This window comes from Emys orbicularis, chromosome 17 (assembly GCF_028017835.1).
Source record: "Emys orbicularis isolate rEmyOrb1 chromosome 17, rEmyOrb1.hap1, whole genome shotgun sequence".
Lineage (NCBI taxonomy): Eukaryota > Metazoa > Chordata > Testudines > Emydidae > Emys > Emys orbicularis.
The window spans coordinates 1968386-2037575 of record NC_088699.1 but is presented as its reverse complement, the minus strand read 5'-3'; the positions used below and the strand labels follow the sequence as shown (position 1 = coordinate 2037575).

Below are 69190 nucleotides of genomic sequence, written 5' to 3'. Positions count from 1 at the left end.
GGAAGGAGGCTGGGGGGGCGCTGGTTGTTTGGGGGGGCCGGTGGGGGGAAGGATGCTAGGGAGGCCGGTGGGGGGTTGCCGTGCGGGGAAGGAGGCTGGGGGGCTGGTTGTTTGGGGAAGGATGCTGGGGGGCTGGTGGCTTGGGGAGGCCGGTGGGGGGTTTGCTGGGGGGGCAGTGCGGGGAAGGAGGCTGGGGGGGCCGGTGGCTCTCAGGGCCAGGGGGTTGCTGGGGGCCTTTGCTCAGAGGCCACCTACTGACACCAGCTGAGTGCACCCAGATGCCCAGAAGGTACCAGGGTCCGTGGTGACTCCCAAGCGGCCGAGTTCCATGCTTGGCAAACCCTGGTGCCAGGCTCAGCGGACAGGCTGGGGACTCTGGCTCATGCCGCTCTCTGGAGGGTCCATCCGGCTCCGGGAGCAGGGGGCTTGGCCCCAGCTGGCTGCAGAGTGACCCCCAGCAGCAGCTTAGCCGCAGAGCCCAGCTGACTAGCCTGCCTGGGCGCTGGGAGGGAGCAGACTGGCTCGTGGCATTAACCTGCCTTAGCTGGCTTATGTGGTGCATTGCAGGCTTGTGCTGACCAGCCAGTCCCCACTTGCAGGGTTCCTATGGGTCGCACATGGGCTTCATGGGCGCCAGCGAAGGGCTGCTCTCTGCTGGAGCAGCATTTCTGGGGGTTGCATGGGAAGGCGGCTGCATGCCCTGGGGGCCCCTGTAACCCCGTGACTGGGCCTCCATGAGGGTTACAGGGAGCTTGAACTGGACTCATGCTGTTATGCTCCCTTCTCCCCGGGGTTTGAGCTCGGGGCTCCTGCTTCTGGCTCTGCCTCAGTCTCGCTTTGTGTGTGAGCGAATGGCTGTCCCCGGCCGGCTGATACGCTGCCCCTGGCCTGGAGCACAAGAGCTGGTGCGAGGGCTGGGCTGGGGCTTTCCCGCACCTGCTCTGATTGTGGCGACCCAGGGCTGCGACTAGAGACTGCCCAATGCTCCGTGCAGGGGAGGGGGTAGCCCATCTCCCCTGCTTGTCGTGCCAGGAGCACCGTGGACCAGTCTCTAGTGCTGGCTCTAGGCGTGCGCAGCAGAGCCCTGAGATGGCTGCGGGGAGGGGGAGGAGCAGGCTGGTGCTACACGAGGCTGGGCCCGTGCCCGTGGTGGTAGCACTGCACGTTGGGGCCTGCGTGCCTGCCTGTTATGTAACGGGCCCCATGCGGGTTAGGACAATCGGTGGATGGGTTCGGCCTTTTGTCTGGGGGACAATTCAGAGAGAAGCCTCTGGCCAGACGGCTGCTGACGGAGGCAGGGTGGCAAGCGGCTGCTTCCCCGTGCTTGGTGTGCTGACCCAGCTGTACCACAGCCGCGGCGGGAGAGGATGGGACTGGCCTTCCCCCCGCCCTCCCCTGCTCCCAAGGATGCCAGGCTGGGGGTCTCGGCTGGTTTTGGGAGCCCGGATGGGCTCAATTCCCCGATCGGTGGGGGGAGAGGGTAGCCGAGGGGTCACTCCAGACTTGGTGCCCCTGCATTGGGGGGGCACTGGGTTTAGCAAATGACCTTGGAGTTTTGGAAGCAGCAACACTGCAGTGTTTGGGCTGCAGCCTTCTGCGGTGGTTTGAGATGGGGTGGGCAGGTGCTCCCAGCCAGCTCTCTGTCCACGCTGCTCCCTACACAGCGCCTCTGGGGGAAGGCTGGGACTGGCACAAACATACACCACCCCCCCACCACCCCCACCACTCCTGCATGGAGAGCCGGGCCTGGAGTAGGTGAGCTGCCGCAGTGCCTCCTGGTGGGCAAGTGGGTGTATTACAGCAGGGAAGCTACTGAAGGGGGTCATGGCACATACTGACCAGTGGGGAAGGCAGTTGAGTGCTCTCAGTCCTGGGTGGGGAAACCAGGACTCTGCCTTAGTGGCAGAGGTGAAGACTTCCATCTGTCCCTGCTCCCTAGAGCAGGGGGAGGGCTAACTCCTTCCTCCCCCTGGTTCAGGAGACTATCCGTAACGATGACGCACCAGTATCCCGCGCTCTCGGCTGAGCAGAAGAAGGAGCTGTCTGACATCGCGCTGCGAATCGTGACCCCGGGCAAGGGGATCCTGGCAGCGGATGAGTCCGTAGGTTGGTCTGAATAAGTCATTGTTGGGGAGAATGACCCCGTTGGGCTCCTGCAATCCCCAGGGCTGGTCTCGGGTCCAGCTGGGAGTTTGGCCTCGCACATCAGTGACGGGTGGCGCCGAGGTTCTAGAAATGGCACTGAGCTGGCAGCTCCACCGCTGACATCCCAGGCTCGAGCACAGCTGGCTCAGGAAGAAAACCGTGTGTGTTGTGCTGCGCTGTCTTGAGAGGCTCCCTCTGTGCAGCTCCTGCTGCAATCTCTGGCCCCAACGACGTTCGTGATCCCAGAGTCCAAGGGTCACGCCGAGGGGTCCTGGATTGGGGTGGCCCAGGGATCACTGGGGGGTTGTTTATCTCCCCTCCCCAAATGGTGATGTTCCCTTCAGAACTACGACAGCCTTTGCGCCTGCTGCTCCTTCCTGGCTGTTTGCAGAGCGACAGCCTGAAAGTTGTTCCCTGCTCTGGTGTCCCAGGCAGCTGCTGCCCCCACGTGCCACTTGCTCCCCTGGCATCAGGTGTGGGTGGTGGCTGGCACTCGGTGGCTCAACGGCAAATCCTGTGTTCCTCCGGGCTCCCCTTTCCCCCAGGGAAACACATCCCATGTGTCATCCATGCTCCCCTCTGTCCCTGCAGGAAGCATGGCCAAGCGCCTGAACCAGATTGGGGTGGAGAACACGGAGGAGAACCGCCGGCTCTACCGCCAGATCTTGTTCAGTGCCGACAACCGGGTGAAGAAGTGCATCGGAGGTGTCATCTTCTTCCACGAGACCATGTACCAGCAGGGGGACGACGGCACCCCCTTCGTCAGGATGATCAAAGACAAGGGCATCGTGGTGGGCATCAAGGTGAGTGGCTGGGGGCTGCCGGGTGGGTGGTGCAGGGGCGCCTGTGCCCCCCGATAGCCGATGCCGTGGTGCGGCAGGCCCTGTGTGCCGGGACGTTGCTGCCCTCGGGGTGTCTGGACTCAGCAGGGAGGTGCACTAGCTGCTCACCCTGACAGCTCAGAGACTCTGCTCCCGTTGTCATGGCTTCCTGCTGGTTGCCATGGCTTCACTCAGCTCAGGCAGGGGCTGCTTTCCCAGACACTGAGGCTCCTGTCCTGTTCCCGGGCATGTGTCTGGGTTTCCAGCCAGTCCCAGGGCTCTGCGGTCTCGCCTCACCCGTGCCCTGCCGTTCCCTTTGCAGGTGGACAAGGGCGTTGTGCCTCTGGCTGGGACTGATGGAGAAACCACGACTCAAGGTATGCGACGGCTGCTCCGTGAGTGGGCTGGGGGAGCTGAGCTCTGTAATGCTGAACAAACCCTCAGACCTGTCTGAAAACGGTGGCGATTCCCCGCCTTGGTGGGTGGAGCTGGGGCAGCTGCCACGTGTCCTCAGCACGGGGATTCCCACCTGCCCGGGGAATGGCTGGCACCAGAGGGCGGGTGGGGTCCGGAGGCCGCAGCTGAGCTTGGCTGAGGGTAGCTGTGTGTTGGGGCAGGTCTGGACGGGCTGTCCGAGCGCTGTGCCCAGTACAAGAAGGACGGCGCGGACTTTGCCAAGTGGCGCTGCGTGCTGAAGATCAGTGAGAACACCCCCTCGGCCCTCGCCATCATGGAGAACGCCAATGTCCTGGCGCGCTACGCCAGCATCTGCCAGCAGGTGAGGGCAGCGCGGTGGGGCACCGGCCTGAGGCTCTGTGCGGTGGAGCCGAGCGTCGCACTGACTGTGCCGACAGTGCGCGCTGTGCGGTGCAGGGCCGTGCCCCAGGTAGCTTCCACTCGGGTCACACGCGGACCCCATCCCCCCTGCGGGGTCTTCTCCCCCCACGTTCAGCACTGAGCAGCCCCTGTGGCGCAGGGGCTCGCCCGGGGGAGCCAGGAGGCCTCTCTGACCAGGGAACGTGTGCGCTGGTGCCAGGGGGTGAAACCTTGGCGAGGCCGTTGTCCTGCTCTCCCCATCGTCCCCTGCAGAGCACCCTTGGGTGGGGAGGCCTGTCTGGCACGTTCCTTCCCGCTCTGCCACGCAGGGTGCTACCCGTAACACCTTCCCATTGCAGAACGGCATCGTGCCCATTGTGGAACCAGAGATCCTGCCCGATGGAGACCATGACCTGAAGCGCTGCCAGTATGTGACCGAGAAGGTGAGCCCTGCCCCAGCAGTGCCAGGGGCGTTGGGGGGCATGGCACACAGCGAGACCAGGGGAAGTGTACCCATCCCAGCCGCTGTTCTGCATGCCCCGTTATCCCCCACGCAGACCGCCCGGCACTCAGAGGGCTCTGCAGTCTTATCTGCCGCCCTGATGGGCAGAAGGCGCCATGCTGGGATGTCACCACAGCACTCCAGGCCCTGCCCTGCACCTGGGGCACGTGGGACGTCCCCAGCAGCTTCTTGGGCTCCGGGCAGGGCTGGGGGGAGACCTGGGGGCTGGGCTGGGCTCCCCGGGGTGCAGAGCAGATGTGGGAGCTCAGCGCTTGCTGCCTTGCTTTCAGGTGCTGGCGGCCGTGTACAAGGCCCTGAGCGACCATCACATCTACCTGGAGGGCACGCTACTGAAACCCAACATGGTCACCCCGGGGCACGCCTGCCCAACCAAGTACAGCGCCGAGGAGATCGCCATGGCCACGGTGACAGCGCTGCGCCGCACCGTGCCTCCCGCCGTCCCAGGTAGCCAGGGCACAGAGCAGCAGCCTTTGAGCTCCCCACCCCCAGGTGCTGGAGTCTAGCTGGGCTGACGTGTGTCGCTTGGTCCCGGGGTGTCCCTGCCTGGGCAGGGAGCTCTCTGCATCCCGGCCACTGCTGGGACAGCCGCGCTCAAGCTGTAGCACCCTCGTCCGCTGGCAGAGCAGGGTGTGTGAGGCTGTCTACACTGCAGCGGCACAGCTGCACCCATGGAGCACTGTGTGGACAGAAGCAGTGTCTGTTGCTGTGGTAAATGGCCCCCTTGTGGCGGTCGCTCGAGCGAGGAATCCTTGGTGCCCTGGGCGTGACACTGGCGGTGCCCTGGGCGACGGAGCTAGGTCGATTTGATTTGTAAGCGTAGGCCAGGCCCGGCTTTCTCAGCTTGTGGGTGCTGCACAATCTGCTCTGCAGTGGAGGTTCGGGCTGTGCAGGAGGTGGGTGTGGGGGGCTCTAGGTGTCCACGCGTCTGGGTTTGAGCCCAGGATGGGTGCTGAACCCCTCCCTCAATGTCCTGGCCTTGTTTTTAGGTGTCACCTTCCTTTCTGGGGGGCAGAGTGAGGAGGAAGCTTCCATTAACCTGAACGCCATCAACAACTGTCCCCTGGCCCGGCCCTGGGCTCTGACCTTCTCCTACGGACGTGCCCTGCAGGCCTCAGCGCTCAACGCCTGGCGCGGACAGAGGGAGAATGAGAGCTCTGCCACCGATGCGTTTATGAAGCGTGCCGAGGTACTGAGCTGGAGGTCGGGGTGTGCCGCGAAGGGTCCTTTCCCCGGTTCCCTGCCCTGGAAACTCCTGGGCAGCAAGGACCAGGAGGTGCCCTGCCCCAAGCCTGAGGGCGTCGCGGTGAAAGATCTGCTTGGCCACTTTCAATCTAAAGCTTCCTGAAATTGTCCATTCGAGCCCCTGTGTCCAGGAAAGTGTTGGGATGAGCCCAGTGCGTCCTGGCAGGGCTGGCCAGAGCCAGCCCTGGCTGCCGGGAGATACCAGCAGGGAGTACGTGTGTATTGCGTGCCTGGAATCTCCAGTTGTCACTGAATGGGGGGAGACCAGGCCCTGCACCCCCGGCTTCCTGCGATTCGCTGTGACTCTCAGCCAGCCAGTAAAACAGAAGGCTTATTTAGATGTCAGGGACACAGTCCAAGACAGGTCTTGCAGGTACAGACAACAGGACCCCTCAGTCAGGTCCATCTTGGGGGGGGGGCAGGGAGGCCAGAGCCCTGTCTGGGCTCCCCTCCATTTTCCCAGCCAGCTCCAAACTCTCCAGCCCCTCCTCTGGCCTTTGTCTCTTTCCCGGGCCAGGAGGTCACCTGATCTCTTTGTTCCCCAGCACCTTCAGTTGGCACCTTTGCAGAGGAAGGGCCCAGGCCATCAGTTGCCAGGAGACAGGGTGTTGGCAATTCTCTGTGCAGACAGCATCACACTGGCCCCCTAGGGCTCTGCAACAATCACACACCCCTAGACACTGGAGAAATGCATAGGGGAAACTGAGGCACCCACACAGCACTCACAGAAAACATTAAGAACATTCCCACTTCGTCACACCACGTCTAGGCTAAAATGGCGTCTGGCGCACGTGGTGAAGAGAGCAGTGACCACGGGAATGGTGGGGTGGGTGGGGGAGTAACTGTGGCACTTGGTATGATTCCTAGCCAGTCTCCTGTCGTGCTGGGGGGTGGAGGGTGCCAGGGCCATGGCTGGGGGCACAGCCAGTGACGAGGATGCTAACTGGTCTCTCTGTGTCTTAGGTGAACAGTCTGGCTGCTCTTGGCAAGTACGAGGGCAGCGGAGACGACTCTGATGCTGCTGGGCAGTCCCTCTACGTGGCTAACCATGCCTACTGAGCCCTGGCTCGGAGCCCCCGGGCGGGCTTTCCAGCCCCACTGACCAACCAGTCTCCCACTCTGCCACGTTCCATATCAGCCACAAGTCACCCCCAGCTTTCTACTGTAGCCGCCGACAGGAGCCAAGTAGTTGCCTCTGGTGCAGGGGAGAGGAAGGGAGGAACGAGCCCCACCTGGATGTACTGCCCCAGTCTCGTGTTTTCTTTCAATTGCTGCTGACTTTGTGCCTGTGAAAGAGGAGGGAGAGGTGCCCTGACAGAGGCTCCCGGGAGGGACTGGCCAGACAGTGCAGGCTGCAGACCCCATCCCTTCCCCTTTAATTCTCCAGTTCTCCTTAAAGGGTATTGTTTAGAGGTGGGAGAGGAGCTAGGCTGGCAGGAGGTGGGGAGGGGCGATGTCCCCTGGGCCCATGCCTGGCTCTGGGGCAGGAGGCCCCTGTTCCCAAGGGGTTTTTGTGTGCAGGAAGCGTTCTGTTTTGTTGGTGCCCCAGTGCCTGTTCTCCGCCTGCCCTGTGTGGTCTCAAGGCCCTGGCCGTGTGGGACCCCAAGCTGCATTAGACTGCACTGTGGTGTGAAGCTGTAGCTTTGCAGTTCTGATTGTGTGCTCCCCGCCCCGTAGTGCCGCGCCTCTGCTGCCACCGCTCTGTGTCTGCTGAGTCGGGTGTGAGCAGCCGATGGTAGGGGAGCCAGTTCCTGCCGTGTGTTGTGTTCCCCATATGCACCTGATGTACCAAATACTCTAACAAATAAATCATAGAGAAAGTGACAAGTGACTGCTACTTCCATATGGGGGTAGGGATGGGGATTAGCTGCTTTCTCTCCCGGGGGGTGGCGGTCTATTTAACATGGGTATTCTGAGTTGGGGTGAAGAAGACAAAGTAGCTGCTTCCAGCCACGCACTCTGGAGCGACAAACTCACATGGAGACTTCTTCCAAATCCGGCCCTTCCCTTCCCAAAGCTCCTCAGGTCCAGGTCTCTGCTGTCCATTACAAACTTCCTCTCCACATCCCCCTACTGCTTCAGCTGGACACTGGTGCTTTCCTCCCTTCCTCTGCTGAACTGTCTTGTGCTGCTAAACAGCTCCCACGTTCCACCCCAGAGGTGGCTGTGCTTCAGTAGTGGGTGAAGTTCCTCCATCAATTGCCCATGGCTAGCGATACCGATCTCTCGCTGTGTGCTCAGTTCAGTAGAACTTGTCCAGCCCTGTGCAAGGAAGGCAGCTGCTGCCCTCCCGTAGGGGTGGAGTGTGGCCTACTGCAGAACTGTAGTAAAACAAGACTGGGGGTTCAGCTAAGATTCCTCTGGAGCTGTTTTGGTAGCACGTGAGCCATCCCCATTCCTACTGCAAGGCCTGCCCGTTGCATGGACTACAGGCGCGCTCCTCCATGGTAGAGCTATAATGTGGTCCTGTTCGGTTGGTGTTTTCCTTAGCCAACCACCCCCGTCTCTTGACCTGGCTGAAGATGACTCACTGCTACTTAAGGGGCTGAATCTTCCTGATTTCTGTCATGGGTAAAGTGCCATTTCCACTAAGGGAATTAGTGTTAACTCTCCGGTGTCACAGGGCTCTTGCCAATTTCACCTGCCTGCAGGAATGGTAGCTGTGTTGTACAGGTGGGGAAACGGAGGCAGAAAGGTCAAATGCCTCCTTCCTACAAGGTCTGAGTGGCAGTTAGGGAGAGAAGTGGGGCCAGCCCTTGGCTGGGCCTGGGTCCCTCTCCTGTGCTCTGCTCAGGTTTCCTGGACCGAGAATCCCCTTGCAGGAAAGCAGTCACTGAGGCATTGGTACTGAATTAGGAGTTAATTAGGAGGGTTGGGGGGAGGTGTGCAGTGCCTGATGCTGGGGGGGAGGGGGGAACACTAGCAAGGGGAGGGAGAGTTGCAGTGACTGGGGACAGGGTGTGTGTGCAGTGCCCAGGGGAGAGGTGCAGTGCCCAGGGCTTGGGAGGGGGTTCAGTGCTTGGTGTGGGGGAGGGCAGTGTGTGTGTGCAGTGCCTGGGGCTGGGGTGCAGTGAAGTGACTATGGTGGGGGAGGGGCACAGTATCCAATGCCAGGGAGTGTGGGGTGTGGGTGCAGTGCTGGGGCGCAGTGCCCGGGGAGGGTGGGATGTGGTACAGTGCCCAGGTTCAGTGCCCAAGGAGGGTGCAGTGATGGGGCACAGTGCCAGGGAAGGTGGGGTGTGGGTGCAGTGACTGGGGCTGAGAAGGGTGCGATGTGTATGCAGGGACTGGGGTGGGGCTGTGTGGGTGCAGTACCGGGGGAGGGATGCAGTGACGGGGAGGGCAGGGTGTGGTGCTGGGGGAGGGGCACAGTGCCTGGTGCTGGGGAGGGCGGGGTGGGGGCGCAGTGACCGGGCGCAATGCCCATGGAGGACAGGGTGTGGGTGCAGTGCTGGGGGAGGGGCACAGTGCCAGGGTGTGGGTGCAGTGCCCAGGGAGGATGGGGTGGGGGTGCAGTGCCCGGGCACAGTGCCCAGGGAGGGCGGGGTGGGGGTGCAGTGCCCGGGCACAGTGCCCAGGGAGGGCGGGGTGGGGGTGCAGTGTCCAGGGCGGGGGAGGGTGGGGTGGGGGTGCAGTCCCCAATGCTGGGGAAGGTGGGGTGTGGGTGCAGTGCCCAGGGAGGGCAGGGTGTGGGTGCAGTGCTGGGGGAGGGGCACAGTGCCCAGGGAGGGCGGGGTGTGGGTGCAGTGACTGGGGCTGAGAAGGGTGCAGTGTGTATGCAGGGCCTGGGGTGGGGGTGTGTGGGTGCAGTACTGGGGGAGGGGTGCTGGAGGAGGGGCGCAGTGACCGGTGCTGGGGAGGGCGGGGTGTGGGTGAAGTGACCGGGGGCAATGCCCAGGGATGGCGGGGTGTGGGTGCAGTGACTGGGGCTGGGAAGGGCAGGGTGTGTGTGCAGGGCCTGGGGTGGGGGTGCAGTGGCGGGGGAGGGGCGTAGTGCCCGGGGAGGGCGGGGTGCCCAGGGTCGGGGGCCCCGCTGGCCGGGCGGAGGTGCTCTGTGTGCAGCCTGGACCCGCCCACACCTCTCTCTCTCACGGGCCCCTGTGCCGGACGGCCCCCTTCCCCCGCCGTGTCCCTCTGAGGGACCCGTACCGTACCGCACAGGCATCTTCGCGACCCGCCCCCGGTGCTCTTAGTCAGCGTTGATTGGTCAGTGCTGCTGTCGGTCTGCGCCAATTGGCTGCCGGCTGGTTTCCCCGGCTGCGGGCAGGCCCCGCCCCTGGAGGTCCGGGAAGAGCAATCGGACGAGAGGATGGCGGCTGACGAGGCAGGTGCGGAGCCGGTGGCGGGAGGTGATGGGGCCCCATGACAGCGGGGAGTGGAACCCAGGCGTCCTGGGAGCGGGGGGGGGCCGGAGGGCTGGGGTAGCCGGGGGACTGGAGCCGGGAGAGGAGCGAGGTGGAGGGGGACGGGGTATGCGGGGGGCTGGTTGAGGGGAGCTGGGGGGGGAGCTGAGCCGGGCCGGGGGGGGGAGCCGAGCCGGGGGGGGGGGAGCCGGGGGTCTCTGCCCCCGCCATTGCCCGTGTCTCTGCCCGCAGAGAAGGCGCGGGGGAAGCGCGCTGCTCTCTCCTTCGCCGCCGTCGCCCTGGTGCTGGGGCTGCCGCTCTGGTGGAAGACGACGGAGACGTACCGGGCCTCGCTGCCCTACGCGGGAATCAGCGCGCTGGGCTCGCTCCGGGTAGGGCGCCGGGCCCCGCGGGGGGGGAGGAGCGGGGCGCCGGGCCCCGGGGGGCGGGGGGGGGGGGTGCAGCCGCCCTCGCTCCCAGCCGGGGGGGAAGAGAGAGACCAGGACCGGCCTCGCTCTGCGCCCCCCCCCTCGGCGCCCGGTGCGAAGGCCAGCCGTGTGTTCTCCCCAGAGGCGTAGCGAGCGCCCTCCGACCGGAGGGGGCCCCGCAAGGAAGGGGGCCCCTAAAAGTGGCAAAATAAATACCGCATTCCAGTGTCTGCATTGTAAGGGGCCCCGCCCGGACATATGTTCGGAGGGGGGCACGTTCTTTGTTGCTACGGCCCTGGTTCTCCCTCCTGGCCGGCCTGTGACCGCTGCAGCCCGGGGGGAGCGGATGCTGCCTGGCTGGGCCCGGCCCGTGGCACGGCACAGCACTGCCCTTAGGCCTCCGTGCTGGGTGGTAGTTCTGGGACCAGGAGCCAGGTAGTACGGGGAGAGCTCAGGCACTGGGGTGCTTTGCTAGCCCTGTGCCTGGGGCTGGCCCACCCCAGCCGGCGTTTGCTGCCCCTACGGCCGTTCCCCCTTGGGAAGGGCTGAATGTCCTACGTCTGTCAGCGCTTTCTGGCACAGACTCTTGATGCAGACACAGGAGTTTCCAGTTGGTGGCAGCAGCAATTCATGGGTCTCCCTTCACAGGGTTCGGCTACTGTTGAGCCCCAGGGCTCTGGGTGGTGCTGGGGCTCCCAGAAGGGCTGTGAGGAGGTGCGGGGGGTTGACGGAGGCTGGGACGGTGGTAGGGGCCGTGGCTTATGCTGCTGTTTGCTCAGTTCCAGCTGACTGTGCCCGTCTCAGTGGTCTTTGCCAAGGGGGCTCTGCCAGGAGCTCAGTGGAGGAGACTCCCTTTCGCAGACACACAGGAGGAGGAGAGCCTGTTAAACTGTAAGAACCTCTGACTGCTGCGGGGCTTGTGCTTTTGCTGTAACCCCTTTGTTCGCTTTAATCTCTCACACGACTCTCCCCACTGTCCCTGTCTCTCCCCTTGGCTGGTGCTGAGCTCACAGCCTCCTACAGATGGCTTTGAGCTAGTGCGATGGAGGCCAGCAGCCCCGTCCACCATGGCTCTGCAGGGACTATCTCAACTAGGCAAGTGGTGTCCCCATTTCTCCCCTCCGGCTGCAGGAGCTAGGCCCACTCTGGGGCTGGGACTGTCCCCCACAGATTAGTCATGGTGGCGACTAATGACACGGGAAGTTTCTTACCTTGTTGCAAGCCGTGAAAGGCTGGAGCTGCTCTCCTCCAAGCAGGAGCCTCTTGTGACCCCAGTGCAATTAGGCAGTGGGCTAGAGAGGGGCTGGCTGGTGAGATACAGGCGTGGAGGGTGAAGAGCAGGGGGCACTGACTGCTCCCCGCCTGCAGCGTTGGAGCGAGGCTGGAGGGAGCCACTGAGGAGGGACAGTTCCGAGAGCTGAGTGTAGCTGGAGCACAATGTTCCCGAGTGTCTGGGGGGACACACCATGAGGTGGGAGGGGCACGTGGGTGGGTAACGAGAATCGGAGTAAAACGAAGGGAAGGAAGCTCCCTGCCCGTGAGGTAGGTCATACTGAAGTTATCTTCCCAGGGAGGGGAGCCCCATCCCTTGTGACACGTCAGACTGGGCAAACCCTAGGGACCCGTCCTGCCTGTGGGGATGGACCAGCCGGGCTGGAAGGCCTTGCTCAGCTCTGGGAGCTGGGGCCCGGCACTGGCCTAAGGGGAGGCTTAGGGCATGCGCACAGCTTGGAGAAGGTGCTGTGTCCCTTTCGGCCCTGGTTCCTTATCGGGGTTACCAGAGCAGGGCCCTGGTGCTGGAGAGCACAGCACATAGGGCCAGCTGGCCTCACCTGCTCTCTCTCCCTTCCCCGCAGCAAAAACAAGCGTTACGGCCCGCTATGAGACGACTTATCGGAGTGCGACCGCCACGGAGCGGGCAGCCTTGGCCATGGCCACCGTGCAAGGTACAGGGTTGCACCGGTTCGGTAGGACACGCTAGGCTGCTGCCCTGGGGTAGAGCTGGCAAAGAGCAGGGAGTCCTGGCTCTCCTGGGGTGGCCGTGCAGCTGGCCATGCCCTGCGGCTGCTGCTCTGCGGTCTCTAGGCCCAACTAGGATGCAGGTGGTGGGGTGCCAGTTTGTTGCTGTACCTACCAGAAACACCCCGGTTGTGGGGACCAACGGGCCGGCATTCCCAGAGTGCACGTCACCCGGGTTGCTGCTTGGGATTGCTGCTGCTAACTACCATGTGCAGCTCTTGGGGCATAGGGATGGGCTGCTCCAGGGCAGGGGGGAGTTCCAGGAGCCTGGGGGGTGGGGCAGGGACCTAGGGGTGACTGTGGACACAGACTTGTGTTGTAGTGGGGGCTGCGAGGGAGCCAGGAGTCCCGGCTGGAGATGGGCTAGGAGAGAGAGGAGGGATTCCCCTCTCTGGAATACTTCCTTTGGGCAACTGGTAATGCCTGCTCCATCCCCCCATGGGATGCCGCCTGGCACGTGCGGTGTGGGGTGAGGTTCCCAACAACACTAACTCCCTTCTCTTCCCCCAGAGGCAGACGCTGCGCTGCTCCCGCTGCAGGAGGACTTGGTGGGCGCTCTGACTGTATACGTGATCCCGGAAACCTCCCTTCTCCTGCCTCAGGTACAGCATCCTCTGCTGGGAGTGCCCCACCTCCTTGCTCTGGGACCAGGAGTGTGGCTTGGAGTGTCCCGGGGCTGCCTGCTGTGTCCCTGGAGCAAGAGACCAGGCAGACGCCCCCCAGAGAGATTGTGCTGGACGGGGACCTGCCCAGAAAGATGCCCTATTCCCCTGTCGCTCTCTTTCCTCCAGGCATAGCACGAGGGGCAGAGTCATGTGGCTGGGCCTTGGCAGGGGCCTGGGAGGTGGGCGATCTGAGGGGGAGGGTGCATTGCTGGAAGGGACACCCTTCTGCAGAAAGAGAGACGCTTGCCACGTTGCTTGGTGCGTGCCCCATAGGCAGGAGGGGGCATGGATCTCCTGTGTATTTGGTGAGCTCTCCCCTGCCCTTCAGTGGGGTGGCTGCAGAACAATCCAAGACCCTCTTTGCCTGAGGCCGCTGTCCGTGGAGCTTCCCAGCCCTGTTATCCTGCGTCCAGGCACAAGAAGGGGTCAGTCTGGGGCACCCCTGTCAGGGGCTGAGCACGCTGCCCTGGGAGCGCTCCGGTCCCAGGAGAGGGGAGGTGTGTGCTCCTTGCCCCCCCCAGAGTCCTGGCTCACTGCCCTGCCTTCTCCACAGGGCGTTGGCGTGTACGTCGGGAAGCACCGTAGCGCCGTGATGAGGGGTACGCAGGGCCCAGGAGATGTCCTGGCTGCCATTGGTGCCCGGGTGCAGCAGATTGTGCAGGCCATGTCCTTCACCACCGACTCCATCACCGCCGCCTTGTCTGATCGCGTCCCCATGGACCAGCTCGGCACGGACACGAGGCGCCCGTTCAAATCCAGCCTGGGTAGGATGCGTGGGGTGCCTGCCATGAGAGCTGTTCCCATGGTGCTCTGCAGCACGCTGTCTTCCTTGGGCAGGGCTGGGGGCAGCACAGAGCCCACTTGGGCCACATTCCTCTCCCCCTCCTCGAATTCTCAGGCACCCCCTCCCTTTGAGTAACCAACACCCCGGGGTCCTCTGTGCACCCCAGCAACCCAGTGCCACTGTCCGGGAGCCCCTGAGCTCAGGAACGGGAGACTGGGTCCCACAGTTACTCCTTGGAGCGCAGCTCTGGTCTCTCTCTGGCCCACTTGGCATCTGCTCTGCTCTGCTCTGGAATCGTTGCTCATGCACTCCTGCCCTGGGGATCCGGGGTTGTTGGCAGGTGCTGGCCTGGCATGTGCTGCTGCAGCTCCTCCTTGCAGTGGGATGTTGGTGGCAGGCTCTGCTCTCTGCTCTTCCCAGGATACGAGATCACCTTCAGCTTATTGAACCCAGACCCCAAGTCCCATGACGTGCACTGGGACATCGAGGCAGCTGTCAACAGCTACGTGCAGCCCTTCCTCGACAAGCTGGGCTCAGTAGCCAACATCTCAGTGGACTCCCAGGTGAGAGGGATGGTAGGAGGAGGGAGGGTGCCCCAGCCAGGCTGGCCACAGGGTGATCTTCCCACAACATCCATCTCCTTGGTGATCCCCTCAGATCCTGTACTATGCCGTCCTGGGGGTCTCGCCCCGCTTTGACAAGGCCTCCTCCAGCTTCATCTTGAGCGCGCTCAGTCTACCCCACGTCATTAACCCGGTGGAAGCCAGGCTGGGTAAGTGCCACCTTGCGTCCTTGCTGTGGCCGCTTTGAGAGGTTAGTGGTGCGGAGGGTAACGGCGGAGACCTGTGCCGGAAGACACAGCCCAGGCTCTGCCCCACAGAGCCCTCGCTCGCAGCCCTGCGCCCCCATACTGCTGACTAGTTAGAAGGGCAGATCCCCGGTCAGAGGCATGGGCTGAGACCCAGCCGAATTCGTGCTGTTCCTGACCTGGCTGGGATCTTAATGCACGGCTCATGTTGAAAGCACCAATGTAACCCCCAGGCCGCTGACCCCTTCTCAGGAGCAGCTTGAGCCTGGCCCCAGTAACATGCCCCACGCTGAGCTCCTGCAGGCAGCTTCCCGGGGTCCCTGTTGCCTGCCGGGGTCTGCCCCGGAAATGCTGTGATGCTCGCTGTGCGCTGCTGCAGGTTCCAGCGCCACTTCGCTCTACCCTGTGTTGAACTTCCTGCTGTACGTGCCGGAGCGTGTCCATTCCCCTCTCTACATCCAGGACAAGGATGGCGCCGCTGTGGGGACCAACGCCTTCCACAGCCCCCGCTGGGGTGGGATCATGGTAAGGAGGAGGGGCCCTGCCCTGTATGCAGAAAGCACCGCTCTGCTCCCCCTGCAGGGCCTAGGCAGTCCCTTTGGTCTCCTGCCCCCGTGCTGGGGACTGTGACTGGCAGGGGCTGGCCAGCTGAAGCCCTGTGCTGTGCTTGAGAGCTCCTGGTCCAGCTCCTCCAGCCCCAGCAGTGCCCATGGCACCCTACGGGCTTTTCCACTTGCCCCTTCCTGTGATGCAGCTGGTCTCAGCCGCTCTCCAAGATGGGAGGCCAGGCTAGACGCGGCCTGGGCCTGAGCCCCCTGGCCGTTCCCTGAATAAGGCAGCACACTGCTCAGCACTGCGGGGTAGCCCAGAGCTGTGGGCTGACTGGAGAACAGGGACCGGGGGGGCCTCTGTGTGGTGAGGCATAGCCTGCGTCAGGCCTGCCCTGGACACACTCTCTTGGCAGGTGTACAACATCGACCACCCAGCTCCTGACAAGGCCCCTCTCCCGCTTCGGGTGGACGTGGACATGGTGCGAGTGATGGAGGTGTTCCTGGCCCAGCTACGGTGAGGACGCTGCTGTCCCCTCCGCCCTGCCCCAGCCCTTCCGTTCTCTGCATTCGTTATGTTCGGTTCCCCCAGAGCAGCATGAGGCTGTGGCCCCCGGGGCTGAGCGCAGACCATGCCTGCCCTGGGAGGTGTGTGCCAGGGCAGAGACGCTGCCTCTCGGACTCCCCCTGCTCTGCAGCCTGGGGCTGGTTCTGTGCTTTTCCTAGACTCTCTGGCAATGTGAGGACAGGCTTCTCCCGGTCACTGGCTGGCTTAGGGGATCGGCAGTGGCATGTGGCTCCTGTCTCCCCTTAGTCACTCTGGCCTAGGGTGGTGGTGGCTGGAGTTGTCCTGTCTGACAGCTGTTCAGTAGCGTTGGTGGGTCTTGGACCAAGGCCCATGACCACAAAGCCCACAATCCTGTGAACTTGTCCCTTCTCAGCCACGGTGTCACGGACCGGCCTCGTTCTGCCTTAGCTTGGTAGTAATGTGTTTGGGAAGCCTGACTCGCACCTGCCCCCCTGGGCAGCAGGACTCAGACCTGCACCTTGCGTCAGGGCTGAACTCCCTGCAGGAAAGGCAGACGAGAACATTTCTGCCACGTGCCCATTCCCCGTGCTCACACCTCCTGCAGAAGAGTTGGCCCGGTGACCTCCCTTGCCAGCACAGACCTGATCTGCCCCTTCTCCCCCCAGGTTGTTGTTTGGGATCTCCCAGGTGCCGCTCCCAGAGGAGTTCCTGCTGGAGAGCCCTGGGAACAAGGGGCTGTCTGACTGGGAGCTGGACCGCCTGCTGTGGACCCGGACGGTGGAGAATATCGCCACGGTGTCCACCACTCTCACCTCCCTGGCCCAACTGCTAGACAAGATCGGGAACATCGTCATCAAGGATGATGTTGCTTCTGAGGTGGGTGGGTGTTGGGAGGGTCCCCATGACAGGTTGGGGGCTGCCAGCATCACATAGGAGCCCCATGAGTTGCTGCTGCTGGAGACTTGGCTGCCCAGACTGGTGTATTAATTTCCCCTCTTGGGGATGGGGATGGGGAAACTTTCAGAAAATTGTTGCCCTTAACCTGGAAGGCTGGACCAGGCCTGGCTGCTTGAGTCAGCTAGCGGACACAAGGGCGCCCTCTCCTGGGCTGAGAATTCTGCCTCTGCAGCATCACTGCCCCCTTGTGCCCTGGACCTAGAATTAATAGAAACTGCCACAGCCTCACTGGGGAGAGACCTTCTAAATTCTTCCCCCCCCCCCTCCTCCCCCCGCTGGGCTGAGACCCCTTGGTGGCATTGAGTGAAAGTTTGCACTGGACAGTGAGTGTACAAGTGGCAGATCCACTCCCTGGGGGTGGGGGTGGGGGTGTCGTAACCCTGGAGTCAATGCAGCTCTGAGGCAGTGAGTGGATTCTAGCCCTTCCTTCCTGTGTGGCGTCAATGCAGCAGTTGGCTACGTTCCTGTTGCAGGCCCACGTCTTGCCCCAGTTACTCCGTGTGCAAGCCAGTGAAGAGAATGGGACTGCACTGGTGTAGCTGAGAGCGTAGAAAGCGTGTCTGGTGACAGTGTAGGAGTAGGTGGCTTGACACTTGGAGCCCCCTGGCTGTGGGGTGCTGAGGAGGGATATGTAGAGGCCAGTGTCATTTCTTAGAGCAGAGCCAGACTTGACAATCCAGGATCTGCTCAGCTTCTGGCACTCCTAGGGCCTCAAGTGTGTGTGCCTGGAGCTCCCTTGACCTGCCTGGGCCAGACAGGGAGCTGCTGGGCACTGACCCTTTGTGTGGTCCCATCCAGGTATACCATGCAGTAGCATCCGCGCAGACCGCCATGCTGGAGCTGGCCTCTGGCCATCTGGGCTCAGCATTCCAGGCCAGTAAAGAGGCGGTCACCTCCTCGGAGCGGGCCTTCTTTGACCCTTCGCTGCTGCATCTCCTCTACTTCCCTGATGACCAGAAATTTGCCATCTACATTCCACTCTTCCTGCCGATGGCGGTGCCCATCCTGCTGTCCCTGGTGAAGATCCTCCGGGAAGCCAAACAGAGCAAGAAGGAGCCCATGAAAACTGACTGAGCCTGTCTGCAGCTGCCCCATGGGGCAGGGGAGCTCAGAGCCAGCTCGTGACAGCCTGTCTGTGTAGGAACAGTCTGGGCCCAGTGACTCAGATGATTCTTTATGAATCCTGGAAGAGTGGAAAGTCTGGCAGAAATAGGGTGTTGGGTCAGAAACCGAGGCTTAGCCCCCAGCACGGCCACTTCCCAGCATGGAGCTCTTGGGTTCGCCTTTGCCTTGGGGGTTAGCAGGGACTCCTATGCTGCAGCTAGGCACCTGCGGTTGGTCCGGGCCAGCTAACTTAGGCTAAGGGGCTGTTTCATTGCGGTGTGGCTCTTTGGGCTTGGGCTGGAGCCTGGGCTCTAGGACCCTGCAAGGTGGGAAGGTACCAGAGCGTGGGCTCCAGCCCAAGCCCCAATGTCTACACGTCAATTAAACAGCCCCTTAGCAAGAGCCCCACAAGCCCGTCAGCTGGCATGGGCAGATCTCCCCCAAGGAGTGCAGAGTGGCTACAGCTGCCAGTGACTGGCCGTCTGAGCAAAATGCCCCTGCAGGCTGGGTCCAAAGTGGATGAGCTCGGGCCACTTCTGCTTTTTCTAGTTACCGCAGCCAGCTCCACCACCAGACAGCAGAGGAGGCAGTTTTGGGGCTCCCTGGGTATGAGTCAAGCTTGCACTCCCCGCACGGTGCCTGGATGAAGGGGCTTTCCTTTGAGTCGGAAGGATTGGGAGATGCTCTGGAGACTGTCCCCTCTGAGTGCTTCAGCAGCCTGAAGTGCACCCTTCCAGCCCAGCCCCTACATGGCGTGCTTCTGGGGCTGCCTAGCTTAGCGGGAGTGAGACCTGTGGGGCACCTTCCTTTTATTCCTGTTGAGAGCCTTGGTATTGGCAGGGTCCCCTCTACGTGCACTGGACCCGGGTCCCTCCCCTTGTGAGCTGTTGATCCACAAGTGTGACCCTGCCACCTTCCCCAACGTAGGGAGCATATACAGGCCAGCCTGGGCCTGTGCACTGGGGCAGCACTTCCTCGCAGTGTCTGCAGCAGGTGAGTGCTGCTCATCCTTCAGGGACGTTCGGAAAGTGGCTCTTGGGTTTCTTAGCTTCCTGCCACGGCTGGCAGCCTGTGGGTCTCTGTGGGGGGAGCCTGGGGCCCTGTTTTGCAGGTGGGCTGGGGGGGAGGGCAGATGTGAGAGTGATGCACTGATCAATGCTGAACAAAACAAGGTTTCTTTTTAATAAAAGTAAAAGCCAGACTCCGCTGAGAGGCAGCGTGCCTTTCCTGGGAATTCAAGCAGCCTATGCCACCCTGGCTGGCTTGGAGCTTCTCAGGGTGGCCCAAGCCAGTGCAGCTCTCTCACGGGATGGGAGGGTTTCCCGTCAGATGGGCTAGGTTCTGGGAAATCAGTGTGGAGAGTGTTGTGCTGCTCACCCTGGTCATCTGCCTCGCTCCAGTCTCTCTCCCTCCCAGCATGTCTGTCCGTCCGTCCTTCCCAATGGGAAGGACCTTGCTGCTCTGTGCTGTGGGAGAGGGTGCTGCAGGGAGCTAGGCCCTGCTGGAAGCTGTCCAGTTCTGTCCCAGCTCAGTGGAGCAGGAGCGAAAGCATTTGCTGGGCATTGGGCTGGCTGTGGGGAAGTGCTTCCCTGGAGATGAGCAGGGCCTGAGAGTTTCTACACTACTTGCTTGTATCTCAGGAGCTGCAACCAGTGGTTCCAGGGACCTTGCAACAGGATGGGCCTGGTCTGTGGGCAAGAAAACCCGGGTGAAAGGACAGTCCCCTGACCTACCACAGAGCACCAGGTACCATGCAGAGTAGGCCTAGGAGCCCTGACTGTGCAGTTCTCCACATTCTACCAGGCAATGGCAAACTCCCCACCACAGCCAATCCGGGGTGGAACATGCTCAGCACTAGATTCCTTCTGGACTCCCAAAGAGTGCCTGGTTCCTCCAAAGTGTGACCATGACCTCCCTGTCCATTGATAAAATTCTGTGCCAGCATCCCACTTCTGCCTAAATACGTCACTGCTGCTTGGCTCTCCCTCCTCTGCCGGGAGCCCCGTTATCTGTAACAGCCCCCTTCAGTACCTCTAACATAACCCTTTGCCTCCTTGCTACGGTCTCGGGTTTTCAAGCTTCATGTGTGAGCCTTAGCTTGCTGCCTGCCTTGGTTATATTCTCTCTGCACTAATAGTCCGAGCTGTGTCACTCTCCTTGTCCCGAAGCCCCTTCCTTTCCTTTCCTCTCTCTGTGCCCCAGGCTGCAGGCTCTCCACCCTAACTAAGCGTCCTTTAAATGGGCAATCACAGCAGGCACTTCCGAGGCACCAAGCAGTGCTCTAGACTAGAGAGTCTTGTTTGGTTTGGTTTGTAGCATGAAATCGTCTTGATATGTCAGCAAGTAGATCCCCCTCCTCGTATGCTCTGACTGTAATAACCACGCTGGTCTGCTTCCCTTATCCAGCAAGTTTACCCTGAGAGTAAACTTGCTGGATAACACCTACAGCAGGCAAGGTGTCTCAAAACACTGCTGTTGGGTCAGAGCAGTCAGGGCTGTTACTTATCTAAGGCTGTGTCTACATTGCCACTTTCAGCGCTAAAACTTCAGTCCTTCAGGGGTGTGAAAAAACACCCCCCTGTGAGCGACAAAAGTTTTAGCGCTGAAAAGCACCAGTATAGACAGCGCTTTATCGCTGGGAGCCGCACCTGGCGATAAAGCTACCAGCGCTCGTTCGCGGTGGCTATTTTTTATCGCCGGGAGAGCTCGCCCCTGGTGATGAAGCGCGACTGCACTGTCCACGTCACTGCGCTGCTGTAATGTGGGAAGTGTAGACACCCTAACTACCCCTGTTGAGTATGACTGTAGTAAGGTGTAATGAGGGGCACTGGGGCTTCAGCCATGGGCAGCAGCTCCTACTAGACCCCCCCCCCATTACTCCACTACCCCCCACCTCAATCCACCCCCTGCTGTTTCATTCTGGTCCCCTCACCCAGTTTTGCTAACACCTTGACCTGCTGCACCTCTTACTGTTCCCTCTGGACGGGGACTGAACGTCCTAGGCAGAGTGAGTTTTCATATGTCCGCTATGTTCCAGGCTCAGACGTTGTTACTTTGAGAAGCCGTGTTTCCAAAAGCCAGCCCCACCTCTGTTTCAGTAATGGGGAAGGCTGGGAGAGGGTAGGGTGAACTGGATCAGCAGCAATTCGGTGCATTTCCATTAGTCTGAAGTGTTGGGTGTTAGTCTAGAACTGAGCTAACTCCTCTCGCCTGGGCTGACCCAGCGCCAGTATTTTAACAGACTTCTAGCTTCTTCATACAATTTAGCCGTTGAAAATGAGGAGCCAACCCCACGTACCCCTCACTTCAGTGCGGACCCCCAGCAAGTGCTTTTTGAACTGCAGCATGATGCTGTGCGGCCTACGCAGTCCCTGCAGCTGCAGTATCTAACCCCAGGCCAAGTCCAGTGCCGGGGCTAGCTGACCTGGTAAAGGAGCCAGTGTGTTTGTGTGTACCTTGAAATAGTGTGAAATATCTAACCTGCACCTACCTCTTCTTTATTCTTTAAAACTTGCACCTTCTGCTAGTCTGGACTGACCTGATGTATCCACCTTAATTATTCCTATTAAATCTTAGGGAATGCCTATTTCTGCTTTCAGTTTATGCTATATCCAATTTCAAATTAGGAGATGGGCCAGCATCCTTGTGGGTCTAAACAAAGCTATTTTTGAGAAATAGAAGCACAAGAAAAGTTTCTGTATTAAAAATTCCATCAACTTCACACTGCTTAAAATAAAAGCTGTGGGAGGTGGGGAGATCTCGGGCACTGACTGCAAGCTGTAGCCTTTGTCTTGTTTCTGCAGCTGATTCACAGTCCTCTGAAAATTTGAGCTTAGAGGGGAAGGTGCTGTTTTGCGATAGTAATGCTCGGTGCTGTATGGAGGCTGGCTGTGAGCTGGAGAGAGCCCATCGAACCTCCCCCGTGTATAATCCGTGCTTTGCTCTATACTGATTTGCAGGGTCTCTTCTCTAAGAACGCTCCCTACAAGGCCAAATGTGATCTTTCTGCCATATAAGAGATGGGACTAGGGTGCGCACTGGACCATTTAGGACAGGGGACTTGCACGCTGGCTTTGTGAAGGCTGCATCCAGGGCAGGTTTTAGGACTCGGCAGTGGTCCGGGTCTTCCGCAGCACTGAAGGACCCCCTGCTGCCAAAATGCCGCCGAGGACCCCAGAGCGGACCCCTGCTGCTGCCGCTGAAATGCCGCCGGAGCGGACTGCCGCTGGTGAGCCTAAGGCGCGGGGCCCGAGTCCGGGGAATTGGCCTAAAACCAGCCCTGGCTGCACCCTCTAATTCAGGGGGAGCACTATGTGTTTCTTGCCCTGGGTGCCAGTTAAGTGGGTGGTCAGCGCTGGGTGTCGGGTACAGTAGCTGATTTCTCAGGGCTTTGATGGAAGACAGACAGAAAACAGCCAGGTCTGTGCACACCCCTTACAGCCTGGGTGGCCCAAACCCACTGATGTGGGGATGTTCCCGCTGCTCGCCAGGGCTGTAGGGTGAAGGGAAGGGCCAGACCCTGTTCGGGGGGGGGGGAGGATGCCCTTCAAACAGCCCTACACCTGTGAGGGCCCAAGGGTGCAGGCGCTGCTGGGGTTAGACAGCTGGGTCTTGGGCTCCCGGGCAGTCGGCCTGGCTGGAGAGCTTGTCCGCTGGGGGTGAGGGGCTCTGAGGGGGGCTCAGGCAAACCCTGCCCCGCGCCGTGCGGGAGGAGCCGGCCACAGTCACGGGCTGGGGCCCCCGGCCAGCAATGACCGCGCGGCGGCCGCTGGGCCCGACCCCGCCCTGCTGGGGGCCTGGCGCGGCCCCTCCCCGGCGCGGGCGGAGCCAGGCGGCCGGGCCGCAGCCGGCGGCAGCGCGGGGGCTTTGCCGGCAAAGGCGCTGAGCGAGGCCGCGGGCGGGGGATGAGCGAGCCCGTTCTCCGCGCCGACACTCGCTCCGGCCGGCGGGGCAGCGGCGGGGCCGCGGCCATGAGGGTGAAGAAGGGCGGCGGGGCGGCGGCCGCGGGCCCCGAGGAGGAGCTGCTGCGGAAGCCGCTCATCGGCCCCGAGGACGTGCTGGGGCTGCAGAAAATCACGGGCGGTGAGTGCGGGCCTGACCCCGGGAGAGAGGGCCCGTGTCCTGCCGTGGGGCCCCGGCCCCCCATCTTCCCTTCCCCCGTGGGCCCCAGCCTGCGCTTGGAGCGGGGCCCCGGCCCCCCATCTTCCCTCCCCCCGTGGGGCCCCAGCCTGCACTTGGAGCGGGGCCCCGGCCCCCCATCTTTCCTTCCCCCGTGGGGCCCCAGCCTGCGCTTGGAGCGGGGCCCCGGCCCCCCATCTTTCCTTCCCCCGTGGGGCCCCAGCCTGCGCTTGGAGCGGGGTCCCAGCCCGCCTCTTCCCTCCCCCCGTGGGGTCCCAGCCCGCCTCTTCCCTCCCCCCGTGGGGTCCCAGCCCGCCTCTTCCCTCCCCCCGTGGGGTCCCAGCCTGCCCTTGGAGAGGGGCCCCGGCCCCCACCATCTTCCCTTCCCCCGTGGGGCCTCGGTGCTCCTCTTCCCTCCCCCTGCGGGGTCCTAGCCTGCGCTTGGAGAGGGGCCCTGGCCCCCCATCTTCCCTCCCCCTGTGGGATCCCAGCCCGCCTCTTCCCTCCCCCTGCGGGGTCCCAGCCTGTGCTTGGAGAGGGGCCCTGGCCCCCCATCTTATCTTTCCCATGGGGCCCCGCCCCCCCATCTTCCATTCCCTCCCCCTGTGGGGCCCCAGCCCGCCTCTTCCCTCCCCCCGTGGGGTCCCAGCCTGCCCTTGGAGAGGGGCCCAGCCCCCCATCTTCCCTTCCCCCATGGGGCCTCGGCGCGCCTCTTCCCTGCCCCCGTGGGGTCCCAGCCCCTCCAAGGGGGAGGTGTGCCCACCCCACAGTGGGCTGTCTGTGGCCGAGGGGTACAGCGCTTGTTCAGGGCTCCCGTCCCATCGCTGCTCCCTATCTGGCTGGAGTCAGTGCTGTCTCTTTGCTCAGGCTCCAGTAACCCCTTGTTCCCTAAGGTCTCAGCAGCTGGGGCCTGGCCCTTCACTTTGAGATCTGCCTGGCCGGGGGGTGGTCTCAGTATTTGCTCTTCATCTGCCCTGGGTTCTGTGCCTGGGCTAAGCCCCTGCTTTGCCCAGTTGGGGACGGGTGGAGACTGGGTGGGGGGAATATCTGAGACCCCTTGGATTGCATGTCTGTTCTCTAGCTCCATATTGATCCTCTGCCGCCCCTCCCCAAGGTGCAGCCCCACCAGTGGTTATTTACTGCCAGCGCCTGGCTCAGCCCTCGGGCTGTGTGGGCCGTCTGAGGACTACGGGGCTATGCAGGACAGCGCCTTCTCGAGAAGAAGTGGGTACTGACTAATATAGGCTGACGGCCTGGTGCTTGAACCCTGAAACCGCAGGGCCAGCTAGGTCTCCGAATTCAGCAGGGCCCTGGTCCTTCAGCCACTTAGCGTTGTCAGAGGAGGGCAGCTCCAGCGGGACAACAATGTGCCTCTGCCCCAGTGGACAGACTGTGGGACAGCTTGAGCTGGTGGCTTTGTGCTGCATGTTCCCTAGCTCGACACCCAGAGACACAAGCACAGGAGACCAGACCTGGTCTGAAGCTCAGTGCTCTGGTTTCTGCGTTTGCGAGAGGCCCACGTGTGAGCGGAGTGCCCTGGGTGCTGCTGGCAGCGGTACCTCTCACCAGCGGGCCTGGCTGTGGAATCGGGGGCCTTGCTAGTCTGAGGCTAGGGACACTTCTGCAGCTTGTTATAGTGGCAGAAAAGCGTAGGCATGACAGGTCACTGGACGGGGGTAGCTGGAGTGGCTGCCCTGTGCTTCCACTCGGGAAGAGGGGCAGGAGCTGAAACAGAAACGTGGTTTGCTGAGCCAGGACTGTCTCTTAAAATAGATTCAGGTGGGATTTTCTGAGCCTGCTGAATCATTTTATGGTTCTATCATAAATAGTCTGTGCTTAAACACTCCTCTCCCGCACTGCTGGCTTTGCTGGGAGCTCTCATGGCCCAGGTGGGTCGCTGCTGCAAGAGGAGGGGCAGGTCGAGGCTGTGGAAGGGAGTCTCTGCTGTCCCAGTTTCTGTTCCTCCATGCATCAAGAGGGTCCATGGAGCTGCAGGTCTCTCTAGCAAGGGCCTCTGCGGAGGGGGGGGGTATGTGTGTGTGTGTGTGTGCTTCCAGGTCTCCCCTTGCACCGTGTGGGTTCGAGGGGGAGCCAACTCTTCAGATGCTAGTAACTGTGGCAACAGATTTGCAAGGCCTCCCCCCGCCCCCAATTAGAGCTGGTGAAAGGTACTGAATTATTAGCCCTGCTGACTGACGTTTTCTCTCCGAGGAACAGGCTGTTGTGCTGTCCATCAGCGCGCCTCAAGCATGATGTGATGGGACTTGGGGGTTCAGTCTCCTTGGCCTCTGCTGACTGCCTCACTGGGGCCAGCTAGTGCCAATGTGTGAGTGCTTTTATAATGCAGACGGCACTAGGAGCAGGACTAGGCCACCCCCACACCTGTGCCTAGAAGGGGGGGACAGTGGGGCTCAGGATGGCATTGCTGGAGGCTGATCCCGAGGGAAAGATGTGCTGTTTCCCAGCTTAGGTGGGCTTCACTCTCTTTGCAAGAAATGAAAACAATCATTTCTCACAATTTCTACGTTGTAAATTGTAATTTCAGGAATCTGCCACTTGACATTGTAGATGCCAGCTCTTGTGGCAGAGAGAAAGAAGGTGGTGGCTAGCTGAGCTCAAAGCTCTGCAGAAGCAGGGTTCCTGGTCTGCTGGCCAGTCATCGTCCCCAGAGAGGCCCCTGCTAAAGCCCATGACAGTGCTGCTCCCAAGCCTTGCACCTCTTTGGGCCCACAGGGGGCAGGAGAAGGGCTCTGCAGGTATGGAAGAGGGGGGTCACTCCTGGTACTCCAGGCTAAGCCTTGTGCCTGGCTGATGGCATTTGGAACAGGAGCCCCGAAGAGTCTGGCGCTAAAACGGCACCTGAGTGATGTCAGTGGCTCTGGGGAAGTAGGGCTTGGGAGGCTGTGCAGGGGGGTGTATCCCCTGTGAGTGCTCCCGGGGCAGCAGGGGTAGGGGCAAGGAGAGGTCCTGCCCAGATCCTCTGCTCTTGTGGGAGGAGCATTAGGGGTCTCGAGGCTCCTCTGAGGAGTGGCTGTTAACACTCTGTGGCACTAGGGGAAAGATTCCTTCCAGCGCCCAGCTAAGATACTTGGGCGGAGTGCTGTGGGTGACTTTCCGGCCTCTCACGCTGTGCACGGAGGACACGGCTCTTGCATCCCATGGTTAGAGCAGCTGGGCCATAGAGGATGAAGTACGTTGTTTGTGTGGTTTGGCAAACACCGGTCTAGTTGCTCCAGTTAAGTGTGCCGGTGTTTAAACAAGCATTTAAAATATTTTGTGACAGGCCATGGAACTGGCGCTGGTGCTTGGTAGCCGTGTCTGGGTGTATCTGTGGTTGACATGTCCATGCATGCTCTCTCATGTAGAGTTTTCAAGGGAATACACGTGTATATATAGATTACAATCTGACACTAACGTAAATGATCCTTTCCACTGTGGATTGGTGCTTGTAAAGCATTCTTCTCTCCCAGATCTAGCAGCCTAGTGCAATGTTGGGAAGGTTAAATTAGTTGCCCAAGGTTGCATATCAAGCTGGGAACAGGATGATGAACCCACACTTGTAGCCACCTTCTCTAAGTAGGGGACAGCAGTTCCAGAAACGAACCATTTAGTTACGTCCTTTGATGGCCTTGTCCCTTGACGCTTCTTGAGCAGGTCCCTGTGAGAGCTTGAGAGCTTTACTTTTGCAGAATGTTCCCCTGCCATCCCCATGGTGTCCACGTGCCAGGACCCTGCTGCACTGTGAGCCATGTGCACGTTCCCCGTCTCGACACCATGCCTCGGTGTGTAGAGAGGGTGTATTATCCCTGTGCCCATCTGCTTCCCCCGGCCCCCTCACAGCACAGGGGTTTCCCAACCTTGCATTACCAGCCGCATGTTCCAGAGCAGACAGGCAGGGGCTGCTAACAAGCAGAGAGAGCGACTCCCCTTCCCTTGTTTGGCTCCCCATCAGGGTCCTGCTGTGACTGGGCAGGTGGCATGATGGATGCTCCGCTTGAGAAGAAGAGCCCAACTGCTGCAGGATCAGTCCTGTCCCTGGGACAGGCTGGCTCTGGAGGTGTTCTGTGCCTGGCAGGAGCCTACCCTCACTCCTTCCCAGGGCCTTGTTTCTTCGTCACTGGGCTGTGCAGAATGACCCCAGTTTGTGTGACTGCTCCATTTGATCGGATGTGGGACTAGTATCGTAGCTGGCTGGTGCCAGGCCTTGCCACGGGCACCTAAGGAGTGTGCTGGGCAGTGTCTTTGCACGGCAGGGGCTGCAGTGAAGGCACATGTGGAATGTAGTGGTGTTGCAGACACAGACCACCCCCCCCCATGCACAGTTGATGGAGCTCATTTTGCTCAAGAGATACACAAGATCTGTGCCAGGTCCTGGTGCGTTGGTCCTGCCTACAGTACCCATCCCGTGCCCCCTGGAAGTGCAGAAGGATGGTTTTTCGAAACACGCTTTTCAGTGCCCATTCCTCTTTTGGACACCATTCGCTTTAGAGGCTGAAGGCTCCTTTTTCATTCCTACTGCATAAATTATTGAAATCCACAGAATATGTCAAATTGTACGTGGCACTCAGCGAACGGGCGCAAACAGATGCTGAAAACATCCAGCCGTTCTTGCAGTCCTGTCTCTCTCTGTGCAAGGCGCTGCAGGGATGGGAAGGAGCACTGGCTGTGGGAGGGAAGCTGACATCTCCTCCAGTCTCAGCCCTTTCCTGCCGGCAGGGCGCAGAGGGTGGTTGAGGTGAGCCGGTTTGGCAGGGAAACCTACTCTAGGCTCCCCTGGCACTCTGAGGGTAAGTGTGAAATGCAAGTGCTCAGAGTTGTTTTCTGTCCTAGCTGTTCTCAAGTTAAGCTCCCCTAGGCCCAGTGGACCAGCCTTGTTGCTTTAGGTGCTTGTCCCAGTCCAGAGCTGACTCTAGATACTAGGTGAACTCTCCTACCACAGTTTTAGTGTAAGGCTTAGAAAATCCCAAACCCAGGAAATGGGCAGCATTTGAAACAGAGTTGGTCTTTCGCCAACCCTTCTCCCTGCTCTTCGCGTGTTACATGGGCTCAGCCCTAAGAGGAAATGTGCAAAGACCCTTCTTGCTGCTGGAAAGCCTTGGGATTGCAGCAGTAAGGTTGCTTGGGACAAGATCCAGCCACACTTCCCTGGCGCTGCAGTGGCTCGCGCTCTCATCCCTTCCGTCCTTCCCCCAAAGGGTCACTGTTGGAGCTGCTTTGAGTCAGCTGGTGGAGCTGGGCTGGCCATTGGGTTGGTGAAGCTCTGTCTGCGGTGTTGTCCCTGGGATCTGACTCATCACAGCACACGCTGCTACAAATGTAGCTCGGGCTACGGCACCTTCAATGCTTTGCACAGTTTAGTTTCTTCTCATTGTTCCTAGGCAGTGGTGAGGCCCAAGGTGCACGGGTCCTAGTGCAGGAAGTTCAGTTCAGACGGGTGGGGATGGTGACCCCTGGCTATAGCAAAAGGTTGTGCAGGCTTTTATAAGTCAAACCCTTGGACAATTGAAGTGCCTCCTCATCTGGAGCACTTCAGAGGCTTCTTTCTATTGCTGTGATTGAGCATCAGCCTTTCACCTGGGACAGAGTCATTACCAGAGTGAATAGCCTGGGTTAATCAGGTCCAAGAATGGGGCTTCCATTGTGCCATGTGGAGATTCGCTAGTCTGCTGTGCTGAGGGATCCCGGTTATGGCAGAGCAAGGCTAAGAAGTCTTCTGCTAACCCGGTTCTAATGGGTCCAGGCCCAGCATGGGCTAGACTGGCTTAGGTGCTGAGATGCTGCAGTGACACGTGCTTTAGAGACTAGGCGACATGTTTGTAATTCTGTGATCTCATTGCCAGCAATGCCCCTTCTAGTTCTCCGTGTGTTTATCTCATCCCCATGCCACTCTGCTTTGTGCTGAGACTCGCCAGGGTTCCTGAAGCACTTGTGAAATTGGCCAGCCATGACAAAGGCTGGAAGAGGCAGTTCTCCAGGGCCCTGAGGATTAAGGTCCTGGGATGCTGGGGGTGGGAAGCAGGCCCTAGGACTTCTCCCAGCTGCTGTTTTCTGGTGTTTTGAACTCGGAATCCCTAACCCCTGGGTTGGGAAAAACGTGACTCTGAATGCAGGATGCATGGTGCTGCTCTTCCAAGCCCTCTGGCTTGAGTGTCCTTTGGACTGGCACTGAAAAGCCCCCAGGAAGGGGCTGGCTTGGTGGAGCTGGCAGCTCGGGGGTGGAGCCGGCAGAACTGTGTCTAAAATGCTGTGGTTTTATGTAAGAGGAACAGCTGCTCTCTCCAACGTCCGGGCTGGTTACTCAGCAATTACCACAGTAATACCCGCTGACATTAAAAACCGGCTTAGTGCTGAGCCATCCGCGAGTGCGCTGTGGGAGCCCTGTTATGGAACCACAAGCGGGTGGAAGGAGGTCTCCGCTCCCAAAGGGGACACTGGTAAATCTAGCTCACAAGGGACTAGCCTTTTAGATGGCTCAGGGCAGCGGACTGGCTGTGGTGAGAGGTGCTGTGAACAACATTTGGTGAACCCTGTGGCAAAGGAACACTTGCTTCCAATTCACGGAAGCTCCTTCTGTTTGCTGATATATGCAGGAAGCCAGGAAAGCCAGCTGGCCTGTGTTTTCAATGTTTCCCTGCCCCTAATAAGGTTAAGGGGGGAAGATGCTGTCCAAGCTATCCTGGGTGTATTGTGTCCTCTTATCGTGACCTCCCCCAAGTTCCATTGCCTTGCCCTGCACCAGACCTATCGAGAGCTGGCTGTGTGGAGAACGCAGGGTTGCTGTTACTAAAGCACTGTCTCCTCCACGAGCTCACCTCTGGCATTGCTCCAGATGGATTAAACAGAAGGCGAGTGTAGCATTTGCTTTGCTATTAGCAGGATTTGTCACTTGCTCTTACAGCCACACTCACAACAAGAGGAAAACCTTAGAGCCTGATTAATTTGGGATTACCGGGGAGAGGGCAAAGCTAATTTCAGATTGCAGTTAATTACAGGCGCAGCTGGAGGGGAAGAAATGTCCCTCTGTAAATCTAGGGCCGACACCCGCTCTAGGAACACAGCCTGGGTTGGCCAAGGAGTCAGGAGCCCTTCCCACACTGCCTGCCCAGAAAGGTGTCCATGCCTGTGGGGGACACCCTCGCTCTGCTGTGCTCAGGCATGCTGGAAATAATGAAGACTGGTGGATACACAGGTTGCAGAGGCTAATGTGTATCTAGGCAGGGTGCAGTTAGATCCCTTCTGTAGCATTGTGGCATTTGGTAGCATTTCACCTTTTCCAAGTGAAGGCTTTGTCTGTCTTGGGGGATCATCCATTGTTGGTGGCTGTTGTAGCTGCCATGGTGCAAACTCCAAATGTGATGAGGAAAGTCACGACTTGCGCTGGAGGAGCCCTGCCAGAAACTGGCTACCAGTGGCTCAGTTGGGGCTAGTGCCAAGCATAGACAAAATCCAAGGGAGTTGATTTCGCTGCTATTCTGCCATGATTCCAGGCCGCATGTTTGGAATGTGAAAAATGCCTAAATGCTCCAGAAACTGATGGGGCCACTGTTGTATTAATTTAGTGGAAAACATGGGCCCAAGAGAGAGGTGTTCACATGACCCTGACACTGTCCATTGATAAACAGTGTTAAAACAGGTTTGGATTTGCTATAAAGAGACCTTGGCCTGCTTAGTGCCATGGCAAACGCATTGCCTTCTGTTAAAGATGCAGAAAAGAAGGAAAAATAGTTAAAGCCTTTGAAATGTAAGATGTGAAACAAGACTGTTGTTGTAACATCCCTTTTCCTTTAGCTGAAGAATAGAAGGAAAAACCCCTCATCGGACAGTCTGTTAATCTGATCCCGGTTCCTAAAAAGCAGAACAAGACAAATGCCCATACCTAGCAAAGAGAGGCAGTGCAGCTTCTGGCTCTGGGGCTGACTTTTACTTGAAACCTCACTGCTGGAAAACACAGGCCCAACACACAGTCCGACCAGCCATCCCGAGACCTGGTAACTTGTACCAGTATCGGGCTGATTAGCGCGCTGCTTTTAGCTGCTGTCTGGCCACAGGCTCACGGCAATGTTGCAAGATATTGCAGGCTTGGCTGGCTGAGCCAGACTCCTGTTAGGCAGAAGGAAAAAGGAGAGGGATAGGAAAGAGAAGAAATGAGGTGGGAAGGTAAGGGCACATTTATTGGATGTGTGGGGGAGACAGTCTCACCTCCCAGGGGGCAGTAGGGATATAGCTAGCGCTGGGGAGGTGGTGCTGTCATTTGGGTCCCGTTCTGGCCCCATCTGGTCAGGATTAGGATGAAGAAGGTCTCGGGTCTCAGGAGAGACTAAGGGTGGCAGCCATAATGGTGAAGCTTACTCCTTCTCTGTCTCTTGCCTTTCAGCCAGCCAGTGTAGTGTAGCCAGCTTTCCCCCCAGAGAAAGGCAGGGATGGGTGGAATAGTCTATTTCCTCATTATTTGTCCACCAATTAGGCCTAATTTCCAATTCAGCAATTTTGGTTCATTTACTTCTGCTCTTACACTGTTCTTGTTTACCAGGCATGATTTTCACACAGTCCTTCAGTTTGGAGGTCTTTTTGTTTAGACTAATTCCGTTTTTCTGTCTTCCTTTTGCACTGTTTCCCATCTTCATTTATTGTTAGAGGTCACGGTGACAGCTGATGAATGTTTACTCACTTCTTACAGTTAAGTTCCCAGGCAGGGTAAAATCATAGGTCTAATTATGACACTGCTACCAACGAAGTGCTGGGGAGTTGGTTTGCCAAATAGTGCCTGAGTCCAATCCATGAACCCCCCTCGGCAAGAGGGGCTCTAGAGAATGGACAGGCGAACTCACGTCTCCGCCTGTCTGGTCTCTGCTGGCAGGTTTATGGTCAGTTTAGCAAAGGTAGCTTGCCCAGGATGAATTGATTGGGCTGACTGCAGCCCTGAAGGGCACTTGGAAGGTTGTCCGACTCTTCAGTTTAGTAAAATGGATTTTCTGTGGTGTTAGTAGAATGTCATCATCTCCGTTCTTGTGTCACGTCGGAGGCTGTTCAGGCTGCTTCTCCATTGTCTTTTGCAGCAACTTTTCTGGCAAACCTGGTCAATGGCAGTGGTGGCGGTAGGGGACAGTTGTATTTCCAACATGATGAGTTGCTAGAGTTGCTTTCATACTGTTCGTTTTTGTTATTAATCTATCTTTCCTTCCCACTAAGCCATGTCTTTGTAAGGGGCTTGTGGTCTAGCCTGGCTTGGCAGCGTCTTCCTGGGAGAGTCGATTTGACCTCTAGGGAGCCTGTAACAGAGGCCCACCTGCATGCCGGTGGGCAGCTAATACAGGGAGGTGGTGTCAGGCCAGTCTGACCATTGGCAGTGAAGGTTAGTTCGTCAGAGAGGCCCTTTTGCAGTGGCTGGGGCACTGTGGGAGAGCCCTTGGAGGACTGCTATACCTTGCTTGGCATAGCATGAGCCTGAACACTCTCCACAACATCCTCAGCCACAGCACTAGTGACGCACTGTGGGGTCCCTTCAGATTTACCCTCGGGGGAAGCCGAGCAGAGTCAGTAGGGCTCGGAGTGCGACTGGGGCATGATTTAGGGACTCCTGGGTTGAGATGTAGGGTTGGTTAGTCGCTGTTTCTCTAGTGAAGATGAGCCCTAAGTGGTAGCAAAGGGCAGTGCGTGCAGCCTTGCTCTCTTGGGAATCCTTGGTCCCCAGGGACAGAAGAGGCAATGGGGGAGGGGCCCGGGTGGGGCTGTGGAGTCTGGTTGGTTGGGGCTCTCTCCTGCAAGTTCTTTTCACTAGTAATCCAGGGCTTGTCTGTTCTCTAGCCTGGAAGACTCCAAGGAAGCTGGCAGGACTAAGACATTACAGGTCTCAAGCTATGAATTCAGGGGAAGGGATTTTTATTCAGACAGTTTTAAACTTTAACCAATATTGAACATACCATCCAAGTGGTGTGTTAGGCTTGGCTACGCGGTGTGTAGTGCGTTAGTGCGCACCAGCGCGTCTCCTCCACAAAACCTTCCCTAGGCCTGGTTCACCCCACCTGGCGTGCACTAGCACACTGCCTGGGCAAGGCCTTGCTGCTTAAATGATTGGACTAGAAATGCCACAATGCACGTTTCCATGGCCTCCATCGAAACCAGCGTAGGTGGGATTGGCATGTCCTGATGTGTCCACAGTCCAGTATACTTAGCTGTAAGGCCAGCAAAGCCTTTTGCAGAGGTTGGAGCGGGGGGGCCTCTTGGGCTGTAGAAGGGCTGAGAACCCCAAAGAGGACTGCAGCAGGAACGTTAGTAGAAGTGCAGGCCCAAGAGTGCACTCAAGCAGGTAATGCCACGAAACATGCAACCACAGGAAGCCTTCAGGAGCTGCTCTGCTCTGGTGGAGCCTGGGTGAGGATTTGGTCCCCCTGGGAAACCATGATGCCGCCTCCTTACCATGGTGCTAGCTGGGACACGTCACTGATTCTCCTTCCTCTCAAAAGCCTCTTGTTGAGCAGGTGACCTCCATCCCCTTTCCCCCTCAGTTACTCTTCCCTCATGCTCCCCTACCCATGTGGGACTGAGACATGCCCCTCCTTGGGCTGCTATGGGCTTGGGGTAGGGCGGAGGGCGTGAGATAACCATACAGGGCAGTGTTTGTGCACTTGTCTACAAGACAATAAACTTGAGTAATCAAGTGGCCGGGCAGCCTTCAGCCCAGCCCAGCCCAAGAGGCGTTGGAACCACCTAGGACTTGCTATTTTGCTCCAATACGGTATGCTTTGTTAGGATCCTGCTTCTTGGTCTCCCCTGCCCTCTTCTCTAGGGGGTTTTAAGGTTGCTGTATCTGGTGAGTCTCCTTTCCTCTTCCTTTTGCTACATTGCTCTGGATGCCAGGAGTAATGCCCCGGTGCTGTCACCCCCTTCCCGCAGAGGGGTATTCTGGGCTGGGGAGACAGAAGGTGCCTTTCCCTCTGTCACCAGCCTGCATGTTCAGTGTGTCTGGGCTATGTTTGCCCCCCCCCCCCCGAGAATCTCCAATCTGATAATCTCCTAATCGCCAGCTCCTAGGAGTTCACTGTCAGCGTCTGCGTCTTACACCTGGCTTATCTCTCGGGAGCAGGTTTCAAAATAGCCTCTGACCTGGTTTCTTAAAGCATGTTAGGAAACAGCCATGTGCTACCCAGGGGGTTCTTGCCTCTTCTTAATTTCCTGTTCCAGCGCCTGCTGGCAAGACACGCTCACCCCAGGTGAGTGCTGCTGCCTCCCTTGTCTGTATGGCCAAGGGCCGTTCTCAGATTCTAAGATCTTCCTCCTCCTTTTGGCACTCTGCTTCCCCTCCCCCACCCCCGGACAATTAAAGGCTTAGAATAAAATCTGCCAAAGCTGAGCTCAGATGCTCTAATGATGAGATGCCTATAAATAAGTGTGGGTGGGGCTAGAGGATTTTCCCTTTACCCCCATGGAGGGCGCTGTAAATTCATGGGGCTGGGGGCCCTGATCTTAATGGGGAGGTTGCAGGGAGCATTCTCCCTCACACACACCTGATCCCCCATTAATTCCTTGAAGCTGCCCCAATAAAGCTGCCAAAGTCCAGTTTGGCCTTTCACCGGGCTGGGAATAGAGGTGGTCTGCCGGTGTGCTCTGGTGATCTGCAGGGCTTTATGGGGGAATTACATCCATTTGGCTGACCTTGAGGTCCCAGGTTGGTTCTCTGCTCTCCCTGATTATTGGCACTGAATGCTGTGTAATCTCATCTTCCCTCTCCTATTGCAGAACTGGCCAGCCAAGAAGCAGTGTGTGGTGGAGGAAATGCTCTCACCAATGCACATGGGAGCCGGGCCTTTCATGCTAATTTATGGCACGCACTTGACTAAAATGGGTAGTTACTAAAGGAACAAATCTCATAGAGGATGTAGAAGTGCCCTCATCAGGGCTCTTAGCGTGTCTCTTGAAATGAGAACAGGAGCAAGGTTACCATTGCCCTGCCCAGGGGAGGTGAGGACAGGCAGTGCTAGTGTAGCTGCACGTACTAACTTGTCTATTGCCATTTTGTTCTTAGCTACTTAGGGATAGGAGGAAGCTGTGCCTGGCTGTGGCAGTGAGATGTGTGCATTCTGATGGGGATGAGGCTGCCCCTCTGATGGGACCAAGTGGGAACCGGCAGCATTCCCAAGCAGATGCTCCAGCCACCTGCTTATCTATCTTTTCCTGCTTTTTTGCTTCTGCCATGGGGCCGTTTCATCCAAACCCCCTCCCTGGAGTTCCCATACTCAGCTCGCCCATGGGAGAGGGGTCATTCAAGTTTAGGCTGCCCTGAGGGTGGTTTGTAGGGCTTTTACCCACCCCTGGTGGACCATCTCATTGACAGTATGGGTCTCTGTGTGTAAAGCACTTGGAATGCCCTTACATTTGACCAGTGCTTCTCCACCTACCACCCGGCCAACTGAGCTCCCTCCAGAGCCAGGCGTGCCCCCTGGGGCTCTAAGGCTTCTCTAGCGCCAGTCACTGGGATGTGCAGACATGCCAGGTAGCCTGTCCTATGTGCACTGTCCTCAGCCACCTTTTTTTCTGCACCTGCAACCTAGGCGAGCGTGATGATGGTGGCCCTGCTCAGCGGGTAGCAGGAGGCCATCACTGTCTCGGTGCAATGAGGCTGTGACTCACCAGTCTTGCACGTGCACCATTTGGGGAATTGAGTCTTTCTGAAGAAATAGAAGTAAAACAATACACACTCTCCTCCCGTGCACTCGCTTCAGGCTCGCAAGGGTTCCAAGTCCCAACTTGGCTGGTTCCCTGAGCCGGACAGTGTCTGCTGGTGAGGTGGGGAAGGAGTAACAAGTTCACTTCCTTGGGATGGGCAGTGACATGTCCCTCCTCTGCTTGCTGCAGCGCTTTGACTGAGTGGGGACCCAGAAACTGTGCCCTGCTCGGCTTCACAATGTGTTTGTGCTTCATTGAACTGCTGTTGTGAAACTGGCTTATCTCCTTCCACCAAGCCAGGGTTACACCCCTGGCCCTGAAATCTCATGCTACTCTGGGGTTTTTCTGGATCCAGGCAAGGCTTCTCATCTGCCAGCAGTTCTGATGCAGCCTTGGGCTTTCCTGCAGAATACCCTCTTCTAGCATCTTCTGCACAGGTGAACTCTGGTTCACAAGTGCTTTGTGCTTCTCCCTTCCTCGTTCCAGAGGGACCCAGTAATTGAGCAACTCTGGTTGAACTGTTGAGCAGCAGCTGCTATTGCTGTCCTGCACGTCTTCTCAGCGCAGACGGAACCAACCAACAATCAAGACAAACACTCACATGAGATCAAGAAGAGATTCCCAAATTTAATCTCACTTGTGACCTGTGTAGGATTTTATAACTCGGGCCTCAAGGGGTGGTATTCGTGTTTGACTTGTGGTGACTGGTTGCCAGCATGGGATGGAGGCAGAGAGGGACAATGGCACCAGACACCCTTCATTCAGGTCAGAGGGATTGTTTTGTTTCCCTTCTCAAAGATGCAAGAGCTCTCTCAGTATTAAATTTACACCAGAGTCTGTATGTTACAGACTACAGCGCTTGTCCTCTGCTGGCGTTTCCTAGACAGAAAGCAATTTTTCAGTCCTGCCCTGCTCCCAAGGGAAGTGGGGAGGACTGCAAAGTCACTGAACTTCTCTTTTGGTGATTTATTTATTTGCTAATCTGTAGAAGGAAGGAGAGGAGCTTGCAGCTGGAAGTTTGATGGTGGCTGGGCTATCTTGTGTATCTAGCCATTCATCTGTTACATGTAGCAAAGACTTAGTGAGTTGTCTTGCAGATAAGATTGGAAGCTCTCATCTTGTGTAAAGACACCAGTTAGCTTGATGCATGAGCAGTCCCCTCCTTCTGTGTGTTACCCGATCTGCATTTATTGCTAAACCATTATAATTTTGTGGCTTTGAGCTTATCTACTGATTATGAAGCCAGCAGATCTTGTATAATGTATTGTAGAGAAAGGAGCTTGCAAATTCTGCAGGTGACGGCCTGGGGATCTGTAAGCCTCGCAAGCTGACAAGCTCAGGATTTATCCTCTTTCAGAAAGAAAGCTGGGAATTTAGGTGCAAAAACCTGCTAATGCAATGTTAAGTTGGTACAGTTAGAATGGCAATGCAGTGAGCAGCATTAGCCCAGCTATGCTGCACATATGCAATGTCTGATTCTTTTCTTGTTAAATAAGCAGCTCAATATATTGGGGTCATAAAATGCATCCTACAAAACATGTAGGACCTGCAACATGGCCAACCTATCACTGTTGCTGGGGCCTTGTCTCTAGTATTTCCTGGCTGTCTGCAACCTTCAAGTTGCAGTATGCAGGTTCTTGTGCTGTGTGCACATGCAAATGCTCTAGAGTTGTGGGCTGATTCCCTATGACTTTGTGTGAAAACGGCCATCTTCTCCTGATAGCCAGCCATGGCCTCCTGTTGTGTCAGCACTTGACATCAGAATGAAATCCCATGGAAGTGCTGAGGATGCTGACACCGGTCTGTGATGCCACAGGGATTTTCCCCTTTGGATTTGGGCATACACAGGATACACAGACACTGTCTTTAAGGAGTCAAAGACTTTTATTTTGGTGAGGGGCACTGAAGCCTCCAATTAGATATTTTGGCTCTGAAGTTTGTGAGGAGCTGTGTGAAGTATTCCTGGATCGGGGCTCTTCCTCTCTGACGAGATGGGACTCTGTTTCTGGAGACCCTGATATCATGTGGATTGCCAGCTGAAGAGAAGCTTCTGGATGCTTGTGTTCCTGCCCTGTCTTTCCAAGGACACGTGTCTCACCCTTATGGGGGGCTGAATGAAAAACATTTTTCTGTTTTACCTGAGTTTATATAAAGCTTATTCTTATAAAACCTCCGTGTGGGGCTGCCTGGTCCGCTGGCGTCCCTTCACCTTGCCACTTGTTGTTTTGGGCTTTTGTGTTGGCTCAGCACCACGCCCCTTCTGGTGCAGTTTGATCATTTGACCCTCGTCCTCAGATGTGGGGCTTTGGGACATACTTACTTCATTCTGCTCCCCAGAGGAGTGGCTTTTCCTCTCCCACCAGGTCTGGCCGTTGATTGAACCATGCTACAGGGGTTGAGCTGTAGTTCTAGTGGCGCTGACAGCCACTGGGCTGCCTCCAATTGTACAGCGTGGTCTTGTACTCTGAGCATGGTTCTAGCCATGGTCCTTCTGCCTTAACCCATGGACAGCACTCAGCAGTGAGACTGCAGGTATTTCTCTCTCAGACTGTCTGTAAATGGAAGTCCCTGATTCTGGTCAGTTTGTGATGCTTCCCACTGTAGAGCCACACAGGTCGATGTGGAGCTGGTAGAAGTGACTAAGTAGGAAGGAGAAGACTTTATGTAGATGACTCAGAGCCCGCACCCTACAGCTTGGGTGTCAGAGTGTAGGCCAAATACAGCGTATGGTGTTCTTCAAAGTTGCCGGTGGCCATTTCTCCCCCTTCAATGTGGAGGTGCATCTAGTGAAGGTGGAGCAGGCCAGGTTGGAGCCTGTACTCCTCAGTTCTATCTCTGTAGAGAGGAGGCTGGCTTTAACCTGCTCTGTCCTAGGCTAGTTAGATATGACCTCTGCTTTCTGGCACCCTGAGACTTCTGCTTGCAAGTGAGCAAAGCTCACGCACCGTGGCTGCAGGCTGTGGACAGGGCTTGTGCTGGTTCTCTAGGAATATTTATTTGTAAAGATCTGTGGGTCAGGGAAGGGTCCCACCAGTGGTTTACATGAGCTGCTGGATTCCTTCTCTGCCAACACATTTCTTACAAAATGTCTGAGGTGGTTCTTAAACACAGCAGGCTTTGGGAGAGGAGGCAGTGTTTGTGCTGGGGCGGCTGGCAGTTAGCAAGTGTCTCCATCATTAATAATGGGAGCTGCTCGGAAAGAGCCTGTTTTTAAAACAGGACTTGGAGGAAGCAAATATCTCAGTACAGACTCTGAGAAGAGCTGGGTTGATACCACATCAAGCGTGTCCCCCTCTCTCTCTCCTGCTAGGAGACTGGCCAATGCCATTCTAGGGGGTAGGGAAGAAAAGCTGTTACTAATTGCATCAAATCCTACCTTCTCCCTGGCAGCTAACCTGGTGGGGGTCCAGCTAGGTACCAGAGTACTGGTAAACATGAGGATGTTTCAAAGACTTCCCCCAGCAGAGCTGGAAAAGATGGTGAAGGTTTTTCAATGTCAGAGAGAGAGATTGGCCAGCCCTCTGCCTTCTATGAAGCTCTTTGCACATAGCTCTGCTCTCTCATTTGGATGATCCACTGACACTGTTACTATAGCAACCACTGCTGCCTAGGATGGGGATAACTGTTGCCATGGTGCTAGCTGGGGAAGAATTCTGCAGAAGAAAAACAGTTAATTATTAACTTGTGGACAAACATGACTTGCAGAGATGCACACCACCCCCCTCCCCAACCAAATAGTTCACTTGTCTGGAGCATGTGGTCTGATCATGTTACTGACTGTGGCTCTTACACTTTTCAGAAGCAGCTGCCTCTCTCTGCAATTAGGTGCACAGCCACCTGATCAAGGCCTTTGATAGTGGGCAGCAGGTGAAGCAGTAGCCTCTGGAAGTGATGTTAATTTGTGCCTGTGGGGCACAAATTAACTTATGTAATTATCCTAGAATGTTCCAGCCAGATCAGACTTGCTAACAGTTTGGCCTGGCCCTGCGCTGACCCTTAACCCTCATGTATCTTCACATGACACGTTCCCCGTACGCAAGTTTAGGGTTTTCTTGTTGGAGTTCAAAGTGGAGTGTTGCTTTAAATGCCTGGGCTATCCCTGCCTCAAGTGCCACTAGGAAATGTGGGGTTTTATGCAGCTGAAAGAATGCTTTGCTTTAATAGGTTTCTTCCCTCAGCAATGGGCTTCAGCTAGACTTGTGATGACTGACATAGTTGAGCTTCTGCACAGGTCTCGGATAGGAAGAAAATTATTTTGGCCAAGCCAACAATCAAAGAGATGCTATTAGTGTTTCTGCTTGTTCTGTACTGATACTCTGAGAGGGAAATGTCACTGCCACATGCCAACAGAAAGCTTTGTGCTTAATAGCATCCCTAACAGACTCCATTTCCTATGAACTTTCACTATCTGCTGGTGATGGCACCCAGCAGTAAAATCCTGTGGAGGGTAAGTCTAATGCTTCTGTTCTTGATGCTGTTGAGTGCTCAAACAGTTCTCTGGTTAAGAGCATCTGCAAAGAGGCTCCTGGAAGAGGAAAGGCACAGGATGTGCAGTTAACTTTCAGTAACACAGCAGCTGAAAACAGTCACACAAAACCTCAGATTAAATGCACAGTACAGGCTAGCAACATGGTAATGATCAAACACATGTCTTTGTTTCTGCTCTAGAGTGCTGGGATCTGGTTCCTGTGATTGCACATCTCAGCCTGAGGGCTTTGCGGTTTGGCTCCTGGTACAGTTCGTTGTGCAGAGATCATAGGATATCTTTTTCTCTATCCTGCTAGTCACAATGTGCAGGATTTAAGATACATTCTTAATGTACTGGGGCAATCTTGAATCACACGGGTGATTTTCTATCCAAGGATTTGCCCAACACCGTAGTTAGTATAAGCACTTCATTTGTGCTTCCTCTAAAGCACGCTCCTCCTATCTGGAACCTACAGTAATTCCCTCGCACGTGTTAGGCTTGGTCTACACTACACTACAAACTTATGTCGGTATAACTACGTCCACTCCCTTGTGCGACGTAGTTATACTGAACTAACCTCCAGTGTAGACCACGGTATGTCAATGGGAGGGCTTCTCCCGTTGACATAGGTATCACCTCTCTGGGAGGTGGAGTACCAATGCCAACAGGAGAAGCTCTCCCATGGACATAGACATAGTCTCCACTATGCACTAGTGTGCAGCTGCAGCACTCATAGAAGAATCATAGAAGATTAGGGTTGGAAGAGACCTCAGGAGGTCATCTAGTCCAACCCCCTGCTCAAAGCAGGACCAACCCCAACTAAATCATCCCAGCCAGGGCTCTGTCAAGCCGGGCCTTATAAACCTCTAAGGATGGAGATTCCACCACTTCCCTAGGTAACCCATTCCAGTGCTTCACCACCCTCCTAGTGAAATAGTGTTTCCTAATATCAAACCTAGACCTCTCAATGTAAGTGTAGACAAGTCCTTAGCTAGTTGACCCTTACCACACCCTTGGGAGGTGGGTATGATCCCAATTTTAGAAGTGGGGAAACAGGCACAGCCATTAAGTGATTGACCCAAGGCCATAGTAGGGGTTGGTGGCAGAGGATGAGCTGGGATTAGAACTCAGGAATTCTAGATTCCAGTTGTGCTCAAACCTCAGAGCAGTGGTGCCCAAATTTTTCCTGTCACTCCCCCCTTACTAGTAATGGAATCTGTCTGCGCCATTACTGCACAGTTGGCTCAGCAGAGGAGCTTGGGCTGGAGGAGGAGCTGGGGCTAGAGGTGGAGCTGGCCTGGGGGTGGAGAACATTCCTCCACACTCCTCAGTTTGGGGACCACTGCTCTAGAGCAAGTCTCTCAGAAATGCCCCACACACTGTTCTTCACTCATGCATTTGCAAGCTAAGTTCACTTACGTATATTGGAGGTCCAAATTAATTTTGCCAGCATAAAATAGGTTTTCAGAGCTGCTTTTACTCTGTGCCTCTGTAACATGGAGAGTAACCACAAGGACTACTGATCTCCCCTCCCGCACAAAGGTAGAGTTGCTGTCTAGTGGCAGGGAATTGGAATTGGTCCCAAGACAAAGCAAGACCAGGGTTGGAAAGAGTGGTGTTCAGCCACAGAACTTAACAGTGGTTGACTCAGCAAAGGGCCCCATTAGCAGACCACGGTCTAGTCAAGATCCACCTCTAGTTAAAAATAGCTGCAGGCAAGTTCCTATTAGCTTCCATGAGTGCTGAAGAAAAGGTAGCAGAACTTACCCCCCAGACTAGTGTGAACAGAGAGGTGAGGCAATATTGTGTCTTGGGAATACTTGTTCTCTTTCGGTGAAGTCCGCTTAATGGCTTCAAAGCTGCTTGGCATTTGCATTCTGCCAGAGGGAGGTTTTTTAAAAAAACAGGCAAAACTTCTTAAACTGAAAAGGCCAGAGCTTTATTGAATGCTGACTGCTTTTCTGTGCCCTGGAAGAAAAGGGATCCAGAAGGTGGAGGGCCAGGGTCAGGGCATGGTAATGAGTCCTCCATGTCTTGGGAGAAGGCATTTTTCCATCTTTTCATCTTTCCATTTGGATCAACATGGAGCACTGCAAGCTGGGAATTGTAGCCTCTGTAGGCTGCAGCTCTGTATTAAAGAAAAGGGTTTTTGGGGTGCATTTGGCCACCCCCACTGTTGGTTGTGATCCCAGAGAGCAGTCTGAAGTCCAAGCCAAGGCCACACACACTTTCCTTACTGAATTTGTTTTCCTTCCACAGATTATTTGTGCACTCCTGAGGAAAACGTGTATAAGATAGATTTCACCAGGTTTAAAATCCGAGACATGGAGTCTGGCACAGTACTGTTTGAAATCACCAAACCACCTGCCTCAGGTGAGTGCAGAGAGTGTTGTCACTATTAAACAAATGCCACTTCACATCTCTCTTCTTACGAAATAACCTTTGCCTTTCTCCAGCCCCTTTCACTCCAAGCACTTCCCAAATAGCACTGTCAACTTGAAATCTAGTCACTTCAAAACAATTATATTCCTATCGAAGTTGGGCCTCTAGGCCAGGGGTGGGCAAACGTTTTGGCCCGAGTGCCACATCTGGGTGGGGAAATTGTATGTAGGGCTGGGGCAGAGGGTTGGGGAGCGGGAGGGGGCTCAGGGCAGGGGGTTGGGGTGTGGCAGGGGGTTGAGCTGCAGGAGGGCTTTGGGGTGCAGGCTCTGGCCCGGCGCCACTTACCTCAAGCGGCTCCAGGGTGGCAGCGGTGCACAGCCAGGCTAAGGCAGGCTCCCTGCCTGCCTTGGCCCCACACTGCTCCCGGAAGTGGCCAGTATGTCCAGCAGTGGCTCCTGTGGTGGGGGAGCGGCAGGCAGCTCTGCCACGTGCGCTTCCCTTGCCCCCGAAGCTCCCATTGGCCGCGGTTCCCCATTCCCAACCAGTGGGAGCTGTGGGGGGCGGTGCCTGCAAGTGAGGTTAGCGCACGGAGCCCTCCTCCCCCCCAGGGGCCGCAGGGACATGGTGCCAGCCGCTTCCAGGAGCAGGGCCAGGGCAGGCAGGAAGCCTGCCTTAGCCCCGCTGCGCCACGGGGCTGGCGATCCTGCGGGCCGCATTGAGCACCCTGACTGGCCGGATCTGGCCTGCAGGCTGTAAGCACTAGCCTGCATCAGTGTCCGTTGTGCCAATATGGACATGTGATAAAAAAGCAAGTCCCTTCCCCAGTGTTTTTAATTCGCTACATGTGACAAGAAGCAACAGGTGGATACTGCACATAAATGGGAGAGCAGCGGTATGAGGTCATGGTGAAACTGGTTAGTGTTATTGGAAGCAGTAGTCTCAGATTTGACACCAGCTTCTCAGTGCCCCTGCCAATTTCTGTGGTTTCACAATTCTGTTTTCCTATCGCTTAAAATGTCTTTCACGCAGCAGCAGGGAAGAGACACTTCTCCAAAGGGAGACTCTGTCTGTAGAGGAGGAACTGAGTATATGTGAAGTGCTATAAAAGACACCAAGTAAGCAAACTGAAACACATAGGGTTTGTTTAATCTCTGTTAAATCGTTGGTGTTACTTGTAACCATGATAATGACAATTCAGACAGAAGCATGACTTATATTTTAAGTTAAGTGTCCCTTTGAACCTCTATCTCCCTGCACGTGAAATGGAGTTTTCTTCATGTTACAGATGGAGAAACTGAAGCACAAAGCTGAAATGGCTCATTCAGTGTCCCGCAGTCAAAAGTATAACTGGGTTCAAAAAAGAATTAGACAGGTTCATGGAGGATAGGTTCATCAATGGCTATTAGCCAAGATAGTCAGGGACACAACCGATGCTCCAGATGTCCCTAAACCTCTGACTGCCACAAGCTGGGACTGGACGACGGGATGGATCACTTGATATTTGCCATGTTCTGTTCTTTCCCTCTGAAGCATCTGGCACTGGTCACTGTTAGCCCAGCATCCTGTCTTCCATGTGGACCACTAGTCTGACCCAGTGTGGCCATTTTTATCTTCTCCAGGAGACAGCATAGTGACTCCAAACACTCTAGAATCTTTACTGACACAGAAGTGCAAGAGTTGGGACACTTAACTGGGTAGCAGCATGACTTTGCAGCTGGGATTGAGATCAACATTTACATTTGAGGAACACACCCTTTATATTTCAGTCATATAAATAACTTAAAATATTGTTCCCCGAATGTAAAGCTCTTGCCTGCTCAGTGATAGAGAATGAAAGTAGCCTGTAAACAGTTTCCCCAGCAGCCAGTGAATAGAGGGAGGTGTGCAGAAGTAGCAGGCAGACCCTTTGCTGTGCTCTGCTGCAGGGCAGTCTTAATGCTGTAAGTGACAGAATAAACAGCAGATATGGCAGAAGTGGCAAGTCTGTGCCAGAGGTCCCACTCAGAAGGAAAATGGGAGTTGGGAAATCTAGCATTTCTAGACTTTTCTGCATGTCAGCTCCCATTATGTGTGTTTATTGATTCTCCCTCAACCCCTCAAAATGTTACTGAATTTGATGCCATGGAAAGTAATAGGTTTCTTATGTCTGTTCTAGCCAGGGATAGTGAGGGTAAGTGCTGTGCAAGCTTCCCATATGTATCTTTGCTAGCACATTTGCAGCACCACTGGATCTTCCAGTTCTGGGCCTTACTTTCCACTGTTAAATCACCTGTGTCCTTGCCTTCAACTCTCCTGCCATTCCAGCAGTGAGTCTCCATTGAGCGGAGGTTGCCAGTCATTCCAAACTGTATGCCTGTCTTATACTTGTGAGCCAACTCCTGAGATAGTGGGAGAGAGAAGCTAGTGACCTGGCCTCCACTGTCCAGCTTCTTCTGCAAACATTTACTTTGTATAACTGTTTTCAGATTCTTCCATGTTTATAGAGCTGGAATCCAGTGTGTGCATTACCCCTTTCTGCTAGGGGATGCTATCCCCATGGAATGGCATGAGGAGAAGGACAGAGCTGAAGAGCCAAACTTTATGGCTCTGAAGCAACACTACAGCCCCACACTGATTTGTGGACAGTGATAGCCACATGATAAAATCAGCTCTGAAGAACCAAAATAAAATAATGAGAATGTGTTGAGGAGATCCAGAGAGAGGCCCACCTCATTCTCTACTGCCACAACTGACTTGATTCCTTCACAAAGAAATTGCTGCTGCAAAGTTGGACTGTGCTGTCTCTATCACTACATTTCCTTCAAGAAGCAGGCAGGTGGTAGATCTGTCTTTAGTTTTCTGGAAGTATTCATATTCGTTAGGGATACAAACAAGCAAATAGATTAGCTGACATAGCATCAGTGACTGGAACTGTTTGGGGTAGAGGTGTAATAATGTACTTTTATATTACCTTCCACCTGAGGATATCCAAGCTCTTTACAGACAATACACAGCGCAGGACCCCTGGTAGATAAGTAAACATTAGCCACTTTCTGCAGATAGTTAACTTCTCAGTGCCTGAGTTTGCCTGACTTGTTCACAAACATCTTATGCAATCTTTGGCTGGGCCTTCAAACTGAGGAGACAGGCAGTATCAGGAATGGAGGATCTCTGAAGGGGAAGGGGGGACTTCAAGGTACCAGTTAAAGATGCTCTCCTTAGGTTCCCATTTCTCAGTCCACAATGATGATTTGATTTGTGCCATTCCAGAACGTGAACATGGTGATAAAAAGGATGTTGACCCTAATGCCGGACGGTTTGTACGCTATCAGTTCACCCCAGCTTTCCTTAGACTTCGGCAAGTTGGAGCCACGTAAGTACCTGGGGTATTGTGCTGCTCTTTGTAGTACTGAAATCGGTTGCACACTTACTGGTTGGGGTGAAAGTGTCTTTAGTTTGCTGTAGGTACCAGATAGGTTTGCAACTTAAGTCAGTTTAGTAGAGGCTTTTTGTTGATTGTGAAGAGGATCTCCTAACACCTTGAGGTTTGAACATTGAACCTGCCCAGTGCTTGTACCGTATCGAGAAATGGGGTCCAAGAGACTAATGCTAGGGTCTCATGTGGCGGTGCAGAACCAACAGGCTACACGCAGGTATCCCAGCTCCTCTTCAGAGAAGTGTGGCTTGGCAGTTGCTGTCTCAGTTGCTCAGATTTTGAAAGAGGGATCTGCAGCCTCCCTCATTCCCAGCATCACTCCACGGATGTGAATGGAATAATGAATTACAATGTGAACACTTAAAGCACATCAAAATTTGCACCATTGCATTACCTTTGGTGTGTCTGGTAGTACCTGGTGCATGTCAATAAATGATGCTAAAGTGCAGCACCAATAAAACAGATTTTTCTGTAAAACTTCAGTCCAAGAATATTGCCACTGACTTTTAAATTGTAAAATGCAGATGTGCATATATTGGGGGGAAGCATATCCTGAAAAATGAAAAAACTAACTGGTTCAGGGAATTTGTTGTTTATTAATTTATTCCAGGTGAGCCTAGCTCGCTCTAAACGTGTCCTTCCCTTACAGGTAGCAATGTATCTATGGTGGGGTGTTGTGGGTAGAGAGGTGCAAGTTTTGGCTGAGATGCCCATACCTTCCCTTCTAGGTTGGGTGGGAGGGCCCTTTCTGCTCTCCTCAGAGATTGCCTACAGGATATTGGATCAGGTTGTGTCTGATCCTTTTGTTTTCTCCACGTTCACTTATGTATAAATTATTACAGCAGATTAAAGGCTTCATGCCCATCAGTATTACAGGATCACATCCACAATACTTTAATTAAACATCAGCTGCTGTTTCAGTACCAATCCCATTTTTCAGGTGTGTAGAAGTCACTAGTTTGGATTCATGTCAGACTGGAATTTGGGAAACTGTTTCAGTTTCAAAGCAGGGCTATTCTTAAAAAGAGGTTTGCATTAGTCTAACTTTTAAAGAAGACAAACAGCATTTTTGGATGTCTGATTACATCCTAATTAAAGGTTGAATTTTAAAGAATGAGAACTTGTAGGCAGAATGTTTAGGAACAAAGTGAAGGTTTCTGCCTCTAGAGTCTTAAAACAAGCACCCCTAACGTTGTGCTTTGGTTGGGAATCCACATCCTTACTGTTTGGGACAAAGAATCCAAGTTGCATGCCAGCCTCTTCATCCTATTGCCTGCTACTCTGTTCAAGCAATAAATATTCACTTTCATTTGGGGTGGTTGAAGCATGAAGGGACATGTGAATCTTTAGTGCATCTGGCACGTAAATATCTTGTGATGCCAGCTACAACAATGCCATGAGAACACCTGTTCTCACTTTCAGGTGACATTGTAAATAAGAAGCCGGCAGCATTATCTCCCATAAATGTAAACAAACTTGTTTGTCTGAGCAGTTGGCTGAACAAGAAGTAGGACTGGGTGGACTTGCAGACTTTAAAATTTTACATTTTATTTTTGAATGCAAGTTTTTTTTGTACATAATTCTACATTTGTAAGTTCAACTTTCATGATAAAGAGATTGCACTACAGTACTCATATTAGGTGAATTGAAAAATACTATTTCTTTTTTTACAGTGCAAATACTTATCAAAAATAAATATTAAGTGAGCACTGTACACTTTATATTCTGTGTTGTAATTGAAATAAGTATATTTGAAAATGTGGAAAACATCCCAAAATATTTAAATAAATGGTATTCTATTATTATTTTAGAGTGCGATTAATTGCAATTCATTTTTTTAATAGCTTGACAGCCCTAATTAAAATAGCTTTTGAAAAAATCCACCTATACTAAGGAAGCTGTGCTGAATGCTCTGCTGTTTATGCAATATGTTTGAGCAGCTTTTCCTCTACTGATGGTGATTTAAACTGGTGAAATTCACACTCGTATTTCACTTTTGTGCAGGAAAAATAATTGTGTGCATTGTGTAATCCTGATTGCTTTGCTTCCTGGCTGATTTGTAGCATCACATTGTGTGCCTTTATACAAGCATGTTTAGGAGCAGTTGCTTTAAGATTTTCAGCATTGTTTAAAAGGACTCAGTTGTGTGTGGTGAGCAGAAACTTTTGGCCAGGAACAAAACTCCTTGTTTCAATCTTCCTTTCTTCTCCATTGCAGGGTAGAGTTCACAGTAGGGGACAAGCCCATTAATAACTTCCGCATGATTGAGAGGCACTACTTCCGGGATCAGCTGCTCAAGAGTTTTGATTTTGAATTTGGGTTCTGCATCCCCAGCAGTAAAAACACTTGTGAACACATCTATGAATTCCCACAGCTCTCAGAGGATCTCAGTAAGTTTTCCCAGTCAATGGGTTGCCAGGGAGGGACGATAAACGGAGGTATTTTGGAGGGCTCCATCCCAAATGGAGCTATGTATTTATTGTTAAGTGGGAATGGGAGAGTACAAAAACTATTTGGAAGCATCTGTGTTAATAGAGAAATCACATTCTTGTGCCAGATGTACAACCACCGCTGAAATGGCTGTGCTTTTCTCTTACCAACAGAAGTTGGTCCAATGAAAAATATTACTTCACCCATCTTGTGTCTCTAATATCGTGGGATTGATGCGGCTACAACATTTCATTTTGTGGTGCATTTTTAGAATTATTTCCATCAAACTGTGAAGACCTAAGTTATTTTGTAATCAATTAACATTGCTGTATAACTTAGTGCCGCTGAGCTGCAGAAATTAGGATTGTTGCACATTAGATGTAAATGATTTGGCCCAAGTCCCTGGGGCCTTGGCTATCAGCAGAAGAATAACTCTGTGCTGATGATGGGGGTGGGGGTGGGGGTGGGGTGGGGTTGTACCTTCATGTTTATTCTTGCAACAACAGTCATGTCAAATGTGCCAAGTTTTGAGTTTTTCTGCCTAAATGCCGGCTCTGCAAACTACCCCTAGGACTCAAAAATTGAGCTGTATTTTTTTTTTCTACCTCCTTCTTCAGAGATAAGATTCTGCACTCAGAATTTACCATAGGTGACAATGGTCAATAGAGAGAGCGCTCACTCTTCTGTAGATGTATTGGTCACACTATATTAATTTCACTTATAAACAGCCTGTGCAGGGTCAAATGATTAATAGATGTTATAAGCATGTAACAGGCCTGAGTAGTATGTTATATAGGTAGTTATAAGCACTTTCCGCTGATGTGCTTATAGGTGATTATAAGCAACCTGTTGGACACTAATAATTGATTACCCATTTATTAAAACATCTACCAATCATTTATTAAACAGTTTATAAGTGGAACCCTAATATGAAGAGATTTTTGTATTGCCTGTGCAATGGTATCAACTTTAGAGTGTCAGACGTAATCACAGGAAGCAGATTCTGAGTAAGAATGGCATGTCCCTAGTCACTTTTTGAGCGCAGCGCCCCTCTGCTCCCCTCACCCTCAGCTCCCTTTTAAACCTTGTGCTTAGAAAGGAAGGCTTTATGGTTAAAGCACTAGATTGGAACCCAGGAGATCTTGGTTCACTTCCTGCCCGGTCACAGACTTCATGTGTGATCTTGAGCAAATCACTTCACTTTTTTGTGCTTCGGTTGCCCATTAGTAAAATGGAGATGATACTTCCCATCTCACAGAAGTGTTGCAAGGAGAAGCTCATTAATGTTTATTAATAGGGCCCTGAGAAAATACAATTTCATGGACTGCAGAAATCACAAAAGTAATCCAGTACTGCGATTTTTCCAACAGCAGAGAGGGGGCCTCTGCATATGCAGTTTTGTGCTTGGCGCAGCTCATGGTGTGTGGCAGCCTCATGTTGGGGCAGCAGTGCTGCCTTGTGTAAAACCGTCTGCTAAATCGCTTCCCCCCCCTCCCCATCCCCCCCCGAACTGCTTTGATTTACTCTGGCAGCTGCAGACTTTTTTTTCTCCCTTTCTTCCGCCTGGTGGTGGGTGGGCACCAATCTGGCTCATCTGCTGCACACTTGGTAGCTGGTTTTATGCAAGGCCACTGCTTGAAACATAAGCGGCCTGAGTGGGGAGCTGGGAACATATACCAGCCACTGAATCTCCCCAAACTACTGTTCTGATGTGGTACTGCTGTGCGCTACAAGTCACACTGAGCATGAGACCGGTGTCTGCTTATGGGAAAATTGCAGCAGTCTGGGGGTACTTGGCAGCTGGGGTACACTTCATCTCCCCACTGAGGCTGTGGCTGCTCATGTTCCAGAAAACCATCTGCTAAGTCTGCAGGTGAGCCAGCTAAGCGGATGGGTGGACACCAAGTAGGGGAGAGGGAGATAATAGTTTGCAGCTGCCAGAATAAATTGCAGCAATTCATGAGGGACTCAGTGGCTGGTTTTATACAAAGGAATGCAGCAGTGACTTTTTGCTGATTGTATCCCATGCATATCTCATGAAAATCACTACTGTACCCATGACACTGCTGTGATTTCTTTAACAAATCCTTGATTTTTCCCAGCGCCCTACGCATGAGGTGCTTAGATACTATAGCGATGGGGGGGAGGGGGGAGAGGGCAGGTAAGTACCTAGACAGTACAATTTCTCATGGTCACTTGCTTCAGGATGGCCATTAGTTGTGACCAGAACAACCACGTAAACTGTATCTTTACACATCCTGGTATAATTGCTGAAGAAAACACCAGATTTACAGTCTATCATTTGTGTGAAGTAAAAACAAAAATTTACCAATGTGCAACTTCTTTTGCAGTTCGAGAGATGATCCTTCACCCCTATGAGACACAGTCGGACAGTTTCTACTTTGTAGACAACAAGCTGGTGATGCACAACAAGGCAGATTATTCGTACAGTGGAGGACCATGAGTACTGAGTGGACAGCAGAGCTGTGCTGGCCTTTCCTTTCCTGTAGAAATTGTCAGGGATTCTACCACCTTCCTGCAGTTGACTTCCCAGGTCAGCTGAGCACAGGTCCATGAACCAAGGACTCTTTGCTATAGTAGGAGTTTCATGACTAAACTTGTTGAAGTCTTTCATCTTCCCTGAGCTTTGAAGCAGAACCCAGTCCTTCAAGAACTCTAAACACAGTTTTCCACTCCAATGAGTGATCTTTGGTCACCAGAGTCTGAGGCTCTTTAAATAGCTCTGTGTAAAAATGGCCTGATATATCATCCAGTTATTATCAATCCAGGAATTCTGTGCCCAAATTCTCCAGATCCATGTTTTCATTATTAAGCATCTCTTTGCACAATTGCTGTCTCTTAGAATGTGGGGTGGGAGAGCCTGTGAACAGGCAGAAGTCTAATGCAAATACAGAGATGCATATCTTTATCTGATTCTGTTTATGAATGCTTCAAAGTTTTAATCTTAACTTCGTTTCTACATCCACCTAAAAATGTCTGTCTTTCATCCTGAGAAGCAAAATGTAAGTGTGATTTTAGAGAGAGAGAGCGCCTCTCTAAATCTAGAACTCAGCACATGTTTTACCTCCACATAACATTTCCTGTAAGATATCTTGGAAACAATGAAACTCACACTGAAGGACAGTAATTCAATGACGGGTCTGTCTTCAACTACCCTTTTTTTCTCCCACTGTTAGAAACCTAGTATTGAGGGTCTGCAAGTCCCCACAAGCGTTGTCCTCTTTCATTTCAGCTTCTGTGTTCTTTGCTGAATCATCCAGTCAAGAAGTAGATATGTTTTTAGTTTAGCTTGGCATTATCAGGCAGTTAATGTTCAGCCTATACCTGGTGTAAGCTTTTCTTCCCTGAATCTAATTTCTTCTTTAGCTGCCTGTATAGAGAAGTGTACCGAGACAAGATGCTTCAGTATGGGTTGTCAGAGGAAAGTAGTTTCATTTCCCCAAAGTGATTAGAGCGAATGGACTTCCTGCTTTTTCTTTTGTGTCTGAATTTGAAGCATTTTATGGTCAAGTGTGTTTGTTTTTTCTTTTGTCCAGAATTTTTTGGACCAGCTATTAATTCCTCAGAGACCGTAAGTTTGACACTGTGCATCTACGGTCAGTGTACAACACACGTTATCCAAAATGATGGCTCCACTTCCAGTCCCGTATAAGGCGTTTAAGAACTGTTTTGCACAAGTTTCTCGTAGTATGCTGCTCTTTGGAGCAGGGACGTGGAGGGGAGAGGCAAAAGCAAGCTAATAAATCACAGAAAATCTGCTGTACTGTACATTAGAATAGATGAAAATCAATGAAAAGGTCCAAAATGAATAGAAGCAAAGGACAAAAGCTTTCTTCCTTTTATTTGCAGGTGACTTATGGTCATGAAACCCTCACTCAAAAAATTTGGTTCACTGGTATCAGAAAAATTAAGCTTTGCAGTTTATAGCTATTTCTATAAATACGTTTTCTTCATGTCTAATTCTGTGAGTTAAATGGAACATTATACGTTAGCCTAAGACAAGTGTGATTGTAATAATTTTTTAAAATACCATTTCCAGTTGTTACTAATACATTTCCTCCAGTCACAGCCTAATCAACCAAGAAAATTGCAAACCATTCCAAATGTAGCCATCCATCATCTGAAAAGGGAGGCCTTCACTGTTTGCACTTGGTTGGCTTGTTTTTTACGTTTGACAGTTGATTGTTTGCTGAGGCAACTGCAGCAGTTTGGGACACAACACAGATTATCTTTAGTTTAAAAAATTAACTGTAGCCAAAGTGTGTGTACACAGTTTACTGCTATAACAAAACAGCAAATACTACCCAGATGAGACCTGTCGTCATCACTACTTTTTTGTACTGTATCTAGCTACAAAATCAGCCCAGGGCTGACTTGTCCATTTTAAGATGGTTACAAGGAGTTTTTCCCAATTATTTTTATATTAGTCTAGTCAACCATGTATCATAGCACAATGAATCATCCGAAAATGAAAAATAGTTTACAAAAAACAGACAAGTTAAAATTGTTTTTTTTGTTTTTGTTTTGTTTTTTGCATCAGGGCTGTTAAACTGTCTTGCAAATCAAGAGACTTTCCAAACTCATGGAAATATTGAACAGCTTTTGAAATAGTCAGTATGTATTAATATATAAGAAAATATCATTATTTGGAGACAGTAGAGTGTTTTTAGCCATTACTCCATATACTTTCCCTTGTACTAATATCTTCCATCACTCATTCATTGTCCATATTAACCTCTTTTGTGCTTAATAATTATAACAGCTACGTTCAGCAACTGTGCTTGCCCAGCATTGCCAGACATACATGTTCCAGGAGCAGTGAGTTAAACTGTCACTATCTTATAACATCTCAGTCCAATGCTGTGAGAGTGGTGTCAGTTCCATGTCCTCTTTTAGCCCATCTTTTCATTTATTGGGTTGTCATCTCAAGGATCCTTTTGGTATGTGATTTTGTAACAAGACATTTGGGAAACACTCAAATTCATTAGTCCCCAGCTCCTTTTCACACTTTTGTTCTACCTCTTGTTGCTGATTTTAAAGATTCCCTTGAAGTGTTAGTTGATTATAGGATTAAAGATGTTATATCTTTTGAAATGGGACGTGGCTAAACAAAGTATGCTGGAGAAAAGGTACTTCGTCCCCAGAAGTGCAATAAGTTACAGAATGAGATTCTTGGTACAGTGCATTTTATTGCAAGTGGAAGTTAAGCATAAAAAAGAATGAAATATTCACAACCGGATTCTGGGACTCGTTTGGCAAACTGTGATCACGACCCATATTTGGGGGGGTTATATTTTCATACTAGAAAAAAAATCCAATCATGATTTATGTAGAAATGTTTAACAGCTAGTTAGTTTGCCCAGTCCTATAAATAAAAATGCTGATATCCTTTAAAACAGAAGAGAAAAATTTTCAGCCATTTAATGGAGTAAATTACTAGATCATCTTTTGGCTTTGTGTTTTCAGTGGCTGCTTTATAAGTTATTCTTTTCAAAAATTAAATGTAGAAAAAAACTGTCAAAGTGCTAATATTACAAGACAGCCTGTGATGCATTTATGAACTCTTTAGACCAGTATGAAGCTCTCTCTAAAAGTGTTATGAAGACAGAATTTTATAGTCCACTGTAACTGTCATTCTGTAGTTGCAAACAGTTTTTCATCTACAGAGCTGTATGCTGTCATAAATTGTTTCCAACTTTTAAATCTAAGATTAATACAAAAAGAAAAAGGAAGGCCTTGGATAATGGACAGGTTCCATTTCTACTCTGGCTGCTCATGCAGAAATATGCTGTGTAATATTGATGCAACATCCATTGAATCATACTGCACATGATATCTGTGAAATACGCATGAAAAATCTCATAGGAGCTTTTCCAATATATTCATAGTTTTAGTGCCATTTCATGAGGAAATTAATTTTTTCCTTCTTCTGGGGCTTATTTTGTAACAAATGTCTAATGTTTCCTCTGATCTTAAGATGGGTCACTTTTTTGAGATATGAAGGAGCAGAGTTACCCATGAAAGAAACTGGCTATAAGAGACCATTTTAAAACCAAATGCTTATAAGATGCCTTCAACTACCATTGGTTTGAATGGGAATTAAAAGCACTTGGCACCCTTCTAGAATCAGGCCCATGACTTCTTTTTAAAATTGGTACCTTATTTTTGGCAAAAGGTAGAATTGCAATTAAAAACATTTTTCATTCATTGTTCCCAGAAGGCTCTTAGTTACATTCCATGTAGCTGTTACTCTGTATTGAATATTAATCCATGCTGGGTTTACCTTTGTGTCCAGGCTCTGAAATCCTAGCTTTCCCGATGGGTATTGCATTCACTTTACACCCAGCAGGTCAAGCCAAGACAGTACACGTTAAAATTGGGGTGTTCTTGTTACCCTCTTGCACCCTCTTCGCCAGCCCCACATATGATTTTAATAGCCATTGTCTCGAGAATTCCATATATGCCGGTACCATTTGAGAGTCTGGGACCCTAGTTTGCAATGGTATAAAGGATTATCTCTAACGTTTATTGATTTGTAAGCCACTGGCTATTAAATGTTGGAACTGAAGTGAGATGAAAAGAGCAAGAGGGTAATCAAGATGACCAGCTTTTAGAGATTAGATGTTCCTTATTACTAATATATTTATCATGTCTTTTTTATTATTTGTTGAATTAACTTTGTAAAACCCTTAGTACTCTCTGGGAACACGTTAATATTTTACCTCCACTGTGGTTCGCTTAAGTGAAGTTTGATGCTGTTGGAGTTCCTGCTGTTGCTAACATTCATAGACTTTAAGGCCAGAAGGGACCCTCAATCATCTAATCAGACCTCCACTGACATAGCTCTTCTTTAATAAGGAAATAAATTGTCTCAATTTAGTTATTGTAAGTGGCCAAAATATTGGACTTTATCTCCTTTCTAGGTCTTTATAATTTAAGTTCCTTGGAAATATAGGGAGGTTTTCAAATAGTTAATTTAATACTTATACTGTATGGTCCAATATTTCACAGATAGCTATACTAGAAACATATTGTTGGAACAGGACAAATGCTTTCAAGACCAATACATTTTTACATGCTCTGGCCTTGGACCAATGATCATAAAGAGAAAAGATTCCTGCAGATGTAGTATATGTCCTTTATGCAGTGAGATGGTTTGTGCATTAATTGACTATTCCATTATCATCGTGGACTGTGGAGGATTTTTGAGTCTGATTAAATGTAGGTAGTCTCTTCATTTCAAGATTAAAAACAAGATGTTAAGTTAATGTTCTTGTACACAATCTCTTTTGTAATAAAGTCTTGTTGTATGAGCAGATCAGTAAGATGGAACTGCTTGGCTGGTCTGTCAGCCATTTGGGTCACACTGAAAATGCTCGTACAGGGTAGCAAAAGTGCAACCTGCAGCTGCACATATCTTTAATATAGAGATACAGGCTAAAAGTCCCAACATGCAAAGCTTCATCTTAATCCAAACTGCCTACTCACTTGCATCAAGGATGGAGCACTGTGTGTCAGAACCTGGTCTCCATGGGTCAAACCTTTGTTAAAGAAGAAAGCAAGTGCAACATGCTCCATTTTATGCTGGTTAAATGCAACCCTTGGGCTCAGGGAAGTGGACAGTGCTGCCCTTGGTTGTAAAGTTTGAACACCCTGTACTATTATAAAAGACTGTTGAAGGGTGTGTGTGTCTATTAAACTATCCTCTTAGATTGTGAACACTTGGGGGTAGGAACTGTTTGTTTTGTTTGAACAGCACCTGTCATTTAGTTGGTGCTCCTGACATTCAACCTCCATGCCTCATATGTATTGTAAGACTAACTTGTTAATAAATATGTCATCTCTGTGAGAAGTTGTTGGCAAATAGCTCCAGTTAACCAGGTCTGACTAGGAGCTGGATTCCAGGAACCAGTGCTACCACTTGAAAGAAACAGAAGTGGAACAACTGAGAAACTACATGGTAGATTTTGGTTAACTGGGGCTAAGAACTATAAAGTCCTGACAGCTTTAAATGTTTTTCTGTTAAATGAAAACCTTAGCTCATAGCTTCTGTTAGCAATTGTTTTTCTAAACCCCAAATGTAAGTACTAGTGAAGTTTACATAAATGTTTTAATTTTAAAATCAGATTTATACTTAAAATTCTCTGACAGCTATATATCAACATGCAAACACAAGAGTGATATGATGGGCATGAAATGCCAGATGCATTATCTTCTGAATCATGGCATAGTCTAAACAGATGGTACTGTATATTTGTAGATCCATTTATATGATTTAGTGAACACTTCCCTAGAATCACTGTGCTAATGCCTACTGTAATGTCTGCTTTTACTTTAATGCTACACTGAGAATACCTATCTGAATGTGACTTTTCTGCATAAAATCAGATTGGATTGTCTGTATTAAAATATATGTATTTATAAAATAAAAATATATTTTTGGTGGAAGGAAAGTAAAAATCTAGGGATAATTCCATTGGGATAATGTTAGCAACATTTTTATCAAGTTTTATTTTATAAATGTTTGTATCTTGTTAGTTGTCTAACTTCAGTTTCCAGTAAGAACATCCACTGTAGCTCACTTAGTGGAAATACATTGCACTGCCATGCAGAGAACCTGGGGTTGGAAAAATTAGGATTGTTTTTCCTTCTGGAATTGAGGGAAACTGAGCAAGTTGCCATGGAGAATATAAACCCTGGCAGTCAATCCATCTGACTGGCATTGGTTTGAGCACTTGGTTTGCTTTATTTGGTCTCCCTATAGGGGGTAGGAGTGTAGATGTTAAAAATAATGAACACAAGGAGTCCAAATAGTGAGTGCATACACTCACTCAAAACTATTTAATATTGCCGGTCCAGTCATCAGTATTTACAGGTTAGGGAATATGCTTAAATATTTCCATTATTTTGGAAAAGGGGTTAAAATATGTATCTTTCATTAGCAAGTATTTTGTTTCCTGTAACAAACTGCAAAATGTTTAAAAAAATTAAAAGTAAATTATTGATCCTAAAAATGGTGGTTTGGTTGTTTGCATTGAATGTTGGTATTTTGTATGATTAATGTATTATTCCACTTCATCATGGAAGTGTGTGGTTTTACAGCAAATTGTCCACTAGAAGCATTTTAATGAAGAGCTGTCTTCAAATTTAAACATTTTGTTACAGTATTTGCAGCCCAGTCTTGTGTTAGTGTATAACTACCAGAAAATTAAACTAATGACGTAAGCATCACAAAGAACAAAAGAAAAGTATAGTGAAAAGTAAATTAAAAACTGAGTTTTAATAATCATAGATGGTGATAGTGTAGTAACATAGGTAAGGACACTGGCTTTTTAAAACATTTATTTCAAAGCATTATAACTGTTCCAATATTTAGTCCTTGTATTAAATACTCAAGCCTTAGAATTAACCTGGGGATCTCATTTGCCTATTAATGTGTATGGTTTATACAAAGGGAAGTAGGTCAGACACTAGTACACTATAAACAAACCCTTCTACTTCACCACACAGCAAACACTTGTTATAACAGGGTTTCCACTGGCACTGAATCTTATTCATTTCACAATGCATGGAAAAGAGGAGGGGTTTTGAGGAACATACATCCAAGTTTAGACTAATGTTATCAATTAGTAAGACGATAAAGGAAATAAAGGCAAAATGTGTCAAATAAAAAGATTTGAATGATCAACTGTCTGGTGAGGAAACAGCTAGGCCGTGTGTGAATAGTTTAAAATCGCAAAAAACTTCCTCTGTAAGTTTGCTTGCTTTTTGGTCTGTGTGGGGTGTTTTTTGGAAGGGACATAGACAATTTAAAAAAAAAGTGAATTTTTTTTACCTAATATAGTTACAAATTATACCTAAGATTACTATAAATTAAACTTTTTTCCTACATTTGACAGCGCTTTAAGAACAGTTATTTAGTTTCTACTTTTGCTTGAGTGGCTCTCCTATACAACAAGAGGGAAGAAACTTTAAGTATAAAATCTCAAAAATTGGCAAGGGGACTTTTGTTGCACATGTTGTACCTGAAGCTGCTTTTAACTCATTTTTTTAAAAGGACTTTGAAACTTGTAGTTGCAAGACTGCATTAGTTTTCAAAATATTTGGAGAAAAAGATTTTATTTTCCAAGCATTAGGTTAGAGATCTGAAGACAAAAATAGTGGTATAGCAATACAAATGCATTTTAAATAAGATTAAATATTGTTTAAATTGCAGGAAAGACCGAAGAAACTTGAAATAAAATATGGTAACTGAAAAAAGGGTAGTAAACCCCATAAACCAGTAACCTGGAAAATGACACGTGTCAGGTTGGTGGGAGTATTTTGGGGCATAGATTATTCTGAGTGTATTGTACAGAACTGGGAGCTTCCCTTTCTATTGCATCAGGATACTCTCCTGTGCAATCTGCAACGCTTACCATGTAGAATCAAATTCTGAATTTAGTGTACAGCTGTAATAGCTGTCTAGGTTCTATGAACTGAAATTGAAGTAGCTAGTGTGTGGCACCAGTCTTGACCCTATCTAATATGAGGAATCTAATTTCAGTTCTTGGCATTTCTAGCTATGTTAATCCTAGCATTATTGGGACTAGTGCAAACAAAGTGTTGCTCATGAAATGGTGGCTAAACCTCAGTGAAGTTGAGTATTGCTTGGAGCACTTAGGCTAAAGCAATCCATTTTTGTTTGAATATCTGACAGCTGTAGTACATTTTAATTTGTCAGAGCAACTGAGGATGTCTTAAGCACTGTTTAGCAAGAGAATAGAACTTACATACTGGAACTCATAGAACAAACTAATTAATATGAGACTTTGATACTTGGAATATAGATTGCAGAATTCCTTCATGCTCTGTGCTGTCAATGGTCCCAATGCTTTCTATCTTCAACCACTTTCTGTGCTGCACAGGGAAACAATACACATGTAAATTATTTCTAATAGCGTGAGGTGGTGCACTTCAGAAACCAGTCTGTCTTTAAAACGAGTTTTGGACAAGCTATAAAATATATTTTATTAAAGTATATTTAATGGCTAACCTATATATACTTCTAAAGATTGAATCAGTTAGTTGAGACTAAATGATTCACATATAGAACTCTTAAAGCAAAACCTCTCCCTCCTACAAAATAATTCCTGAAACCAAGTTTTGTTCTTAATCAATTCTGTCATTTTATGAAAGTAACTTGTTTAGCAACTGCAGGGAAGTGAGTGTCCATTTTTATAGTGACCCCTGCTTCTGTTGGCCTTCTGAAGCTTGGAGTACTTCGTAACTGATTTTCTCTTCCTTCCTGTTTCATGTTGTGTACCAGCTGCATTTTGATTTGAGAAAGAGCAGGGTGGAGGAAACAATTTTATTTCTGAACTTCTTGTACAAAATATATAACTTTACAGTTCAACTTTTTTCTGATAATCATCTGCATATAAAAGCACTCAAATAAGTGCATGGGTATATTTTTCCTAGTTCCAGCAAATATATGGGGGCAGTGAAATTTCATATTCGCTCACCTTGAAAATTAAAGGGTCAAGGTGGTCAAGTCCAAAATATTTTGCTCCTTGAGGACAGTAGGTTTTAAAATTAATAGTCCTTTGTTTCTCTACTGGGGCTCCGTGGCAAGCAGGGGGTCCACCAAAATAAACTAGAGAGCAGGGCTGGTGTTAGACTCACTGGGGCCTAGGATAGTGGGCTGAAGCCAAAGCCCAAACAACTTAACCTCATGGGGCTTGGGGCCCCGGGCAATTGCCATGCTTGCTACCTGCTAATGCTGGCCCTGGCTTTTAATCTTCTGGATATGCAGAAAAACAGTTGTGGTACAAGTGGGCTGTGGAGTTTTTATAGCATGTTGGGGAGGGGGGTGCCTCAGAAAGATAAAGGTTGAGAACCCTGCTCTAAAACAGAGTGGAAGCTATTAAAATCTCTGTAGGCTGGGTCACCCCATTGCCAAATCCTAACTGTTCTAGGAATACAGTATGCATATATTTCCAGAATCCTATCATTGCTGGCTCCTTTCTTGAAACCTTAGGCTTATCTGTTACAATCTCCTTATAAGAATGGAGCATGCAGGGAGAGCAGGACAGCACTGCATGAATACATGTTACTGAAACTCCACTGCTTTGTGTTTGTTGGTGAACAGCCAAATCTGAGTGTGGTTATAATGCTGTTTGTAGTTCTGGTTTTATAGGGAAAGTGGTGGGAGGCCACACAAAAAGTGACTGGTAATAGCAAAGAAGTGGTTCCAGTCCAAGGGTATTGGAGCAGGCTTCTTTACTGTTTGAAAAAGGAATTATATTTTGGCTCTACAATTGTAGCGTAGATATGGCTCAGGCTGCAGTCTGGACTCAGACACTGTGCTCCAGCCCAAGCCTGAACATCTACATGGATATTTTATAGCCCTGTGAACTAGTGTCAGCTGACCTGGACTCAGACTCTGTAATATAGGCAAACTCTAAGAGTCCTCTTTTTCATTTAAATGGATGCAACCCCCTGATTTAGCATATTCCAGTGCCGCTGGAGATTGCCCAAAACATTTGTGAGCAGTTGGGCTGCTTGCTAATAGAATTCCAAACTCTGAAGCATTGCCTCCCATTCTAAATACAAGAATTCTAGATTTTTTCTATCCAGCTATTTGTATTGAAATGCACCAAGCAGCATCTGAAAATAACTTCTCCGGACTCTGAATTGGCAGTAAATGAAGCTGTTAGTTCAGGACCGTGTATTCATGTTCAAACAGCTAATACAACCCAGCCAAGTGATGAAATACTTCCATGTGTTCACATGCTCTTGTATTTATGGCAGTATAATTGAATTTCAGCTGAGGCAACTGGAGCAAGAGGCATAAACCTAAGGGCTTGTCTGCACTACATGCAGGGCCGGTGCAAGGATATTTTGCACCCTAGGCGAAACTTCCATCTTGCGCCCCCCCTCAGATGTCCAGCCCCCACCTTCCTATGGCCAAGTTCCCCCCAGGGGCCCAGATGTTCACAAAGTGAGGGGGCATGGGGGGGCTGCAAAAAGGGGGGTTGTATGGGGGCTCTTCCAGGGGGTGAAGGTGGCAGAGAGGGGGATGCATGGGATTGTTGCAGGGGGTGGAGGTGGCCAAGAAGTGGAGGGGGCGGGAGTGTAGTGGCAGGGAAGAGATTGCACAGAGGCAAAAGGGGCTCGTTGCGGAGTGTGTAGTGGCAGGGAAGGAGTGGCACAAGGGAGAAGTGGGCAGGAGGGGGTTGTTGCAAGGGGCTGGCAGGCGGGGGGGGTGTCTGTGCCCGGGGTTGTTGCAGGGGGGTGAAGGTGGCACGGAGGGGTTTGCACAAGGGAGGAGTGGGCAGAAGGGAGATGGCAGGTGGGGGGGGGTCCCAATGTTGATGCAGGGGTGAAGGTGACCGTGGCTGGCTGGGAGGGGGGTGTTGCTGGGTGGAGGTTGCCCAGAGGCAAAAGTGGCAGGACAGGGTGGGTTGTTGGGGCAGGGGGGTGCACAGGGGAGAAGGTAGCTGGTTGGTGGGTGTTGGAGGGGGTGGCACTGGGTGAGGGAGGGGTGCCCGGGTTGCTCCCACATACACCATTCCCCAGGCCAGGGACTGGACCTGCCCACCCCCCAGCGCTCCGCGGCCCCATGCCACTCCCTGCGGCCCGGCTGAGTACCTTGCAGGCGGAGTAGACACCCAGCTTCTCCGCCCGAAGAGCATAGCGCAGCTGCGCCTTCTTCCCTGTGCCGCACCAGGCTCTCTGCCGCCCCCGGGGCTCTCAGCGGCGGCACAGACAGCTAGCCCCTCCTCCCCATGCCCGAGCCTGCTGCCGCCACCGCGGGGAGCCCAACGCGGCCCGCGGAAGAAGGTGTAGCTGCTAGTGCTAGACCCTCCCCTTCCCCACTCCGCTGCCGGCTGCTCCCCAGGGGGAGGAACTGGCCGCGCTGCGGGCAGCCTCTCTGGAGCCGGGAAGCAGCAGCAGCCTTGTGCTCTGCTGTTTAAAAAAAAAATGTTTGGGGCACCGCTTTTTGGCGCCCCCAACCACTTGGCACCCTAGGCGGCCGCCTAGTGGTTGCACCGGCCCTAACTACATGTTATGTTAGTATAACTTATGTCACTCATAGGTGTGAATAAGCCACCCCCATGAGCGACAGGAGAGCTCTCTCCTGTCGGCAGAAAGCATATTCAGCAGACGCCCTGCATTGGTGCAGCTGTGCCACTATAGCGCTTCCAGTGTAGACTAGCCCAAAGTACTTGATGATAAAGGAATTCCTCTCCTGAAAGCGGAAAAGTGCCCTGCAACCCTCTTTCCAACTGCAGTGAAGAGAAGCTATGTACATAGTTAACTCTAACTCAAGTCCCATCCATCCACAAAAACACATAAAACAAGTGTGGTGGTGCTTTTAACTTGAGTCGGCTGGCTTACCCTAAAGCCCACATGAGCACAATTTACCAGCTGCTAACACAATCTCTCTATGCTGCTAATCCTATCACTCCGTGCATCTCCATTGTTTTGCAGTAGGGCTGCTCTCACTCTGAGTATGTCTAAACTTTAAGCCGAGGGTGTGATTTCCCAGCTCGATGAGACATACTTGTGCTAGCTCTCATTGAATTAGCACAGTAATAATAGTGTCGCCATGGCAATGTAAGTGCATGCCCATCAGACGCACTAGGTATGTACTTGGGGTTGCTATCCCCCTCCTGCCACTCATGCTGCTGTGGCTACTCCGTTTTTAGTAGGCTAGCTTGATGAGAGCTAGCGCGAGTATGCTTTGAGCTGGGAATCACACCCCAGTTCAAAATGCAGACAGAGCCAAAGGCAGTGTTAATTTGAATTAACTCTGCAGTTAAGGGAGCCATAATTGGTATTACCTCAAGTTTATTAAATTTCATACAGAATTTGGAAAGATATGCCTGAAAATTCACTCTAGTTACTAAGGCTTTGTCTACACTAGCACTTTTTGTTGGTAAAACTTTTTGTAAAAAAACACCCCTGACCAACCCAAATTTTACCGACAAAAGCGCCGGTGTGGCCAGTGCTATGTTGGTGGGAGAGTGTCTCCTGCCAACATAGCTACTGCCGCTTGTTGGGGGTGGTTTAATTATGCCGGTGGGAGAGCACTCTCCTGCTGGCATAGAGCGGCTACAAAGGAGACCTTACAGCGGTGCAGCTACAGCGATACAGCTGTGTCGCTGTAAGGTCCGTACTGTGGACACAGCCTAACTTACACACAGGCCTATCATCTCATTACTAACATTTGCCAACGCTGTGCCAGTAATCTTCCCCTCTTCTTTATTTATCTACCTCACAGTAGCAATGGGAGGATTATTAGATATATACAACACTTTGAAAATGTAAACTTCTGTGCAAGTGCTAAGATTTATTTTTAATTCCTTCATGGACAGCATAAACAGTTTGTGGGAGAGACACAATGAACATTAACACACACTTCCTCTGTCTATCCCTTTCTGACAGGCAAAAATGTACAATTAAACAAAATTCTCATATGTGGCTGGGAACCTAATTTATTAATTTAACTCCTAATTCAACTCTATGTAATACTGCAAATAACAGAAGCTTTTCCTGCATTAAAAGAAATTAAAATATAGGAATAATATTAAAATACAGTAGCGGTAGATCAAATTAAGTCAACTCTGAAAGTTGTCTGAAGCTTCTCTGATGACTAAGAGTCTCATCTCTGCACTATACCAGATAACATGCTCTGACATTTTATTTAAAGTATATTGCTTATTATCTTATTAAAGGGGCACTGCCAAGATTACCAACTAACATTTATTTATTTAAACTTTACCAGTGTGTGACAATTTGGGGGAGGGGACATCTCCCTATGTACAACATATGAATGCTAGTTGTTGAATGTCTTAGGCTTTGTCTACACTGGCATTTGGTCACTAAAACACATACAGAGAGCATGAACAGGTGGGAGTTGTCTTACTGTATGTTGTCTCTCTGTATGTGTGTATATATATCTCCTCAATATATGTTTCACTCTATATGCATCCGAAGAAGTGGGTTGTAGCCCACGAAAGCTTATGCTCTAATAAATTTGTTAGTCTCTAAGGTGCCACAAGTACTCCTGTTCTTTTTGCGGACACAGACTAACACGGCTGCTACTCTGAAACCTAAACACTGAAGGAGCACCATAGGACAATGATGCCTAACCTTATTACCCAGATAGGAGGGCCACATAAACCTAAGCACAACCTTGTGTGGGCCAAATAGATTCTACATACCTTCCTTGTGTAAACTAAGATGATGTAAACATGAAAAAAACACTAATGAATTGGCCATTAGTATATTGTGTTGAAGCAGGCTATGGCGGGCCTTATGAAATGCTCTGGTAGGCCATGTACGGCGCATGGGCCAAAGGTTGGGCATCCCTTCCTTAGGATAATGACATGGCTGAAGCCTAGGGGAAACCAGTCAGACCAAGTCTGCAGCAGGGAGGAAGTTAGGAGCAGTGGAATTTCCCCAGAAGCAGAACCAAGATCAGGTGTTAATGCTTGGTGTAAAAAGCAGCAAAGCCTCAGAGATTCAGGGAGTGGGAGGAGAGAGGGGACAACGAAGAGGTACTCATGGAGATTAAGGAATCTTGGACAAGAGAGAGAGGGACCTGCTTCTGTAATAGTGGGGCCTTTTTTAACTATGGGACCCAGCTGAGGAAGAAGGAAACTGGCTGCACAGGAGAGAGAGAGAGAGAGAGAGAGAGAGACCAGACATTCCATGATTCAGAAAAGTCATGTGCAGGAGGGTGGAAATTGGACTCCCTAGAGGATTCTGACCTAAGCCCAAAGAATGCTCAAGAGTGATGAGGAAACCTAGGCAGGGAACTGTGTGTAGGTGTTTATTTTGTCTAGATCAGTATATTTCTAATGCCAGCTATAATAAAAGGTTATTCGGGTTTGGAACTCTTCCAAAGTCTGTGTCTGTTTGCTTCAACTATCATGTGCCCCTGAAGGTGTGAACTGTAAACCTAGAGTGTCCACAAGGATGGACCACTGAGAAAAGGGTGTGTTTAAGTTACTGAGGAGTCAGTACTGGTCCTTGCTTGGGGCGTAGGACAGCATGGAAAGGTCCCATTTCCATGAAGGGTAATAGAAAAATCTATGCCCAGGAAGCATACCAGAGGTGCCAAGGAAAGAGACCATGCTACAGTCTACTCAGACCAAGGGAAGATTAAGAGCACATTGGCCAAGTGTGATTATTCCTAAAACACCGTAGCCTCTTGAGTGTCCAGTTGGGGGAGCTCTCAGTGCTGTCTGTCATTAAATGACACTTTCAGGATAGTAGTGTATGTGCTTTTTCCCAACTAATTAATGTTGCAGTAGGAAACCACTCATGTGTAATGGTTTATTCTGTGGAAGTTGCACACCTGTTTTTAAAATTGGTTTTAAAAAAAAGCAAATTGTATATAATAGACAAAGTCTTGAGGGTAAATGCTTCAATATGGGACAACTGTAACCTATCCTTTGTTAGATAGGGGCCAATATAGTGTGCATGCAGACCCTTTATCTTCCTTGGGAAAGAAGGTGGACTTTCAGACTGTAATTGCACTGAATACCTAAGCCAATGGTAGAGCTAGCAAAAAAGAAGGTTGTTTAAAATATTAATTGATAATAGATTTAATTGCCCTTTCCAGATTTATCACAAAATAGTATTATCTACACTTCTGCTTATAAACCTAGGAGTTTGCAAACAAATAGTAGAAAGGTCTATCACTGTTTATTAAAGAACAAATATATAGGATGAATACAAACACCTACAAAAAGGAAAAATGACAACTATCTGTTAGTTATACAGCATTGCAAATGCTTTCTGATTTTTTTTTTTTTACCTTAGCTGGTATGCCAGTATCTTATCTGGCTTATTTCCATTTTCTTAATCACTGTACTAATCATGCTGAAAATGTTTTGTATTTTTTCTAGAGAAATTTTGTAGGGCTGTCAATTAATCGCAGTTAACTCATGTGATTAACTAAAAAAAATTAATCACAATTAAAAAAATTAATAACGATGAATCGCAGTTTTAATTGTACTGTTAAATGATAGAATACCAACTGAAATTTATTAAATATTTTGTATGTTTTTCTACATTTTCATATATAGTGTATTCTGTGTTGTAATTGAAATCAGTGTATATTATTTTTGCTTACAAATATTTGCACTGTAAAAATTATAAACAAAAGAAATAGTATTTTTCAATTCACCTCATACAAGTACTGTAGTGCAATCTCTTTGTTGTGAAAGTTCAACTTACAAATGTAGATTTTTTTTTGTTACATAACTGCACTCAAAAACAAAACAATGTAAAACTTCAGAGCCTACAAGTCCACTCAGGCCTACTTCTTGTTCAGCCAATCGCTAAGACAAACAAGTTTGTTTACATTTACGGGAGATAATGCTGCCCTCTTCTTATTTACAATGTCACCAGAAAGTGAGAACAGGCATTTGCATGGCACTTTTGTAGACAGCATTGCAAGGTATTTACGTGCTAGATATGCTAAACATTTGTATGCCCCTTCACGCTTCAGCCACCATTCCAGAGGACATGATTCTATGCTGATGACGCTTGTTAAAAAAATAATGCGTTAATTAAATTTGTGAGTGAACTCCTTGGGGGGAGAATTGTATGTCTCCTGCTCCATTTTACCCGCATTCTGCCATATATTTCATGTTATAGCAGTCTCGGATGATGACTCAGCACATGTTCATTTTCTAAATGTTGTGAGATTTCTAAAATAGCTACAGCCCAAGGTTTAAGAATCTGAAGTGCCTTCCAAAATCTGAGAGGGATGAGGTATGGAGCATGCTTTCAGATGTCTTAAAAGAGCAACACTCTGAGGCGGAAACAACATAACCTGAACCACCAAAAAAGAAAATCAACCCTCTGCCACAGGCGCCAACTTTTGTTGGCACCAGTGGGTGCTTGCGCCCGCCCCGGCCCCCTCCCTGCCCCTATTGGATTCCCCCCCAAGTTCCCGCCCAGTTTCGCGGTGCAAGCGCTGGGAGGGAGGGGGGAGAAGCAGGATGCAGCGGCCGCTCAGGGGAGGAGGCAGAGGCGGTGGGTCGGTGGCATCTGACTCAGATAATGAAAATGAACATGCATCGGTCCGCACTGCTTTGGATTCTTATCGAGCAGGACCCGTCATCAGCATGGACACATGTCTTCTGGAATGGTGGTTGAAGCATGAAGGGACATATGAATCTTTAGCGCATCTGGCACGTAAATATCTTGCGACACCAGCTACAACAGTGCCAAGTGAATGTCTGTTCTCACTTTCAGGTGACATTGTAAACAAGAAACGGGCAGCATTATCTCTGCAAATATAAACAAACTTGTTTGTCTGAGCGATTGGCTGAACAAGAAGTAGGACTGGGTGGACTTGCAGGCTCTAAAATTTTACATTGTAAAAAAAAAAAAAAGTATCAAAAATAAAACATAGTTCTACATTTGTAAGTTCAACTTTCATGATAAAGAGATTGCACTACAGTACTTATATTAGCTGAATTGAAAAATACTATTTCTTTTTGGTTTTTTTACAGTGCAAATACTTGTAATCAAAAATAAATATAAGCACTGTACACTTTGTATTCTGTGTTGTAATTGAAATCAATATATTGGAAAATGTAGAAAACATCCAAAATATTTAAATAAATGGTATTCTATTATTGTTTAACAGTGCGATTAATTTTTTTAATTGCATGATTAATCACGAATAATTTTTTTAATCACTTGACAGCCCTAAAATTCTGATTACTCCTAGCATTTCTCAGCTGTTTACAGACTATGGCACATCGTCTGTGTTCATGTTGGGCTTCTAATTCCTTTATTTCATTCTCCAAGGACATTGTATTTTTGTAGCTTGCATTCAGTTACATTAAAATCTGTTAACTTCAATAAGAATACTCCATAATAGTTAGGAGCTCATTTCAATGGAATTGTTTATCCTAATACATTCTTGCAAGACTTCCTCCATGTACCTTTAAAAGTCTCAGGATGGAAAAGCAAACTTTTAAACATTTCCTTACCTGTGTTATACGAAGGGAATTATTAAAATAATTTCAAAACTATTCTTTCATCAGTTTTACTTTTTACATGTATCTCTTCTTGGACAATGAATAGATCACTAGGTGGTTTGAAGTCAATGGACTACTCAGTGCAAAAAGTTAAATATGTGTGTAAGTCTTTATAGAGTCATGTCCTAAACTGAGACCAGATATAACAAGATAGAAAAATTGGTGGGGGTGAAGTAGACTCAAGGTTACAGAAATAAGAGAAGGCATTTTCTATGTTGATGATCTATGCCCCTTGAAGGTTACTTAGGAAACTTAAAAACAGAAATAATTTAGGTTTATTTATAAAGTGTATTTTAAGGAGATGGTGGAAAGTCATGAAGAGGGCTCCATGTATAGGCGGCTATGAGGAAGAAGGAACAGATGAACATGGAAGAAGGGTAGCATAGTCAGATTCATTTTGATTGTCATGTTCTAACAAAATACTGCAACTAGGGTTGCAAACAAACAAAAAACTCACAAGGGTGTCATCCTGTGAGCCTTCTGTGTACAGGGCTCCTGTTGAAATTGATAGGAAGTTCAGCATGCAGGAGGCTCCCAGGACTGAGCTCAGTGTTTAGGTTACAAACTGTCCAGAGGAGACAAAGCTTACCTTTGGAATGAAGATAGTTCATAGAGTAATATTTTGCATGTGTCTTGTAAAATATTTTTTATAAAATGTAAATTTTGGGTCAAACATGATGGGTCAGTGTCCCTTTAGAGAGGATTTAACCACCAGCTGAGAGAGATCATTGAAAGAGACATTTTGCTCTGCAAGGAGTGGAACATGACAAATGTTTTACCAACAGTGGTCCCCCTAGCCTCACATCACAGGCCCAGATGCAACATGTCCTCTCCTGGAGGTCTGGAGAAGGTAGGGTGACCAGAGGGCAAGTGTGAAAAATCGGGACAGGGAGTGGAGGGTAATAGG

At 51.1% G+C, this 69190-nt stretch overlaps 3 protein-coding genes across 3 annotated transcripts; all 3 read left to right on the top strand.

The window, feature by feature from the left end:
* Window positions 1-1994: 1994 nt before the first annotated feature.
* On the top strand, window positions 1995-6606 carry ALDOC (aldolase, fructose-bisphosphate C). Its single transcript, XM_065418111.1, has 8 exons — window positions 1995-2106; window positions 2737-2948; window positions 3289-3343; window positions 3584-3744; window positions 4142-4225; window positions 4575-4749; window positions 5292-5491; window positions 6511-6606. The coding sequence occupies exons 1-8, from the start codon at window positions 1995-1997 to the stop codon at window positions 6604-6606; spliced, it is 1095 nt and encodes a 364-aa protein (XP_065274183.1).
* A 3222-nt stretch (window positions 6607-9828) lies between these two features.
* On the top strand, window positions 9829-18017 carry PIGS (phosphatidylinositol glycan anchor biosynthesis class S). Its single transcript, XM_065418110.1, has 12 exons — window positions 9829-9875; window positions 10143-10282; window positions 11098-11209; window positions 12175-12264; window positions 12848-12939; window positions 13556-13766; window positions 14207-14349; window positions 14444-14558; window positions 14974-15119; window positions 15559-15659; window positions 16337-16547; window positions 17427-18017. Exons 1-12 carry the CDS (start codon window positions 9857-9859, stop codon window positions 17700-17702), a joined length of 1656 nt encoding a protein of 551 aa, XP_065274182.1. The 5' UTR covers window positions 9829-9856; the 3' UTR covers window positions 17703-18017.
* Window positions 18018-22636: 4619 nt separating this feature from the next.
* Window positions 22637-50672, top strand: UNC119 (unc-119 lipid binding chaperone). Its single transcript, XM_065418485.1, has 5 exons — window positions 22637-22814; window positions 42241-42354; window positions 45613-45715; window positions 47996-48168; window positions 50560-50672. The coding sequence occupies exons 1-5, from the start codon at window positions 22637-22639 to the stop codon at window positions 50670-50672; spliced, it is 681 nt and encodes a 226-aa protein (XP_065274557.1).
* The last annotated feature ends 18518 nt before the right edge of the window (window positions 50673-69190 follow it).

What these genes read in the sequence shown, in the direction of transcription:
- UNC119 (XM_065418485.1), top strand. Translation starts at nt 22,637, where the DNA reads ATGAGCGAGCCCGTTCTCCGCGCCGACACTCGCTCCGGCCGGCGGGGC. An exon ending in CTTCGGCAAGTTGGAGCCAC is followed by an intron (nt 45,716 to 47,995) that starts GTAAGTACCTGG and finishes TCTCCATTGCAG; the next exon opens with GGTAGAGTTCACAGTAGGGG. An exon ending in ACAGCTCTCAGAGGATCTCA is followed by an intron (nt 48,169 to 50,559) that starts GTAAGTTTTCCC and finishes CTTCTTTTGCAG; the next exon opens with TTCGAGAGATGATCCTTCAC.
- ALDOC (XM_065418111.1), top strand. Translation starts at nt 1,995, where the DNA reads ATGACGCACCAGTATCCCGCGCTCTCGGCTGAGCAGAAGAAGGAGCTG. An exon ending in TGGAGAAACCACGACTCAAG is followed by an intron (nt 3,344 to 3,583) that starts GTATGCGACGGC and finishes GTGTTGGGGCAG; the next exon opens with GTCTGGACGGGCTGTCCGAG. An exon ending in CGTGCCTCCCGCCGTCCCAG is followed by an intron (nt 4,750 to 5,291) that starts GTAGCCAGGGCA and finishes CCTTGTTTTTAG; the next exon opens with GTGTCACCTTCCTTTCTGGG.
- PIGS (XM_065418110.1), top strand. An exon ending in GCGCGCTGGGCTCGCTCCGG is followed by an intron (nt 10,283 to 11,097) that starts GTAGGGCGCCGG and finishes CTGTTTGCTCAG; the next exon opens with TTCCAGCTGACTGTGCCCGT. An exon ending in CCTCCCTTCTCCTGCCTCAG is followed by an intron (nt 12,940 to 13,555) that starts GTACAGCATCCT and finishes CCTTCTCCACAG; the next exon opens with GGCGTTGGCGTGTACGTCGG.